We start from the raw sequence: 72089 nt of genomic DNA, 5'->3' as shown, positions 1-72089 counted from the left end.
ATCATCCAACCAATCTGACTTTTTGAAAGTCTATGACATATCTACAGTACGAAGGACTATTTGAACAGTTTATCTGAAGTTAGGTGCATGAAACATGGAAAAATCATTCACCTGAGCTTGGCCTCGGGAACACGCGACCATGCGTACGAGTTTTGGGTAGTTATCTGATACACTGGCAGACTGCGATTGTCGATCCACATGAAGTCAAAACTTGTACAGCTGGCATAAATTAATGGACGCGGATTATGTAGTGCATCCGCCGGACCATACGCCGATTATCTACTGAGACGCCTACTGAGGTGAGGTCACCAAGTTACGTGAGCCCCACCATGATGTATGTTTTATATCCACACCGTCCATCCATTTGGAAAGATCATCGTAGGACATGACACAAAGAATGAGTCATATCCAAAGCAGATCCAAAGCCCGAGTGGACCCACCACAGAAAATAGTGGGTAAAGTAATGGCCACCGTGTTTTCCCTTCTTTGATGTTTGAGTTATCTTATGGATAGGTTGGATCTCAAATAAACATCACGGTGGATCTTAGAAAGGTTTCAACTAAGGGTGCACATGGTTCGGTTCGGTTCGATTTCGGGTCAAACCAGAATCGAATATCTCAAATAAACATCTCAGTGGATCTTAGAAAGGTTTCAACTAGGGGTGCACATGGTTCGGTTCGGTTCGGTTTCGGGTCAAATCAGAATCGAACCGTTTCACCGTTCCTTACGGTTATAGGATTTTCGAAACCGGAACTGGACCGTTAGCACCCTAGAACCCAATTGGAATCGGACCGTGAAAACCGGTTCGGTTCCATGGTTCTGAGCTTTTTATAATCCAACCCAATTGCATGTTCTATTTTATAATTTAGCCCATGTCTATTTGTGTTGCGACCCATTTGATGAATGGTTTAGATATTGTATATGGTGTAAAAAAATACATTTATAAAAACAATCAAAAGATACATTGTAAACCATAAATCATGAGTTAAATATACAATTAAAATATATTGTAAACTCACAATTCTAGGTTCAGTTCCATGTTCAGTTTCACAAATCGGATCCACGGTTCAGATTCACGGTTCGGTTTGGTTCTACATAGCTTCAAACTGAAACTGAACCAAACTAAACAGTTCTTTAATTTTTGAAACCGGAACTGAAACTGATGCACTCTAGAACCGGACCATTTGGTCGGTTCCGATCCAGTTCCATGGTTCTACCAGTTCGATGTGCACCCCTAGTTTCAACTGTGGGTGTTACTCTCCCTGCTGTTTTTTAAAGTAGGGTCCACTCCAGCTTTAGATCTAACTCGTTCTTTCGCTCGTTCTCTAAAATGATATCTCCAAATAGATGAACAGTAAAAGGTCCACTCTAGCTTTGGATCTGACTCATTTTTCTCTTGTGCTCTAAAATGATATATTCAGATGGATTAACTGTGTATATACACCATGTACATCATGGTGAGCTAAAGAACTTGGTGACGTCACTCCAGTAGCGAGTCTAACTATTTGACTTGTTAGTAGCTAATCCTCCAGATTGAGCTTCCTCACTGGATAACTAATTAGATGCCACCCCTACTCCACCCAAGATGGTGCAGCCCTTACCGTGGGGCCTACCTTGATGTATGTATGCTATATCTAAGATGTCCATCAATTTTTTCATATCATTTTAAAGCATGAGCCCAAAAATAAAGCACACCTAATTTTTAAGTGAATCATATTATAGTAAACAGTGGCGATTGATCATTAACAAGCCATAAGTTATATATATATAATTTTCTATTCATCTAGGTTTATATAAATTTATTTACATGTTTGATGGCCGAAAAACCTAGAAAGTTTTTAAGGTCAGAGCCTTCAAATTTCACTGCTTCCTATGATAGTTCTGAATCTCCTGCATGTTCGAACTCAACTCATAAAATGGCGGGGCAAAAGGAAACCATATGGGTAGAATATGTGCATCAAGGTGAGGTCGTAATAAAGGTTGTAATGTTATGGGTGAGGCCAGGGCCACATTAATTTGCTCCATCCTCTACTATGACATAATAAAATTCAAATGAATTATTAATTGGTCAATAAGCCACTATCAGAGATGCATTCAAGCTCAATACCTACTCGACCTTTATACATACTTTAGGTAGGCTTCTGTTTTTTCAGCTAATAAATTTTATATAACATCAGGTGTACCTAGTCAAAGGCCAACCCTTTTACTCCCAGGGCTGACCCAACTTCCATGAAGTATAATTTACTTAGTAACTTATCATAAGCCTTTTTTTTTAAAGGTAGTAAAATGTATATTCTATATTAAATAGAGTAATTTATTACAAAATTTCCTAATTCAGATTCATTAGACGAACCTTACCTCTAATTATTAGGAGTGCTTGTGTTAAATAAGGTTATTTGATTTTATTTTTTTTTCATTCATATCGGCTGTGAGCCATCCATTAAATGTCCATAGGCACATAGTCACAAAACAAACTCAACATTACCTTTGGTTTATGTAAATTGGATCCGACATTTATACCGTTTAAGTTACATATAAGCTAAGTATGTAAATTTTTTAGTGACTATCTATCAACTATTTGACATTTCATATTTTCAAAAATTTCTATCTCAGTTCTTTGTTCCATGTACTTGATAAAGTTCTCATGTGTAACAAGCCTATTACAATAATTCATCATTTCGATCAGATCTTTCATTGGTATGACACATTGCTTAGATTGTATGGCTTGAAAATTAATTTGCTCTCCCCAAGTGGGCCACAATGCACAAAATAAAAGGACAGTAGTGACAAGACTTGTAAATGAAATTCACACAAGCAAAGTAAAATAATAAAAGAAAAGGTCAAAACAAAAACTTAAAAAGTTCCAAGTAAAAATAAAATATTAGAGGAATTGAGATTTATGTAATTCAACAATATAAGTTATTTACAACCCTCTCTTTAATGGTGTAATCTATACAAGGACCAGAGTAGGTAGAGAATACCTTGTTCTACTGAAATTTTATAAGGGAGCTTTCCTACATGATTAAAGAGTATAAGAGAGATAAGTTTTATATTTCAGCTTTCTTTTGTTTTAGCGGAAAAAAATTACTTTATATTACTGGCTCATAAACATAAATATATTATTAAATCACATAAATTTTTATAACTATGATATCTTATTTTTAATTTTACCTTCTGAATTTTGATTCGATTCTTTTCCTCTGTGGCTTTGCTTTACGGGCATCAATCGTAAGTGAGTGCTTCTTCACAACTAGAAATATCTACGGCTATCATTTTGTCTTGTACATTGTGGCTCACTTGGAGTTCGAAATGACACAAGTTGTAGCTAAAAAATCGTGACAGTATGGCCCACCAGATCAAAATTGGAAAAAGATAGCCTTGCAGGAGTAATCGATCATGGCCTGCACATGAACCAAGATAGTCCTTGTTGGATAATAAAACCATACAATTAAAGAGTATGCAGTACATGACGTTTTAACAGTAGATGATGAGCAGTGATTACACTAGGCCCTCCATTCACCTTGATCAGATAATCCTAACCGTATAATCAACCAAGTGCACAAATGGAAAAAGATACCCAATCGTCCTCTTGATCCGGTAATCCTACCCGTCCAATCAAGGGTTCTTGAGTGACATCTTATCATATTGTTGAAATAAATGGCCCTTGTAGGGGAGAACGGATTGCATGTGCCCCCAGCACAGAGATATACCTGTGCCCAGGGCTGTGTGGAAACCACATAGATGTCCATGATAAATCCACTCCGTCCATCTGTTTTTAAAGACTACAATAAGATAGGATTCTAAAAATCAGCCAGATCTAAAACTCGGGTCGGCCACCAAAAATGAAACAGTGGGAACGGAAATGTACACCATTCAAACCTTTTTGAAGCTGACCATGATGTTTATATGCCGTCCAAACGGTTCATATGGTTATTATAACTCAGATAAACTGTAAGAAAAAATATCACACTGATACAAAACTTTTATCACCCCATACGTTGAATCCCCACTGTTTCATGTGATATGGCCCACATGAGTTTTAGATATACCTGATTTTTAGAATCATATCCTACTGTGGTATTTAAAAACAGATGGACGGAGTGGATTTGTCACGAACATATCTTTAGGCCCCACACAACCCCAGGCACAGGTATATGTCTGTGCCCGGGGGCACATGCAATCCGCAAGGTATCTTCTTTGTCATTTTCATCATCAGCGTCAGGTTAATGGGCCATCACATCAGCGATTAGTGATTTATCTTATTGCTTCCAATTATTATTATTTTATCATTAATTGCATGTAGCTGTCTGCCAAATCCCACTTTGCCCACTCACTATAACAGTGACATAATTTCAATAATTTTAAATGAGAAATGATCCTGTGCTCTCATAGAGAAGTATAAGTTATAGTGCTCCTTCTTTAAATGGGAGACTTAGACAGTGTGATCAATCAATCTAGACCGTCCATTATGTCTACTACACATTCCACCTCTTACCATCTGAAAATCACACCCATTGGATGATCCCATCATCCATCACTAAGATGGTCTGTTCAAAATCATTAACAGAGTGCGTCCCACCTGATACATGGATTGGATGTCTTACACGTTACAAAAAAAAAAAAAACACGTGCAGGAGGGGGTCATGTGGGGCCAGCAGAGCTCCATTATCGAAATTTAAACTTTCATCTAAGTTGGATTTTTGAATTATTCTAATCTTATCATACTTTCAACTAACAAATGATGTTTTAAGTATCAGGCCTATCAGTCTCATCTATCCATCCATCCAACTCAGCCAAGCCCATAAAAGGACACCGGCCCACTACGAGTGGTCCACATTTCTGATGACGAGATGATCGAAGTGGACACATGGGAATGCCGTGGAACACCAATGGGTTTTTCAATAGGTAGGCTTAACAATGAAGTGGGCCCCACCTTCCCTACTTAAATACTAGTGGCCCACTTTACTTTTTGGTTTGTGGAATGTGGATACATACGTACTTGCTCATTTTATAAATTTAATTATAAAAATAAATAATTTAAAATTCATCAAGGTAATTCATTAATATTTGTATAATTAAATATATTTTAAAATATTTAATTAAAAACCTCAATAATACAAAATAGTAAAATTATTATTTTATTAAAAGAGATATTTATAATTAAATATTTGAAAATTTACACCAATCCTAAAGTGGTTATCTCTTTTAACATATTTAGAATATTACATATTATTTTTATATTTAAATATTTAAATTTTGCGTAATTAATAAATTTACAATTATTAAGAAGTATCAGGATTTCCAAATGGTTTAAATTTTGATCATGTAAAAACATTGGGTAGGTGGGCCACACCAAGAAATTTACACTAACATTATGGCCTAAGGTCCACAAATAAGGCCTATCCATGACTTAGGTGGGCCACACCAAGAAAAACTGTTTGGAGGGTGAGTCTTCCAATCATGTGGTCCATTTGAATCACGGATGGAGTTGAGGTTTGGCTCTGGGCCTAATAGCAGGTGATGCACCTAGTGGTCAGTGTAGATTTCACATAAACATCACGGTGGGACCCGACGGAGCCATTGGCCCCTTTCCTCTCATGGCAGACCTAGGTGGCTGTGGAGAAATCTAATCATAAGGAACTCTGATGATGATTGCTTGTATTAATGAGCAGCTTATTGAAAACCTTTTTTTTTGGAATGCAAATTCTATATTAATCATGTAGTTTTATATAAAATTCTCTTTAAGTTTTATATGCATAAATTTAAAATTATTTAAATAGATATTATAAAATTTAAGTACATCTTAAACTGTAGATATTAAAAATAAATTCATGAAATTCCTGACAATTACTAAGTAGTGTAACGATAAACTTGCAACGAACTCTTAAAAATAAAGAAGTGCACTAGCTGCTACTTACTATAGCAATATCTGAGTCTTTCACAAGAAAATGGATGGCTTTGATCTCTTACACTTCTAGCATTTTATATGAAAGTGTAGGATGGACAAATCTTTATACCGTAAACCTAAAATCAACAAAAAAGAATCTGACCAGAATTAATTAGAAAGAGAATAAAATAGTGATCGTGGCGAGATCTAAGTCATTCACGGTAAGAAATCTTCATGACATAGATGGCTTGGATTTCCCACACTTATGCCTACTTTATACATATATACCAGATTGAAAAGCTTTTACACTTAAAAAAATTTTAAAAAATAAAATAAATAAATAAAGAAAAAGAAGAAGATCAGATTACATTAAAGTCTACAAAAATAATTTGATAAGATTTAATTAAACAGAACAAAAATAAATAAATTATTGGGGCCCATGGAAGTTTTGTAATATGATGAGACCTAATGATGGGATTGGATGGTATATAGACATCATGATGAGCCCAAGAAGATCTCGGAGATGGGCAATTTTATTCTCATGTTTTCTTATGTTGTGGCTTACTTGGGTTTTATATATTTTTTAGGTTCTCATGAGTTATGAAATTGATGGATAGATGAGCTTCAAGAAGATTTTAGTGATGGGTGATTTTATTTCTACTTTTTTCTATGTTGTGGGTCACTTGGATCTTAAATATGCTCATTTTTAAGCTCTCATGAGGTATGAAATTGATGGACGGAGTGGATTTTACATGCACATCGTAGTAGGCCATTGAACTTCTCATCCCCACCGAAATCCCCCAACAAGGTTTCAATGGTGGTCCCACTGAACTTGGCATATTACCTTGAACTTTTTGTGAAAACTTTTATTGCATAAGAATAATAAAAATAAATTTAACTAATTAAATAAATAATAACAATAACAACAATAATAAAAGTTGAATAAATGGTCAACATTATCATTTGTAGCAATGAAATTTATCATCAAATCTAGTATGATTCGTTTTTTTTTTTCCTTTTTTTCACTACACACCAACGTCACATGGGTACTTGATCTCATGATCCTATTGTTGAAAGAAAGCATGTCTACTGGTGAGCCATGAAGTTAGAACCGGGTATGATTTGATTCACTTGTCTTTAGTAACTTTGTGGAGAAGCATGTTGTAGAGTCTTCTATATCCTACAGTAATCTTTCTTTCTTTTTTTAATGAATTGATCATCTTTATCCTACAGTAATCTTCATTCTAGTACATTTAATATTAATAAATTACATAGTCAAATCATCGAAGCATATGTAAGAACATTTCATACTTTTTTTCATTGGAGTATTTCTGTTTCCTTATCAAATGAACCCTTTGTTTAAATTATCTTAACGAGGAACTTACGTGATGATGTGGGGGTAACTATTGCTGATGTGGATGAGATCCACCTTGTCCATCAAGTGCACCACTTCATGTTAAGCCTTGATCTCAAGCATTACACTGATCTGAAACTTGGTGGAGCATCACTGGCAGGAAACTATCTAAAACCTTCCTATAACATTCAAGTTCACATGGTGTGGTGTGGTCCACTTGTCTCCCAATGGTATAATTTTTGGTGAGTACATTTCAATCGGATTTGGATTGCATATTGACACTGCTAGAGGCGATTGGACTGTGCTATATGAGCTCCACTATGATGTGTGTGTTTTATCCACGCTATCTATCCATTTTGGATAATTGTTTTAAACATGAGCCCAAAAATGAGCAGATCTAAATCTCAAGTAGGATATACAGTAGAAAACAGTTGTGATTGAACGCCCACCATTGAAAACTTCCTAAGGCCCACTATAATATGTTTATTTGTCATCCAACCTGTTTAATCAAGTCCCTCGATGAAGGGAAAACACAAATACTAGCTTAATCGAAAACTTTAGTGGCTCCAAAGAAGTTTTCAATGGTAGGTGTTTAATCACTGCTGTTTCCGGTGGTGTGGTCCATGAGAGATTTGGATCTACCTCATTTTTGGTCTCATGCCTTAAAATGAGCTAGGAAAATGGATGGGCAGCATAAATAAAACACATACATCATGGCAGAGCCCATAGAGCATGGTCCAATAACAAATTGCTACTTGTCAGTAACCAATCGGCTCCCTTCCTATCGGAGGGAAGAGTCATATGAGTTGACAAATATAAAGCATGAAAACAGATTGCATACTAAGTAAACTCTTTGGAGCCTGCTGTAATATATATTCATCTATGCGGTCCATCATTTTACTAACTCATTTTAGGGCATAATCCCCAAATTGAAGCATATAAATGTCTTAAGTGGAGCACACCAAAGGGAACAAAGTAAATTCAACAGGCCACCAATAAAAACTACCTGGGGGCTACAGAAGTTTTACATCAAGCAGGTGGTTTTTTTTTTTTTCCCTTCAACCAAGTCCATGTGACCTTATGAATAGATTGGATGACAGATAAACATCATTGTACGCCAACTTGAGCTATGGGTATGCTTCCATTTTAGGATCCTGTAGTAAAATGAGCCTAAAAAACAGATGGGCAAAGTCAATAAGACATACATCCGTGGCAAACATGCAATCCGCCTTAACAAACCAAGGTGGCCCCACATGCAATTTTTTTTTAACATACGCACTTATACCCTGCACATATCCAAACACTCCAACTTCAGTTAGAAAAAACACGCTCACATTACAGTGAGATTTCACCGCAATAGGTACTTGAACGCATGACCTCGTGTTGAAACTCTCGTGAGTCTAACATGAAAGCATGAGTAAGGACCCTCGCCTCATATACAACTAATAGAAAACATTCCATCCCAACTCTTCCTTATAACGTGGCCCACTGAAGTTTTGAATTGCCTCAATTTTTTTAATTACAAGGTGAAGATGAGGCAGAACGCCTGATGTACGGTGTGGATCTCATGTATGTTCTCTCGGCATGATGCTTGGTCAGTTGGGAGCACGCCTCATGACTCCATAATCTGGCCAGCACAGTTCAAAATCCGAAAATGCTTGCCGGACTTTAAAATAAATACAAGGGCATTACTTGCGCCAACGTGGATAGAACAACTACATACGAATGAGATCTACTCCGTCCATCAGCTGGACCACCCTGTTTTTGGATTGACTCAAAAATCAGGCTTATTCCATGATACACAGGCTGGCCACAACATAGGAAACAATTGAGATGAAAATCCCACCATTAAAAGTTTTCTAATTGTGTGGGGTCCACCGGCATGCGGACATGACATCCAATTCACTCACTTGAAGTGCCACAATAGGATGAATGGATTCCCCCAAAATCATGAAATTCCAATATTCCTGGGCCATACCACTTGGATTTTAAGTTTAAGGTTTTAAACCGTTCCTATGGATGTCCAACTGAAATGGGCATCTCATCTTCTGATAACGTATTCTCGTTTGAAGGGTAATTTTGTCACTACAAAATTATATTTCCCTATTGTCAGAGAAATATAATGGCAGTAGAGGTGTACATGAGTTGAACCGAGTGGAGCTGGGCACAGCTGGACTCGGCTCGGCCACTTGCTGACCCCATCTTGAACTCAGCTCAGCTTGGTCTTTGAGCTTGACAGGCAATCTTGGCTTGGTTCGGTCAGTAGCTCGGGCCAATTTGAGCTGAGTTTGAGTCAAGATCGAGCTAAATTCACCTGTGTAGTATTTTCACAAACACATGAATTGCACCTTCAAAATCTCAATTTATGTAAAACAACAACAGTGGTTTTACAAGTATTTCATCAAACACCTAAGCAACATAAAAATCAAGAAAAATGAGTATTTGTTTCATATACATACCTTCCTTACCACTGGTCACACTTCGTCAAGTCATTTCATTAAACACTTGGTGAGCAACATCAATATCAAAGTAACTGAGTCACCGAACTAGTTTGATCTGAGTTCGATTCAAGTTGGGTTCGATCCGAGTTGAGTCAAGCCTAGGCAAGCTCAAACTCGGTTCGAAATTTTTTTAAGCTAAAAAAATTAGCTCGACTTGGCTTGAACTTAGTTTCGGAGTCAAATCGAGCTTTTTCCAGTTGAGTCGAGCGAGCGAACCGACCTAACTCGGTTCATGTACAGCCCTAATTATGGCAGGTACCTTAATGAAAATTATTTATAATCAGATAGTTTAATGAAAAACTTTTTAGAAAAGCACTGGAATGTAAATAACATAACAACTAGGGAGTAGTTTATAAAAAATCCAAATTGAATGACAACAGCTGCATGTTGATATAAATGATACCAGTGGACCGTACATGTTGTCACATCCACCGAACCAGCGGCATACGTATGGGACCTACTTTTTGTGGGCCACAGACCCAGAGTCATACCACAGGACGAGGCAAACGGTCCGATCACGGTCCATTGAATGGACGGTTAACAAGATAAATGAGTGTGTTTTACTCTTAAGATTTGTAACATTTGTGGAATGTAGAATTAGGCATAAAATTTCTTTAGAATATGTAAGTAATCCCAAATGGGTAATTCCAGCAAGCTACAGCAGTGATACACGTGCCGCATATTTCACTCACGTGGCAAAGCCATTTAATCACCATAGCAACCTTGTGATTGAAGTTGAGTTTTGACCTAAATATGATTGTGGAAAATGACACATCCAGTTGATGCACTTTGACATCGTTGGTGGAGTTTCACGACACATCATTCCTGTTCATGCGAGAAATGGATAACTATCAATGCGTGGCATCTTGAGAGAGACACGTCCACGTAACAGGAGCAGGACGTTTACATCCATTTTTAACACACCTACGTGGACCAATAAGACGCCACTACATGTTATCACCATACACCTAACGATGACAAAATCATACTCATGTTCGAGGATATCTTCTGCCCTGATAAGATCCACTGAGGTAAGGATCCTATCACAGATTTACATTTACTCGGTAAGGTCGTCTCTTATAATCCTTCTAAAATGAGAGATCTTTCCAGAGACATTTGAGTTCTTATGGCGATTATAATGATTCAAATATCGAACCAATATTTGAGTGGATGGGAATCAATGAATTGATCCGATCATGATCCAATGGGACCGGTTCCACCAATTCTATGAATGTTCATGGTCACAATAAGGGATCTCTGAAAATGGTCCGCAATCAAATTGGATTTGATGAGATAAAGTACTAAAAATGATTTTCAATATACAAAAATCGTCACGGCCACACTGCAAGAAATTTGAAAATAGTCTTAGATTTATAAAGATCTCTTATCGGAAAAGCATATAAAAAGTCACGTCTGCGAATAATCATAAGGAAACCTAGCGAGAGCTTTGCTAGCTTCAGAAGCTATAAAAGGAGAAAGTGATGAAGAGTTTCAGGCTTATGCCAAACACAATTTATCTTCATAGTTGTCATGCTCCGAAATCGGCACCCGAGTACATAGGTTCCGGTCCTGAGTTCCTAGGTGTGAATCAAACAAAAATACACTCTAAGCAATCATAGTACAATTCAAATTAACAGATCCGAAGCGAGATAAAAATAACAAAAATAAATAAATATAGGGCTAAAGTGATTATACAAGCCACAATATACATACCCAAAATTATTAAAGTGAAAAGTTTTCGATTTGGTCCAGTCCTCTAAAATATAACGTCGGTGGCGCAAGCCACTCTAAGCCTACCCGTCCGAGATCTCGATAGTACCTGCATTGAAAATATCGCCTGATTGGTGTTTTAAAACACCGTCCATAGTGGGTTCTATTAGTTCTAAGTTACACATGTTATCAACCCAATCGGCGCAGGTAATGATAAAACAAGAAATCAAACAATTCTTAAATACTCTTGTTAAATGAGCATATGAAGATATGACATGATGTATGTTCTTTTCAAACAACACTCTCTCCCAAACAACTTCAACGCGTATTTCGCATATGCCAACACTTCCTCACAAGCAGCCTAACGCCAAATCGCAAGTCTTATCTAATGCAATACAGTGAATGCACATGTTAGTTGAGTAGTTATTAGGTTCAATTCATCTAGCAGATTGAGAAAGCTAGGGTACCCTCATTTTATTGTGGTCTCAACTGAATCACCAGACCCGGGGTGGCCGAAGTGGTTACCTGTATCCTTTGATCCGTATTCGTGTTTACTACCTAGACGAAAACTCTCCAATCAATGTGAGGCTACTACTAGTCCAACCAACTGGCCCGACTGATCACTAAGGACCCAGATGACATAGCCCGGACGCGCAGGGTTAGGCAACCCATCGACGATGAAGGGCACCCATAAATGATATAAGAGTTGTCACCCAAACACAGATGTGGAGCGGTCGTAACATTATTCCAGTTTGATGTATCGGGCTCATAACCTTCTTAATTGCTCATTGGTGACTATGGGGAAGCTTGTCATCCCAGCATAGGCCGATAGCTCAGACACAGTATCTCATACCACCATGCCCAGCTCATGAGTCTTGTGGATTGTACCACTAATGGTTATAAGTAGACGCATTCAATGAGAATATGGGTATCATAGATTCTATTTGTCTTTGTCATACATTGTGAACACACATGGTTAGTAGATTGTTGGGCTAAATCGGTTGACTTGGAGAACTCCAGCGCAACCGGCATTGGGTGCGAGTATCCCGTGTAGTCCATCTACTGTCAGTTGTCTGTATTCGACCTGGGGTCAATCGAACAAGCCAGGGTAACCGACCTAACTCAGGCAACCTTTTTAATTCGAGCGGTTGGCCAGCTGACCTAACATTGTAACAATCGTAAGTATCGTTATGTACTAAGTGTTACATCACATAATTATAGCATAAGTTCTACTACACAACCACTTAGTCATTTTATTGAACATGTGAGCATCAATAAAAGTAATACACCTAGTTAGGCATTTTATCAAACATGTAAACATCAATGAGACAACACATCCACTTGGGCATTTTATCAAACATGTGGGCCTCAACAAAATAATACATTCAATTGAGCATTCAATCAAACATATGAGCATCTATGAAATAACACATTCAATCACCTAGACATTTAATCAAACATGTGAGCAACCATATTCAACCAATAACATACATTATAGAAAAATTAAAATGTTAACATATTATCATGCACAAATTCATCTACAAGCATCTAATCACTAACTGAGACCATCAAGAGTCGATTAACAATAACCTAGAGATAATGGTCCACACCTCTAAGAAAGAATTTCTGATTTTAAGCTTCTAGGGTTAGGAATTTGAAGAAAAATCATCAATTCATAAATCAAAATCAAGAAAACACCATTAATGACTAGAAATCTACAATATGTTGCTTAATTGAATGGTAATAAATAATTTTTACATCTGATTCTTGGCATGGGTAGATTTGGTGGAGGTTTGGTAGTAGCTAAAGGTTTGGTTGAAGAAATATCAACCTTACAAGCACTATGATTTCTCTCACTCACTCTCTCTCTCTCTCTCTCTCTCTCTCTCTCTCTCTCTCACACACACACACACACACACACACTCTCTCTCTCTCTCTCTCTCTCTCTCTCTCTCTTTCTCATCTCATTCACCCAATCTAGGGCATGAAATTCGTATGGGAGAAGAGGGTGCCCAAATGAAGGTCTTATATAGTTTCAAAAGTTGTGCAAATGGCTCTAGGGGGTAGGTTTTCATTATACTACCCTTATGAGAGGGCGCTTTTAACCTTTGGGGCCTACTATGGGATGTAGGAGTTGATATACACCATAAGATAATTAGCCCTAATGATAATCTACGTATAGATATGATCGGCCCGCCATTTGGATGTGCTGATCGACTAGGTATGATCAAAAGTCTGTTTGATCCGATGGTCGATCGAGGCCACAACTATATGGATATGTGTGGGGAAATATCTTTAGTTGGTACTCCAACTTTGGCCAAAAATCGACAGTCCAAAAGTCACAACTTTGTGTGTAACACCTCGAACTTTTTAATACCCGAGTATTGAAAGTTCTCGAGTGTTACCATAAAATTTAACATATTATATACATGCGTACAGTACCAATCTAACTAACCTAACCTTACATCTATCCCCCAACGCGAATCTGACCATTGGGGATAGTCCCCATTCATAGATCAAGCCATCCGACCCTCTAAGCATAGGACAAATGGTTAGATCTCTACCTACGTTGTCTTTAGCACATCTAGAACTATCAGGGTAGGGGGCTAAAACAATTACATTGGTACATCACAAGATCCAACCGTTGAGATTGTAGAGCAACAACGAGATTCGAAATCCACCGTTAAGTTTAAACCACATATCTTACAGTGATGGACCTGATCATCAAACTTTATTATTGGATTCATCTAAAGGACTTCTAAACTGGAAATGAATTGCCCTAGAATAAATTAGCCGTGCAAACTCATGATCGTCGGTACAATGGAAATGAAAGAGCAACCAAGTGCAGGGATGATTGTTTAATCCACCCCAAAAAGGATTACAAACCATTAGATATGTTGATAATCGAACTTGGGAAGGATCCGACCCTTAGATCAATAAGATCATTAGTTAAAACAAATATTCATTCGATATAACCCGCTACAACTTTAGATATGCCCCATCTTGGGTCAAATGGACCCAATTGAATCGTTAAAATCAGATGGCTGGAGTGGATTTCCCACCAGCATCATTGTGGAGCCCACTTTAACCACACAGGTGCACTTGAAGGCGTGCACGGGTGTTGCACCATGCGGAAAACTCGGTCAAAAACCACACTGACCCGATCCTTTTTTAAAAGGATTCCCGCCCACATCCGGACGATAGACAACATCCATTAAAGACGCGTGGTGGCCCACCATAACCGTCCATCTGGACAATCTGGACCGTCCATCACATGCAGACCCCACCTCCGACCAAGGGCCAACGAATGGCAGAACGTAATGCATGTCGTGATTAACCCGGGGGCCACCAGAACACGATTTGACTCTAAATTTAGAGTTGTTAACTAAAAACTTTCTACTAAACAGATGAACAGATCTAATCTTTCGAATGAGTAGTAGGAATGGGCCCCACGGACTCCAACAAGAACCAGAAACCAAGCTTTCCGCACTCCTTCCGCCTTCTTTCCGCAAACAGCAGAGAAAACAGACACGTTTTCCTCACGCATAGGAGGACCCGAGTCAGTTTTTCGGCTTCAATCAGAGTCATCTAAATCAAGGATGAGGGAGCTCCGATCACCTCCATGTCGTCCGAAAGAAAGGAAGAGAAATAGAGGCCGCACACACCAGATTACAAACCTTTCGGACAAAAATTGCAGCAACTTGCGTAGAAGCCATCCTTTTAAGAAAACCATCACAAGAAAAGGGCCTGGAGCGTTGATCTAGTGGCCCAACCTGCGTCGGTTTATCAATATAGACCAACCAGAGAAGCCACTTCAAAGGTCAGATGGCTATGACGAGATCCACCATTGTTACAGACCTCCCTCTGCACCAGGAAGATAACAGCCAGGGAAGACCGTCTGATCGTAATCTTCCAATCACACTCAATCAAGATGAAGCCAGAAGGTTTAAGGTAGGTTTCTAAAAAAAATAGAAGGAGAAAGAGATCCTACTTCGGGCCAAAAACAACTGACTGAATGATCATATGCGTGAGATCCTTCATGCGCAAGGATGCCGCACGTTACCGAGTAGGAGTCGGGAGCCCCCCTCCCATATGGAAGTTCTGTCTAAAATGAGATATAAAAACACCTCCCTTACAAGTTTCCCAGCACGATAGAACAGAGTAAGAGAGAGAGAGAGAGAAGAAACGAGAAAGAAAAGAAGTGAAGAAGAAACGAGAGAAAGAGAAAGGGTTCATGTGGTGTTACACCATGTCGAATCAAACCGAGTTAACTTGATGGAGACTCACTGAGGTGCTACCCCATTCTATCTCAACTCGCTGCCTTAACTCACTGACGAGTTGGGTTGAGTCTTAGTTGAGGTGGAAAATAAGAAAGAAAGATAGAAATAAAGAAAGAAAAATAAACGAGAGAGGTGAGAAACAGGTGGCATGCACCAACTCACTGAGCTTTTGCTCGAACTCAATTTAGGTTCAAACCCAATTCCTTTTTCTTCCTTTTCCTATTCTTACAACAATGGAGGTGAAGTATTTCACCATGACAACTAAGCCGACTTAGTGTGATATTACACCAAGAACCTTAGAGCATCCCATTTTAGAACCACTAAACTTGGTTAAAATCTACTAATACTGTAAACTGGACTCTAATTCTGACCGTTCAAATCATGTGGATTAGGACGAAAGAACAAATTTGATCTTAAAATTACCTTAGGTCGTTAACCTCGCTAGCAGATAATCGAACAACTAAAGGTGAGGAATTCTTTTAAGCTTACCTTAATTTAAATTGGTATGATTTAACTACCTTTTTACATGTTTTTATATACTATAATTCTCTCCTTGTAATTCAATAATTTATCATCCTCATTTGTTTATCCTTTGAAAATTATGGTATGAATTTAATTATGCATGATCTTTATGAATTTATGTATAGTGATGGATACAAGCCTTGCCCTTGCATTTACCAATTTTTGAATTAGCTCTCGCTACTCTTCTTATTATTGATTTGGCCATTGCCACTCTCCTTATTATTGAGTTAGCCATTGTCACTCTCCTCTTTGTTAAGTTAGTCATTGATTGTTGAGTTGGCCATTGCCACTCTCCTCTTTATTGAGTTAGCTATTGCTACTCTCCTCCTTATTTTTCTAGCCTCGTGTTATTTACCTTTACGGCTTGGACATGTGTCTTGATATTCTAGAACTCCCATGATTCAGTTTACATTCTCTTAATACAAGTGATGTGTTAGAGGTATCATAACTAATAATTCAATTATCATATCATGGACGTAATGCGCTCTGGGTATAGACCCTCTTGGTCAACGCATAATTCCATGGGTTTTGGATAGTGGTGCACAAATCAATGTAAGTAATTCGCAATGCGTGTTACATCACTTTCGGGATTACATGTCGTAAATAATCGCTCCATGAATAAATCGTGTTACCTAATTCATCCGACTCATGTGTTATGCCACCTCGAGGTGTTCACATAAATACACGGTAGCGTCGGACATGCCGGTGAATCACCATAGTGTGAGAATGTGGGGCGATTCGGGTTTCATATAAATTATATTCCATAATGTGATGATCACTATGTATGATGAGCCGCACACACTTTATTAGGCATGCATTTATATAGGTTGTTTGTGTATACTGATACTTCTTTAATAGTGGAATATGTAACGTATCAGAACCATTACATTGCTTTTTTGAATCTCTTGAATTATTGTTAATCTTAAAGGATAACTATCACTATGAGTAGGGCATTAACCTTCTCTAACCGTATAAATGATGCAGGTAATGTACAGATTTAAGACCTAAAGGACTATCTCCCTATGAAAGATTATACTGAAAGATTAACGAAATTGTTTTATGATTTAGTTTTATACTTTTGCTGCGAACTCGATAATGTAATAAGCTCCCATTGAGAGGGCATTTAATAATTTGTTGAATTCTTTTACAATAATTCCTTTACTCTCATGAATGTAATTGGATGTGATTTATATGGAAAAAAATATTGTGCGATTTTTAAAGCATCTAATTCGTTTAATTATTAACACTCAGTTTTCTCGAACACGAGCATGAACTCTGGCCATGAAAATTCAGGATGTTACATTATGAAAGAATAAAGTTACTAGTTTCACTTAAGTTCCAGATTACAGCTCAGGGAATTTGCATGTTTCAAGCACTTGGATTCCGGACCAAGTTGAGTAATTCTGGGCACTTTCTTGGTTCACCATCCACGATAGGCGTTAAGCCTAGCAAGACAGAGACTATTATATAGTTTAGGAACTAGTAGACCACTAACGAGCGGTTTAAAGCTCAATTGGATAATTAAGTCATTTCTTGAATGAATTAGGTATCAAGATTTCCTGTGCACAATTATTAGGGTTTGGATTAGCTAAGTTCTTAGTGTAGCCTATTCACAACTAGTGGAAATGATGATTCATTTATTGTCACCCTAAACCATCGGTTCTGATGCTAGTCAAGTAATTAAGTCAATTTGGTTCATTAATTAAGATTTGACACTTAATCGTCTTAGCTTTAAGTAGATCTTTATTTAATTATAGTCTTTTTGATCAGTCGATGATAGGTCAGCTAGATTTGGGCCTTAGATGAACAAATCACGAGGTTAGACTTGATGTTTAAGTGATAGGACAGATTCGTTGGCTTCATACAGTTGATTAAACAAATTCGTATGGTTCTTTATTGACATCACCCGCATATAATCTCACATCGAGTATTAAGGGTTAGTTAGAGACAACACAAGCTAATTATAGCGAAAAATTTTCAAAGGTTTTTAGAAATCCAAAACAGTGAAAATCTGAGACATTACAATAGTATTTACTTTTACTTTTATCATAGCTTAGCTTAGTTTTAGATTAAATCACTACCATTCGACGTTACTACTATAGTACTGTAGGAATATGATAAATATCAATAATCTTCCATTATTAGATCCTGATCAACTAAGTTCTTACTTAAAAGATTAAACATTCTGGTTACGGCCTACTGACCATTCGCCTGAATCGTCCACCTATACAGATGATTCAGGTATTTATCTCTTTTTATTTTTTTCTAATTTATTTATTACTATATGTTGATTATAATGAGCATAATTTATAAATCAATAAAAGAAAATCAATATTGTTCATAGTCTCTTTTATTTTAGTTTGTTTATCTTTATTTTTTTGAGAAATATATTATGATTATATTTACTGGTGAAAGAACAAGTTCTTAAGACACAATGCAAAATGAATCCGTCAGGAAGGACTAACCCCTATCTTTCCGTAAAGCACCTGATTGTTGTTAAAATTAGTAGCTAATGAGGGCAATTGAATTTTAAAATTTGGTCTTAAACGATTCATCTCACCACAGGGGTCACTAGTGTTCAATCAGACATTGAGTTGAGTACGGCTCTAGCATGCCCGCACTTTTCTAATCGTACACATTAATCGAATACATGCCTTCACTAACATGCGTGGTCAAAAAGTTTAACTGAATTGTGCAAACAGATGTGCGCACAACCAATGGTCAACCAATGATAAATGATTAGCAAACATGAGATCGTTTGATAGGCCACAACTATCTTTGAGCGCAAATGATTATTTCCACATCAATAGACATAAGGAGTTGCTACAAAGATCTCTCTCTAGTAACTACCCCAAAGCTCTATAAATAGGGAGGAGATCAAAGAGCTCCAAGCCCTTGCTAACCCAAGACTATTGGGAGACTACGAAAACAAACTCCAAATTTGAATCACACGACGATAAACAAATGCAAACAAATCATGCACAAGTACACATGAAATTTAAGTAGAAAAATCCTCATGGGAAAAAAACCGTGGCACAAAGCGTAGAGAAATCACTATGAAAGAAAAAATTACAAGAGATAAATGTACTTATAATTCATAAAACATTTGTTTTCTCCTATACAAACCCTAGAAATGACTTACCCCTTATTAGAATATCAGAATCCTACATTACACCCATATATATAGGGTTACACTCGGAATAAGAAATAATCTACGTAATTATGCAAAACTGCACATGTCATCGATCTAAACATCGATCGATTGATCAACATTGATCGAGCTCCCATGTTCGATCAATCAAACATACTTAAAATTGTCCAGAGAATTTACATGAAATTTTCAAATTATGTCGATCAATCGAGCCGAGAGTTCGATCGATCGAACTTGTCTAAAAGTGTCCAGAGATCAATCTATAAAATCTGAGGTGCTCTCGATTAATTGACTAGGATGGTCAATCAATCGAACCCATATTTTCAGCACAGATTAAAGACATTGACAACAATATCTGTCATGCTTCAATCATCATAAACCATTACTCTAAGCTCCATCTCTAATCGCCTCCATCATAAATTCACCATCATCGTCGTCTTTCATACACACTTCGTCTTCATCATAACTTTTTCAGAATCAAAAAAGTCAAACATAATCAAAACTTCTCTGTCGGAACCACTTTAGTAAGCATATCTGTAAGATTCACGCTCATATGGATCTTCTCGAGAGTAGCACTGCCTTCTTTAAGCACCTGCGGAATAAAATGATGTCAAACATCAATATGTTTTGTTCCAGAATGGTAAAGTGATTTTTTTGCTAAGTTGATCACATTTTCATTGTGATAATTAACCGACATGACCTCTCGCGCTTTCGTTGTCACACCTTCTTTGAATGTCTGTTGCTACCATATACTCAACTTTGGTTGAATAAAGAGCAATCACAAACTAAAACTTCGACATCTAACTAGTCTCTTCACCCGCTAATACAAACGAGTAACTGGAAGTCAACCTTTTATTGTCCATATTTCTTGCATAATTGGAATCCACATAGCCTACAAGTTTTCTCTTTGATTTTTTTGATGTTAAGATGCAGTCCGATATAATTCGTATGTAATGAAGTAGCCATTTCACTCTCCCAATGTTGCTTATCGGGGTTTAACATGTACTTGCTCACAATACCGACTGCATGTGAAATAAACAGTCTCATAGAGACCATGGCATACATCAAACTACCAACTGTGTTTGAATAAGGCACACGAGATATAAACCAATTTTCTTTATCTATAATGGGGGACATTACTCTGAAGAAAGTTGAAAGTGGGTGGCATGGGGTGTGTTAAATGGTTTAGTGTTGTCTATCCCAAACTTGACCAATACCTTCTCAAGGTATTCTACCTGAGACAACTGTAACCTGCTCCTCTCCTTATGTCTTTGTATATCAGTGTCAAGAATATTCTTTGTAGCCCTAGATCTTTTATATCAAATGTTCATTATAATCGAGTCTTCAATATATTGATCTCAGACATGTTATAGCTGGTGATAAGCATGTCATCAATATATAATAACAAGATAATGAATTCTCCATCACTAGATGTCTTGAAGTAGACATAATGATCATATTCACTTTTGGCAAACCACCAACTAACCATGAAAAAATCAAATCTTTTATACCACTACTTAAGAGACTGTTTCAGATTGTACAACGACTTCCTCAACCTGCAAATCTTATTCTCTAATTCTTGTAGGAAAGCAATCTTCACATTCATTTGTCTTGATTCGAAATTGTATTGGGAAACCAATGCCAATACAAATTTAATAGATACATGTTTGACCACAGGCATAAAAATCTTACTGAAGTCAACACCCTCTTGCGTATAACCCTTTGTTACCAGTCTGACCTTGTACCTATCATGTTTCTTCTTATAAATTTATTTATATTTGACAGTGAGAAGCTCTACTAGTTCTTACGTCTCATTCCTGTACAAAGAATTAATTTCGTCTTGCATCGTCACCATCCACTTCTTAACATCTGTGTCATCCAATGTTTCCTGGAATGTAAATGCAACATTCAAATCATCTCTATATATTTACAGTAATCCGCGATCTCTAAGTAGATTTCCTTTCATAAGTGGCTGATCCACCTACTGTAACGCCCCATGTTTTCAAAACTAGAGTATATAACTCGTTCTTCAAAAACCCGAGTGTTTACCTTTAAGGATAGTTAAATTCAGATTTTTGTGTTTTTTTTCTTTTTCTTTCAGAGTTAGCAGTTTAGCGAAAGATGGACAAATCAAACATAAAGAAAAATTACATTTGCATTTAGAATATACGAACGGCTACCCATAATGAATTATACAAGTCAATGTCTCTATATTAACAAATACAAGAATTACATAATTTATACATGAAAAATAATAAAATGCATATAAACTTAAGCCGTAAGATCGCGCAACTTCTCTTGGCAGATACAGTCATGCATCCCTAATAATGGTATTCTGCTCTTTATCACTCTGGACATGAATATCTTTTAAGCCACTTGTATTACCTGTACGGCTAAATATTCGATGAATGAGTGGCCAACTCAGTATGAATTTTTCTCAATATTGCACACCACCGCCTTAGACAAGTATAGTTTAAAAACATAATAAGGCATACAAAACAATACAAAATGTAGTCTTATTTAATGCATAAATGTATGAGTGCACATCAACTGGGGATGTTGATCCAATTGGCTTTTGGACGAAACCCATGCATGTAGCCAGTCACCAGCGAAAGTACATAATACATGCGTAGTGTCAAACTCACCGAAAGTGGGTCGATAGTTGATGGTCTGGGAGCTATCGAAACGATACCTCAACTAAATCCTATAAGCATGTGCTATAGCATACAGAATTAACCACTTGTCATCGCCCATATGCTATAAATGCATGATTAGCTCAACCATTATTATTCCATTTACAATCAGCTAATTTAATAAAGCTCAAATGTCACTATGGGGGGTTCATCACCCAGCGTAGGCCGATAACTCGGACATAGTATCCCATGACCATTATCCCCGGCTCATGAGACTACCACCATAGGATGTTTAATAGAACCCATCGACTAGTGGTCAGTCAAATTCAATACATGGAAAATTACCATCACATGGTTGTATGGGAATGAACCGTTGAAGCCGCAAGGGCAAATACCAAATCTTGGGATAAAAACAAGTCGGTGCAATAAAAGGGAGCATGGTATAAATACTAAATCGAGATGACGGGGCAACGTTAAATCAGGGCAGTAAAGAGTTCATCCTAAGGCCACAAAGGCGAAAACGTCCTATGGATGGTAAACTCACCTTAATAATTCACCACCAAAAATAACTTCCAAGTCGAGGGTCTATTTCTAAAACAATCTGTCTTGTTATACCCTAAGTGTGAGCTCACATACATAAGTGAAGTTTTCCACATTTTAATGTAGTGAATTGGATTCTATTGGTGACTTACAAATAAATCATTGACATGTAGAGGTGTGTGGGTACAACATGCAAGTTATGTGTTGATAATAGAATTTAAACTTGTCACTAAAGATTATGAAATCAAAGCATAAACTAACAATTAAAGTGAAACTTAAAACGTAGGGTTTAACGATCATCGCATGTGAACATAATTTACGAGCTACCAACTAAAATGAGAACCTACCATGTAGAATTTAGTGTTTATTTCATATGAACATAGTTTGTAAATTATCAATCATAGATTAATGTAAGTCAACTAATATGATTTGGTATTTTAATATAAATGATCAAAGTTCTAAGCTAGTAATCATAATCTAAATGGAAACTATGCTTGGGCTAACTTAGAGATGGAAAGCTTAAGGGGAAAAAGTCATTACCTCACGTTTTGAATCGCCTACAATATTAATAGGAAGTGTGTGTACCCTTAGAGTCTTCTCGAGATAGACTTGACTCGACTCGCCTCCAGCTCAAACAAAATGAAAGTGCAATGTTAGGCTACATCTTAATTAAGATTAGAAAATCAATCAACCAACTAAAATTCTAATTTAAACTCTATGCGAGGTAGGGGAAAAGACATACCTAGTTGACTCGAGTTGAATCAACTCAGTTCGGCACCCAAGTTGACTCGGCTCCACGTAAACTCCTACCCTACTCTCGCTTACTTTCTTCCTTGCACCCCGTAGGGTCCATCGACTCGCCCAACCAATGGGCCAGTAGTCTGACTCGGTCCCAAACCAAGTTGACTCAGCTGGCACGTTTATTCTCTCATCCTTCTCCCTTTCCTTCTTTCTCTTCTTCTCCTTTCCCTTCTTCATCTCTTCTTTCTCTCACTTTCTTCTTCACTCAGACCCATACACTAGCAGGGTTGTTGGACCAAACTAGGCCCAACTTGAATGCCAGACTCGACAGCGAGTCAAGTTGACTCGAAGGGTGCAAACACCCGATTCTCAACCCTTCTCAAGCACTCTCTTCTTCTTTCTTCTTTTCTTCCAGCTGGAAATGTCCAGCAATGGACATCAAGCCCGACCTGACTCAAGCTCGATCAGGCTGAGTCGATGTGGTAATTGCACCACCACTGCCTCCTCTCCTTTGTCGCTGTCATCCTCTTTTCTTTCTTCCTTCCCTTCATTGGAGATAAGTCCAGCCAGCTTGGGCCCTATTTCGATTGGACTCGAGCGACTCCAAACGAGTCACCGACTTGACCTGAGTCCGCAAGCCAACACGGCAGCAACTCCACGAAGGGAAGCAACATCCCTTGTTCCTCTCTTCTTCTTCTCCTTCTTCTTTTTCTTCTTCTTTCCTTCTTGCTTTTCCTCCCTCTCTTTCCGAGTTTCTAGCCTGCGAGACTCAACCCATTTCGGGTAGATTGGCTGACTCGGTGCAATGTGGCACCCAGTCTCGCATGACACTAACCCTCTCTTCTCGCATGCTCTCTCTCTCTCTCCTAGAATTTCGGTCACAATCCTAAGGAAAATGTGACCTATTTATAGGCCTAGGGTTAGTTCCTATCAACGCCCGATAGCCATTGTTTTATGTTGTAACGCTTTAGATGGAGTGGTTGCATCCGCTGTTTCTACCTGCATGGTGTTGATCCAGCGTGTGGGATGGATTTTTCATCATCATGGCCCACCAGATGAGTGCTTTTGATTGAAAACGGGATCCACTCCATCATGGTGGGTTTTATAGCCGGACAAAGAAGATGACATGGTTGTCCATGGTGATTCTCGATCGACGACCTTATCTGATGATTTGGTACGTCTGAATGGACCAGATGGGTTCACTGATCACTGTGGGGTCCACCAATCCCACCAGTAATCACCGTCTCCCCTCCGCTCGCGAGATTTTTTGCCGCATTATCTTCTCACGAAATGGGAAACTCTTTCGGAAACCTTGCTGCCTAACAGCTAATACCATCGTTGTCCTACATCCAACGCTCCAGATTGGTCTTTCAGACACAACCGAGAGTCTGGATTGCATCAGCTTTGCACGACCCGAAGAGAAAAAACTCCCAGCATGCTTTTCATCTGGCAGTCGGTTGTCCCTCCTTTTTCGGCACCCAGCGAGGGGCGAGGATGATCGCTGAAGGGACGGTTGAGATGGAGAAGGAAGCCAGCATGCAGATAGCAACAGCTACCAGCAAGCACATTTCTGAAAATATGGCCGCACGCAACCATTGCTTGTGTATGTTTTGTGATTCCATACATGTGCGTGAGTGTCCACATGTGAGAGCACCATGGGTCTGGCCGAACTTGAAGGGTGTGCATGATGGACAGTTCGGGTCATCAATATGTGAAATGATGGTGGACCCATATTCAAACAGTGGGGCCCTCCATTTCAGTGGGAAGAAAGAAAGAAAGAGAGAATTTCTCTCTTTAAGAAAGAGAGAATTTCTCTCTTTTCGGAAAGCTTGTGGGTCAATGCGGCTTGACCAAGTCCTTCGGTCCGTGCGTAACGAGTACACCACCCCTGGTGCACATGCAACACCTGTGTGTGGTCCACCGTGATGTAATCTCTACATCTACTCCATCCATTCACTCTTGAGGTCCCCATCAGGGTCGCTGACCAAGGACCAGACAAATTTAAAGCTTAGGTGGGCCTTATTCTATGGTTTTGCATTCTGTATGGTGATACATGTCGATTCAACGGTTAGATCATGTTTAGACTTAATCATTAGTGATCCTTAGGATTGCCAGCTCTGCCTAAATGAAGATCCTTAGTAGATTTAGTGGTCTAAGGGCCCAATAGTAATGATTAAGGGATGGATTTGACTCAAATCTCCAGCTTAGAGTTTTATGATTATTGGAAGGCATCTAGCTGATCGTAACTGTCAATTTAACAGTCGGGTCGATTCCCTATCCACTCTCCGATGTCCACAAGTTATACAAATAGACTTTAATTGTGACTTTCACAATTTAGTGTCCATGTCATGTAACAGAGTGTCAAATCACCCCACAATAAGTTGTTGACCCAATAAACAGTGGATCTCATAATTTGGGGCATAATTCTAAGATGGATGGTTGGATTTTAACTATTAAGGGAATTAATATCCTAAAGTAAGTTTCTATAATTACGTGATGGTCCATCTTAAGGATGAATCAAATGGATAGTTTGATATGTGGATGGGGATTATTTTCCACGGTCAGATTTATATTAGAATGAGGGTGAACATTCAATAAGCTAGGTTAATATTCATTCTAAGTTAGGCTACACGGTAACACCCGAGTACTGAAAAGTATGGGTGTTACACCTACTCATGTACCTCATCCTGCGACTCGACCTCTTCTTGTATCTCACAATTTTTTATTCCAATGTCAATTGTCACTAACTTTTCTGTTTTCTTGTGTTCATCCTTATGGAATAATGAATCCTCATCAAATCTGATGTCACAGCTTATCGTGATCTTCCATTTAACCTGGTCATATAATATGTATCCCTTCACACCATCACCATAGTCAACAAATGTATACTTCTTCACCCTTTTGTCTAACTTTTTTCTCTCAACTGAAGGTATATGAGAATAAGCATCACAATCAAATGCTCGTAATCCTAAGTAGTCAACATTATGACCACTCCACACTTCTTCTGAAATTTTATAATTTATTGGTGTAGATGGGGACTAATTTACTAAGTAATGAGTCATGTAAAAGGCCTTAGTCTATAACTTCTTGCCTAACCATCATTGTTCAACATGCTTCAGGCTCTCTCCAAGATAGTCCAATTCATTCCATTATACCATTCTGTTATGGTATGTGCCTGTTATGCCGTACAATCCCCTCACTTTTACTAAATGGATTGAATTCATTTGAAGTGAATCCTCCACAATTGTCTATCCTCAACACTCTCAATTTTTACCCTGATTGTTTTTTTACAATCGTCTTCCACACCTTGAAGATAGTAAAAACATCGGATTTATACTTCATAAAGCAAACCCACACCTTTCTAAAGTAGTCATATATGAATGATATAAAAAATAATGACCCCCTACAAAAACCATGGGGGACGATCCCCATACATCAAAATGTATATAATCCACAACACCCTTATATGTTTTTCAGAATTAAAAGATAATAGTAATTGTTTACCAAATATATAATGCTCATATATATTTACATCAACACTTTTAAAGGCCTCTCATCTTCACTTTCCACAGTTCAAATTTGTTTTTACTTGTGAACATTTCAATTTCGTACTTAATGTTCGATCCTTTCATCGACATGTTCCAGATTCAAACTCGAATGCCTAATGTATTGCTCTAATACCACTTCTTAGGGACTGTGGAAGCAAACCCCAAATTCGGATCATACGATAATAAGCAAACGCAAACAAGCATGCACAAGCATACATGAATTTTTCATGGAAAAACCCACACAGGAAAAAGCCATAACACAAAGTGACGAGCAATCGCTATGAAAGCGAAAAGTACAATAGATGGATGCAATTACAATTCCAAAAACCCTTGTTTTCTCATCTTTAAACCATAAAAATGACTTGGCCCTAATTAGAATACCCATTACACCCATGTATAGTGTTATACCCAGAATAGGAAACAATCCATGTAATTATGCAAAATCATGCACGTCGTCGATCTAAGCATCGATTGATCAACATTGATCAAACAAACCATCAATTGATCGAACTCCCTTGTTCGATCAATCAAACATGCTCAAAACTATCCAAATAGTTTACATGAATTTTCCTAATTACGTTGACCGATCGAGCCAAGAGCTTGATCAATCGAACTTGTTTAAAAGTGTCTAGAGACCAATTTGTAAAATGTTCACTCCCCAAGTATAGGGTTGTGATGTAGTAATAAACTCGGTGAGACCGAGGTCGAATCCCAAGGGACCGAAACCTGTACGTTATCTGAAACTAACTAGAAATAGGACTAGCCTAAGATGAAATCTAAATCCAATATAAAGTGATGAATAATGGTGAGAGATTAATTTAAAACTTAAGGAATTCAGAGGAAGGAAACTAGGGATTCAGAGGATCCACTTGTAGAGGTCAGGGAGATCTTATGCCTGCATCAAGAATCATGGAAATTAAACTGAACTTATTTGATCTAGTTTTCAATAGATGAAAGGTATATGAATTAGAATAGATTCCATCATCTAACCATGCCCAGGAGACAAAGCAAACAACAGGATTAAACTAATTACCAACCAATCAACAATGCATGAAAGTTAGGAAGGGTACCATCATCCAACCATGCCTAGGAGACGATGGTGAACAACAGGGCTTCCTGACGTCATAGACATCAAAAGGGAAAAAGAAATATTCAAAGCCATTGCAGACCCATTGTAATTTCAGTCACAACAGACCATTAAAGACTAAGAAAAAAAATATTCCTTTAATAATCAACTAAAATCAAATTCAGTTCATGAATTTAAATTAAAAGCATGAAATAGTATCTCCCATCTCGCTACAGGCTTCACCTCTTAGCCCTAGCTAAGAGGTTTAGCCACACATGAATGGGCTGAACCTTTTAAATAGAGCAAATAAAAAGAAAAAAAGAAATATAAAAGAAAAGAGGAAAACAATACTATTGCCTCTTTCTCTCTCTCACGTTCCAGCAGCTAACCTCCATTTATCATCCTCACACTTTCTCTCTCTCTCTCTCTCTCTATAGAACTGTCGTCGGAGCCGAATTTCCGCCCTCTATGCGGAAGTCTTACGCACAAGAGAACGTGTTGGAGTCGGTATAAAAAAGCTTTCGCAGCAACAGGCAGAGGACCCGCGATCAACCCGCGTTTGGCGCAATAGCAGATCTGTTTCGGCTATCTGATCCATCCGAACTTCTTGGACAGGGTCAACACCCTCTCATCATATGTCTGGATGGTCTGGATCATCGATCCGACGTTGATCAGAAACACAAAAGGGGCCCACAGCGGCCGGGTTTCCCGGACGTCCGCGAAACAAGGACTGCATGAGAGTTCCACTGGATCTTAGCGGGGTCCTCAATCAAGCTCTGATAAGAAATCCACTCCGTCCATTTGATTCCCAGCGAAAAACAGGTCGGGAAAGGTAGATTGTAGATTAGATTTTGTGCGGCCCACTTGATTTCTCATTTCACCATTCGTCCTGCGTTTGAACGGTTGATATCTAATCTATGCTGCCTCTTGAAATTATCTCTCCTAGGTCCACATTAGCTGCGCTGTTAGAGTGTACTGAATGGTCCAGATCGACCTGAAGACCTCAGATGGTGGCCCACTACAAGATCTCAGCGACCGGTTTATGAAACAGAGCCTTCTCTGTTGCGTGCGGAAACTTGCGGTCAAACGCTGCTTGACCGCTCGTCTTGGTTCAGTGCACAGCGCGTCTTCAAGTACATGGTGGACACGCACTGCAGCATAGGGTCCACTTTGATATATTCATGAAATCCGTTCCGTCCATCCATTCTGTCATATCATTTAAACCGTCCAGACCAATTTTGAAGCATATCCAGATATCAGGCGGGCCCCACATAACGATTAAAGAGGCTAATCTATCCGTTGGGCCACTTTTGGAGGGATCTGAGGGTTGAAATTCGACATGTATGGTTAATTTGTGGGCCCCTGGCCATGTATGAAGTTTTGAGCTGAACGGACGGTGGGAACCCCGTGATCTTGCAGTCTAGCTGACTTTCAGGCCGCTTGAGTTTCGGTTCCTCAATTTTCGTGGATCCCTGGCGTGTAATTCCGTCGATCTCAGTCCCTTGGAGTCTGTCCCTTGCCTTGGTGCATTCTGAACATTAATTCCATACTTTTAGCATCCCGATCTAGTCCCAGCTCGCAATTCCACCTTGCAACAGAAACATGATTAAAATGAGCTATTAAACGGTACCATATTCATAAATCTAGGCAACAAATGGGTCTGATAAGCAATATTTGACCCTCAACATAAAATCTGGGGTGCTCTTGATCAATTAACCAAGCTGGTCGATCAATTGAGCCCTTATTTTCAGCACAAATTGAAGACATCTGACAACAAACACAAATCAAATTAAATCTACAATGCAACACTGCATATACTTTTATTTTATCTTAGCATAGCTTATCTTATATTAGGACAATCCATCTACGTTGTTACACTGGACCGGCTTTAGTATATAATTATTGTAATATTGTCCATTTATGTTATTACACTTGACCAACATAGAAGTGTAATTCTCTTCCATCTCCGCCAAGCATAAGAAAAATCATTTTCTTTTACTTTCAGAAGTTAATTCCTTTTGTCTACACCTAAGCTGTTGAATAAAAAAAAGACTGAGATTTATGGCTTCATCATCTATGCTATAAATGCTAGATCATCAAGGATATTATTATTAATTTTTTTCTTTATTTTGATTCAATACGATTGGATTCCTTCTAATTTTACATTATACTAATTGAATAATCTTTATTATTATTGTGAGAAAAAAACATTAGAAGGTGAACCCTTTCACTTGATTTTATTTGCAATTAACTCGGCCCACCCTATTTTACTTGTCATGAACAACTGCTCGTAGTCCCTCTACCTATCTTGGCGATTAAGGCCACAACATTTCATTCGAATTCTTCCGTAAAGTGGGATAGAACTTTAAATTCCTTGGTTTGAAAAATCATCCTTATTTAGTTAATCATAGGTTTCCAACATTGGATCTTGTGCATGGAGTAAGGATGGTTAGGGAGGGCATTCCACAATTCAACCAGGATTTCCTCCTAAAAGCATGAGTTAGGAAGTTCTTACGCTGGGAAGGGAGGTGGGGCCTACCTTGATATTTTGGAGGAATCCACCCCATCCATCTCTTTCCTCTCGTGTGATCCACTTGAGTTTTAGATCTGCTTGATTTTTGGTAGCATGTCCTAAAATAATCTCATAAAATGGATGAACGGGTGATTTACTCACAAACATCAAGGTGGGCCCCACCTTACTTCAAACTGTACTTTTAAAACACAATTTTTGAGATTGGTAGTTATTTTCCAATATACAACCAAAGACTACATAAATCAAAACATGTATTTAAGCCATGTATCCTGCATCATCCAAAATAATCAACCGACAAGTGCATTTATTGTATAAAAAAAAAAAAAAAAAAAAACAATGTACGCAAAGGAAAAGATGAAACTGAAAGAAGTTTTGGCTTCAGTGTCAAGAATAGCTTTAACGTCTGATTTATAAACAGGGTCCAATAAAAAAAAGGATACATTTCATTAACTGCTTACTATGTTGATAAGGATTAGAAACTGTGCAAGAGAATTTTGAACTTCCGCAACCTTCCTCCTCCACATACTGGTTTACTTATTTCATATTGCATTTACAGTTGTCTAGAAGGTTGGGGCATTGAGAAAAAAATTCATCAATAACTTTAGATAATGCTTCAGCAAATGACAATGTCATTTCATACTTACGTAACCAGTTAAGGGATACAGGAAATTTATTTTTTAAAGGAAAAATATTCCAAGTCAGATGTTGTGCCCATATTGTAAATTTAATTGTACAAGAAAGGCTTAAAAAAATTGACAACACTATAAAGAACATAAGAGAAAGTGTGAAATATATAAATGGGTCGCCATTGAGACTGAGTGTATGGAATGACATCATCCAACGTTTGAATGTGCCATCTAAAAAAATGTTGAAGTTGGATGTGTGTACACGTTGGAACTCAACCTATGAAATGTTAGATACGGCAATGGAATTACAGCTTGCATTTTCTGAATACGTAGCACATGACAGAATGTATTCTTGGTTACTGAGCACAAATGATTGGGCCAAAGCAAAACAAGTTCACACATTTCTCAAAGTTTTGTACGATTGTACGAAGATTTTTTCTGGGAATCAGTATCCAACCGCGAATCTGTTTCTTCCATCTCTTTAGAAGATTAAGGATGCTCTACAAAAAAAATGCCAGTGCGTGTCACGCCCCGAATTCGGTACTCGACTTCCATACACCAAGTCCCAAGTTCGGCGCACCACAAGGAAGATTTTTTATTAAATTTTTTTATTGTATATACATATAATGATATCTGAGCATGAAGATCCATGATCAAAATACCAAGCAACACTCTTCATTATAAATCCTAATGATTACAAGTACAATGCTCTTCAAAAGGTATATAACGTCAACATTAGCAAATCAAAAAATAGATGCAATGTATCGAGAAAGCTAAGTCTTTCAAGCTACTCCAGCCCTGAAAAAAATGGGAAATAGGAGGCTTAGGCAAAAAAGCCTAGTGAGTACACTCGTGTGTGCAATGTGTCCTACATGCAAGCAAGATAAATATGCCATGAAGAAATCATGTATGGTGAAAGGTGTGTAGTACGTAAGGTATAATGTCAATACTAATGCAATGCATATGCATCATAGTAATACTCCGAATCAATGATACCAGCATTACCAAGTCATATTTTCATTTCTCCTATACCACAGCCATAACCGTATTACACGCATCCGTAATCACATCATAATTATCATATTGTCATGCCATATCGTAACTGTATACCTCAAGAAAATACTGTGGTCAATACCTATGCACTAGACACTAGTAATCGACCTCGCATACCCGCACTGTGGTGGACTTCCACCAACTGTATATCATGAGAAACACCGTGGTCGACACCTATGCACCAAACACCAATAATTGACCTCACATAGCCGCCCTGTGGTGGACTTCCACCCGGCATGCTAGTAGTGGACTTCATTCGTGCTTTTCCTCGCCAGCGAGTCAGACCGGTCCCTGTTTGTACCTCAGCCCTTAAGCAGGTTGGACCCACCTCTTCTCAACCCGACCTCATTAATGGGAGTCAAATCCATGACCCATGTATCCACTCGGCCTGACGATGAGGCAACCCTAGCTAGCATAGGGGCTTAAGGACTTTCAACCCAAGGGGCACATCATCTCCTACTATTTTCACACTTTCAGTGTCCCGTTCATTTTCAGGGATAACCCGAGTCATTATCATAGATGTGCATTTCATCGTCAAGATCTAACTCATGTTATACGGCACGACTGTGGTATTTCGATCATCATGTATGTCATGATTATACATGAATTCAAGCAATCATGATAAGGCATACATTCAAGTGCATGTGGTATGCATATAATGTTATGAGTTTAGGGTCTGCTTAACCTTTAAGGCAAAAATGACATATAATCATCATATGCCACTATCAACTATATCAATCCATAGTCATGTGACTAAACTGAAGAGGACATATCTTACACATGAACAAATGTATTGAAGTACACTTGCACATACCATCATTCTATGGTGCATGAGTATGATCAATAAAAATATGGTCAAGTAAATGAATTTAGTATGCTAGGAAATGGAACAACATTAATCAAGATATTAAATCACATACTTCTATTAACCTTAATCACTAGCATCACTAATATCATCCATAGCTATCATAGTCACGAGCATTAATTGTATTCAGAATTACACCATATCCTTCACAAGATAGATATTTCATTAGTGGCTTTGGCCAAACATTATTTTCTTCTATTAGGACCACATGGTTATACCTTAACTGGGCCTTATGATTAATGAGTAGCGGTGACGCAAAGTACATGCACCAAGTGGTTATAAGATAAAAGGCTTAGACATAACATATAGTAAATGAGCCACATGATGAATGGTGTTGGTGAAACTCATATAATGTAAAGGGCTTCACCTTCAAGTGAGCTGTTAGTAGGTTGGATTTACAAATACTTATTGTAGTAGTTCTACAATGGTTTAGAAAGTACAAGTAATCTTCATAAGATATAGTGAGCCCTAAGTTGAATGACTTGGTATATAATATATACATAAGAGTTAGTCACGATTGGATAATGCGGGTTTGTCTCATACAACGTAGTGGGTCCTACTTCCAAGTGGTCATGCAAGCAGATGGGTCCACACAAACATTACGGTGGGTCCCATCAAGTAGATAATATAGGTAACTCACATACATTAAGGTAGGGTTCATAATCAATATGACACATGCTAATCACACAATTCTCATATGCCCACATGGTCTTATGGCCACTCAATTATCAGAAGTCCATATGGTTGAGTGGCCACACAAATGTCACTTTACTAGTCATAAAAAGGGACTTAAGGTTATATGGTTATGTACTTTCATTACATCATAGCTCACATAATGGGGTAACCGCTTTACTAATCTTTCACATGATCAGGCGGTAAGTACCACAACTTTACATAGTTTAGTATGTATACGATTACTATCATGATCTAGTGTCCACATTTCAAAATATCCAAACATAATCGAGCAATCATAATCCTACACACGAATACACGGTTACACCAATTATGATAAGTCTTATACTACAACCACTTCACACATCACATAGTTAATGACTCATATTCGGTGTCACATGGTTAAGGGCCAAGGGCCACATTTCATCATACCATTTACGGTTTAGAGATCACATCACATAGCATCCAGGACCTTGATAGCATTAGCTTGGGTAACATAACCCTACATCACATTTGGTTTAGTGTACAACTTGGTCATATGTGATTCAAGTGGCGGTATCTATATCGATAAGCACAAACCTACGTTGTTGAATGGCCATCAATGTCACTTGATTTTATACGGTTAGATGGCCTTGTACGTATTTCACATTCATACAGTTAGATGACTACATATACTACATATACTCCACTATTGTCTATGATTAGGTGGCTATACATACAACAAATACCCACATGATTAATGGGCCAAACAGGTATATCACACTCTCACACCACTAGAGTCTACATATTTGATATAATTAAGCATGTTTAAGGGTTTAAACACAAGTCAAATGATCTTATTACTTGGGGCCGCACTCTAACTAAAGTGTCAAGTGATTAAGGGTTGTCTACAATCAGCCCATTTAAGGGATTATCATCATTACTTCAAAAATTATAATATCAATTCATCATATATTCAACACATGGAGATTATAAACTCTTGTCGAAGAGGCCCAATGGTTGGCCCAAACAAGGCTACCACTGATGGGCCCACATGGCATTCACTTAAAATGGGCCTTAACATTCTTGGCCCCACACATCAATGGAATTTACAATGGGTTCCATGAGGTAGAGCTCATGGGGCTTTCCCATGAGGTTAAGTTGTATGTGACCCACTTAGGACTTAGGTCTGCTTTGATTTTAGTCCAAATCCTAAAATGATATGGGGAAGTGGATGGTCCGCATGGATTAAATAGATACACCATGGTGGTCTTAGGTTAGATTCAATGGTTAGGCATTAATTCTCACAGCCTTATATTGTATGGTCCATTTCAGGTCAGATTGACTGATCTTTGGGACAATGGCCTAAAGGGAACCCAGTATATGGGCTAGATGGGTTGAATATCTAATACATCGTCAGGATGGCCCATACAAATTTTCAGTGATGAGAGTTCAATTTGCATTATTTCAGAATATACGACTATCTAATCATTGGATGGGCCTGAGTCTTGTTAACATTCCGTCAAAAGGGTTGATAAAATAAATAAATGATGAGGATCTTAAATATATATCATGTCATAACCATGGTGGATTAAGTGGCATAACACCTACATCAAAGTGGGCCATACCACACACAAGTTGAGAGGGTTACCCTCCATTAAATATTCATAATCATTTGTTGGGCCCATAGAGATGTGGTTCATAAATCCAGCCCTTCCATTATGTGTGTCCCACTTGGTTGAGGGGTCAGACCAAGTTTCAGAAACATCCAAATTTCAGGTGGACCCCAGCAAGTGATTCTATATACTCAAGCTTCGAGTTGTACGAAGGGTTTAAGGAGATCAAAGTTACATGGGTCCCAAAGTGATATATTTATTATATATATAGACAATTCATTTATTTTTAGAGATTATTTTAGAGCATTATCAAAATAAAATGAATCATATCCAAAGATTATTTGGACCTCACCACAAATAACAATGACGATAATGATTTAACAGTTAAACAATTCACAGGGCCCACCTTAATGTTTATTTTCCATCCAATCTGTTCATAAGGTCACAAAGACCTGGATTAAGGGGAAAAACAAATTTCATATTGGTCTAAAACTTGTATGACCCAAAATTCAATGGTAGACATTCAATCCCCTACTGCTTTTATAATGTGGCCCACTTGATAGTTAGATCTATCTTATTTTTCTTCTCAAGCCTTAAGATGACTCGCTAAATGGACGGACGGTTTGGATATAACACATACCTCATGATCAGACCCATGGATTTATTCAGCTTCATATACATATATTTATTTATTTTTATTTTTTTTGGTGGTGTGGGCCATCTGAGTTCCATGTACGGCTGAATTTTGGGGGTGACCCATTTTTAAACAGGACCCATCAAATGCACGGTTCTGATGTTCGACATACATCATGGTGGGGCCTATGGATGGGACCCACGATCCTTGCCTACCATAAGCAACAGACGCTACAGCGTCCAGATGACGCTGGACGTCAGCAGCAACAACGCCCCTTGCCTATATATATTTTTATTTTTTTTTGTTTTACTGAGGTTTTTCATAGGTGGGGCGCATATCAAGATAATCAAGTACGTCTGTTGCATTCTTTAGCTCGAGACACATCCAACAAGTCCAATATGCAGCATGTTTTGACGCACAGAAACCTCACAGTGGGCCCTAACAGCTTAACACTATTAAAATAGTATTTTTGATGGTGTGGCCTACCAAAGAACTGGATTGGCTTCATTTTTCGGCTCAATGCCTAAAATGAGCTGGGGAATCGGATGAACGGCACGGATTAAATACATAGAACATAGTGGGGCCTATGGTGGTCCCATAGCCCTTCCCTTCTATTGATAGCAACTAGACGCTGCTTGCTGCAGCATCCTCTGGACGTTGGCAGCAACCAGCGTACACTCTCCTCCTTTTTTTTAATAATTTATTTTATTTTATTTTATAATGTTATGTGTGTGCACATGTGTGTATGTGAGTGTGTGGCCAGCCCAATGGGCCACACTTTGGGCGGTTTGGATGGCTTACAAAATTCTTGTGGGGCCCACTATCAATGGGTCCCATATAAAGTCTACAAAATTATTTTTATTATTATTATTCTTTTTATATGTATTCTCCCATGAATCCACACCATTAAACACATCATATCATCACCGTTATTGATCATCTTTTATATGTACTCTTCTATGTATCCACACCATTGATCACATCATTATCATCAAATAGTCACCACTAATAATCATACAAATAATTAAAAAGAAAATAAACCAAGAGTGGAGTGGGTGTGCTCACCTTAATGGACTAGATGGATGGTTGAGATGGATGGAAGGGATGGGGTTGATGGCCCACCAAGATCTCTCTCTCTCTCTCTCTCTCTCTCTCTCTCTCTCTCCATGTGTAGAAAAATGGTGAAATGTTAAGGAATGAAGGGATATATGTAGAGAAATTGTTAAAATGTGGTTAGATTTAATTAATGTGATCTTGGTTAGCTTAGACTAGGATTATGGAAATTAATTCATGATTTGTAATTAATAGTGGATTAAAGGGGCATGGGATGGCATGGTGTGATGATGTCATACTTGAGGTGTGGCATGAAGAAGAGTTGACTTGGGATGTACATGAGAGATGGGAGGTATGGGTGTGTGTGACATCACACACATAAGTAGAGATTCTCTCACCCATGTGTGGCATGTGCATGTGGGTATGATATGTGTTATGCACATGTGTGGAATGGAGTACATGGTGCCTTGCGCACATGATATACTAATGATTCTTCACGGTGTATCTCACTAATAGAGTATCATACAAATGCATGGGTTGTACCTCCACGATCGCGGCGACAGGGCAGTCGATATGAAATAGGTTTTGGGGTCTTGAGGTTCCGGTAAGTTAGGTGTGTACTATGAACGGTCAATCCAAGTCTAGCTAAGGGCATCGATCATTGTATACATAAGCATAGAAAGTCATACGGAATAGACGAGGTCTTATAGTGCAGGTCCAGATTTCATACGCCAGATGACAGTTAGTATGAAGACGAATTTCGATAAATACTAGGAGAAATGTCATCTGTTGATGTCCTTGGTAGTTGTTCTTGATCCTCGTTATAATATGGGGTTGGTTAGCTTTATTTTCATGAAGCTTTATCCTACTGAAAGAGCGGTAACAGAGACGTCCAAGGTTCGTCAAGCCCTTGAAGATTTGTATAAATCGTATGTTAGTACTTTACCTGCAGCACGTGTTGAAGAAAGTAGAGATGCAGATATTTTTGTACCTGGTAATCCAGATGTGCTAAATGAATACATATCATACTTAGCACAAGCACAAATAGGAGTTGATACTAAGGAATCAGAACTAAATGTACCTCAATGAGCCAATCGTAGTGCGATCCGAATTTGATATGTTGAAATGGTGGAAGATGAGGGTTAGTGAATCAAAATACCCTACATTATCTGTGATAGCACGAGACATATTATCAATAACAATTTCAACAGTGGCATCAGAATCCACATTCAGCACAGGGAGCAGAGTTGTAAGCAAGTATCGAAGCTCACTTTCGTCAAATACAGTTAAAGCGTTAATTTGTATGGAAGATTGGTTGCGCCCGATATGGGGAGGAGGAGATATGAATGATGATGATGATGAAGAGGAGATTGAGATTCGTGACGACTGACGAGTCTCTACCTGTACATCAGTAATTATTTTCGGTTTTTCAATTCTCTTTGGTTGAAAGTTGAATGATCTATAATATTATTTCACTACAACTGCAAACATAAAAGTGTTGGAATATGGTTTGGAAGACTTTGAATCTTTGATATTTATTTACATATGCATGTTCATTTGCTTTTATTTTTTATATATTTATATTGCTTTATTTGGTTCTTATATCAAGTTCAAATTATTTATCAATATTCTGATTTTTTAAATTAAAAATTGAGTGTAGATATGTCGTCATCTAACCCATCGACAAATATTTGGGACTACGCTTCCCTAGTTGAATCACCACCAAAGTCTAAAAAAATAAAGATTAAGTGTGGTTTATACGGCGCAAAGTTTGTGAACAAGACTAATTGCTTTTGGTTACACTTGTCATGTCAAGGTGGTGATGCAAAATCATGCCCCAATGCCCTTAAAGATGTCTAAATTTTTTTTCAAGTCCTATTAGATTCGAATAGAAAACCTTTCACTCAATCTAAACCTTCTGCTTCTCAATCTAGTACACAAATGACATCCACAAAAGATGCAGAGGAGGAAGTCAGATTAAAAGCTTTGGAGGAAGAACAATTCCAACTCGCCTTAAAACGCATTATAGAAGAAGTTTCTATACTTCAGCGATATTCGAGTCAAAGACAACACGATGTTGAAGCTGGATCAAGTACGACAAATAAGAAGAAGAAAAAGAGTAACAAATTCAAATTCCTGACCCGTCTCGGTGAATTTTATAAGGCATTGGGTACTACATACAATTCTTCACATAAAGAAAGTTTGAAAAATCTAGTTCAAAGTGTAAAATAGCACGAAGGAAATATCTCTTCACCTTCTGACTCAGAGGAAGTGAACCAATATGTATATGAAAAAATAGATAGCAGTTCCAATGGATCAGATAACAATACAGGAAGGCACTCCTCTTATGGAGATTATTAGTTATGAATTGTCATTTTGAACAATGTCATGTAAATATATAATTATCGAAGTTTTTTAATCATAAATTATGTGCATTTTATATATTTTATTGCTTTGTTCAACTTCGAATTCTATTTGATAATTGAATTGAAATTCAAATGAATCTCAATTTATAACTCGAACTCGGCTCAAAGCTCAAACTCGTTACTCGAAAACCCTACTCGAAATGAGTTCAAATTTAGACTCGGACTCGAATTCGACTCAAAAACTTGAACTCGACTCGACTTGATTTCTACTCGTACTCGGTTCGAGCTCGGATAAGTAGAGCATGAGCAGGGAATCCATGCTTGATGCCTAAGTAGAGCCGAGTACGAGTAGGACTCGGCAAAGGCGAGTTGAGCATGAGCTAGGCAATACTTGACTGAGCTCGACTCGTGTACAGCTATAAATACCATCTAATTTGGTAACCCAGACACCTTCGGACCATGCAAACATTTCAACAGCCATTTTTCAAGTCAAATTGTTACAGGTGCGTTAATATAAATTAATGCATGCCATGATGGGACATTAAATGGACAGTTAGAAAGAGAAATGACGTGTGAGAACAAAAGATTCTTTCGAGGTGCGTGTACATGAGTGGATGTACACGCAGGCACACATGTACACGCAGGCACGCCCATTAAAAAAATGCGAGAAACGGAATTTCCTCTAAAGCCTTTCCCACCAAGTTCTGGAAACCTAGGCACTTCGCCCATCAGTTTTTGGAGATTATCTTAAGAGATGGGGCAAAAAATATACGTATCCAATACCCAAGTGGGCCGCACAAAAGGACAAGGTGAGTAGGAAAATTCATACCGTTGATAACTCTTTGGGGTCTACAGTAGTGTTTGCATGCCATCCCTATCCTTCGTAACATCATTCCTACTGAGATTAACTAAAACCCAAATATTATTATCCTGATTCAAAACTTCCGTGTCCCACTTGAGTATTGGATTCAGCTTATTTTTGGCCCAATATCTTAAAATGATCTTAAAAAATGGATGGACAGGGTGGATTTCTTACGAACATCACCATGGGCCCCACCAGGTTTCCAGCGCAGGAGGAAATCTGCCTCCTTAAAAATAGCACCCATGCATGTTAAACTAGACCATCCATCAACCGTCTACCTACTGGATGGGCCATTGAATGCACGGCCGCCTAAACAACGTCAGCCAATGCATGTAAAACCAACGTTTCAACACTAGAGGTCTTGGTATCGATCCCTAGCGGGAGTGGCTAACATTGAGTGTGTGTACTAACATGGGTGTGTACTAACAAGCTAACCCAAAAAAAAAAAAAAAAGGCCATTGCATGTAAAATAATTAAAGAAAAAAGAAATCACAATTTTTTTCACCAAAACGTGACCTCCCAATCAAAGAACCAATGGACAGTTAAAAATGAAAAAAATATGTGTACAAATGTTTTAAAATAAGCCAACGTAACCTCCCAATCAAAGAACTAGTGGACAGTTAAAAATGAAAAAAAATATGTGTACAAATGTTTTAAAATAAGCCTTAAAATTGAATGAATTAAAAATGCTTTCGTTGAGAGTTGAACTCAAGACTTGAGGTCTTGGTATCGATCCCTAGCGGGAGTGGCTAACATGGAATGTGTGTACTAACATGGGTGTGTACTAACAAGCGAACCCAAAAAAAAAAAAAAAGCCAATGCATGTAAAATAATTAAAGAAAAAAAAAATTACAATTTTTTCACCAAAACGTGACCTCCCAATCAAAGAACCAATGGACAGTTTAAAATTAAAAAAATATATGTACAAATGTTTTAAAATAAGCCAACGTGACCTCCCAATCAAAGAACCAATGGACAGTTAAAAATGAAAAAAATATATGTACAAATGTTTTAAAATAAGCATTAAAATTGAATGAATTAAAAGTGCTTTCGTTGAGAGTTGAACTCAAGACCTCCCGCTTACTAAACGGGTGCTCTAACCAACTGAGCTACGAAAGCTTGCTTGTATAATTTAAAAGAACTATTTTAGTTATTGATAATAATAGTAACATTGGTCTTAATTATCTATTTCCACAAGCACGTTCCATTGAAGTTTCCATTCTTTGAAATTTTCAGAATTCCTTAATTAGGGTGTGTTTGGTTCCACCAAATATCATGAAAGCAAAATATTACAAATTTGGTGCCATCTCCTGGTACGAGTCTTTTCTCATTTTTAAGATGAATTTGCAGCACCTGTTGGATCCAATACGAAGATTTGTACAATAAGCTTACGATGCAAATGAGTTCATAGAACTTGGATAATTTTGACCTACTTGGCCACATTAGGAGAGTGATACACCAGCTAGGATATCAAGTTGGGAACTTGGATGAACTTACAGCCCCTTGCATATGTGCTTAGATGAACTTGGATGCTCATAGATGCACTGACATGCAATTTGTATGTTGAGCTCAACCTACAAAGCTTTGCAGTAGGTCCGGCCTCATAACCCTTTTATCATTGTTAACTAGTAGAGCTGGGCATCGAGTCGAGTTGGACCGAGTTAGGGCTGACCTGACTTGATCCGGTTTTGAAATAGACTTGACCCGAACTCGGTATCGAGTCCAGCATGCCTGACCCAATCCGAGTACAGGTCAGGCCTGGACTAATCCAGACCGAGTCCGACCCGGTCACAAGTACTGAGTCAGGTCGAGTCGGCACTGAGTCAGGTCAGGTGCAACAGGTATGCGGGGGCTTAAATCACAACTCAAAACCTAGGTGCACTTGTCAGAATTGCAGCCTCTCCATCAGTTACACGGCATCTCAGATCTGTATGTATGTATGTATGTATGAGTCGAGTTTCTGATCGAGCCGAGTCAGTACCCAGTTGGATTTCGAGTCAAGTCGAGTCGAGTTATTGGGTGACACAAACTCGACTCAGTTTGAGTTCGGATTGGACGAAGTCTACTCAGTTTGGATCGACTCCCAAGGATTTCATAATCGGAAATTGAACCCATTGCATATGAACCCATTTCATATGATGGGAGTCGCCAGAGTATTGGGTGCTGCTCTGCTATGCAATATTCATCATGATAGGTCAGATCGAAATGGGCCAATGCAGCTGAAACTCATAATACATAGAAATGAAATATTCAGTTACAAGCATTGCTGCATATTAGCAATCTCCCATGATAGCAAAAAGGGTGCATTTTATTGCATAAGATCACGTAAAAGAATTGGTACAATCAGAGCTCTGGCCGCTGTAAAGAGGCATTTAAAAAAAAAAAAAAAAACATTTTCAAAACCTGACTCGCCGAATCAGCTTTCCCTGCTACAACACACACTGGCCAATGGAAGGGTGAATATGAACTCCATGTGTTTATAGAACAGCCATCCGCTTTTGCGATTCTTGCAACTGACCGTTACCTGGTCCAGCAAATTGCATGTTGAGCCCCCTTCTCGTGGTTCCAATGCATTTGCCACCCGAGTATGTAAAGCTGTAGGGTAGGCTGGGACTAAGGCTCCATTCGAGATCGGATTCAGATTGATATTACACAGGATCACAAGAATATCGTCTTGAGAACCAGAAGCACCAACATAATGAAGCAGAGGATGACGAGCACTGTCGCGCACATTATCATTCCCCCTTTCCTCTGCGTTCTTTCTGCCTGCAAGTCAAGCTTCATATATGAAACTGTATAATAGAGAAGCATATCTCCAACAGTGGCAAACATGCGAAGACATACAGACACACACAGACACAAGGAAATAGACGCATAATCCATGAGAATTATCATCCTCAAGCTTGAAAGCATGGGACCAACAGAAAACGATAGTAGGCACCCAGCAGCCAATGGAAGATCAAGAAGAGTGGGCTGGTCCAAACGCATAGTCCAGATGGTGTGGACCTCCCATGTGTCTGAATCCAACTAGGTGCATGGGAAGGGTTTCCCATCATACATCTATTGCATGTATATATGCGTTGTGCTTGCCGCCAAATTTCACATTTGAACTACTTGGAATAATTAAGATTTGTAACAAATAAGTAAACATTCACATGCATAAGTCCACATTATCACATGTTATGGCAACATTCAGAAAATTTAAAAAAAAATTTAAAAAAAATTTTAAAAAAAAAAAAATCACCAGTTATGGGGTTATACTAATTGGGTGGGAACACTTACATTCCTGGCCACGACATGCAAGCCATTAGTTCATATCCCAAAGAAAGCCACTGATTCTCAGGAAACCAGAGAAACTTCATTCAAAGGATGATGTGTATGGATGGTGCATGTGACTGGATGGATGTGGAGAACGTTCTTTGGAGGAACATCACTAAGCATGGCAAATATAGGGCCTGTATGGGGATAGTTGCCATTTGGAAGGTGAAAGTGTGGAGAGGTGCTCTAATGCATGATTACTATTGACATGAACTCATCATGTATTAGAGATCTTGATCTGTAATACATAATTACTGTTAACAAAAATGGGATGAACTCACCTTTAGGCATCTCCCAAACAAGGTCTTAGCCTTCTTAATAAAACTAGGAGTTAGTAGAATTGGGTCAAATATTTCATCACAGTACTAAATATGAATATCATGTTACAAACGGGATATTACCCATCTTGGATTCTTGAGAAGAGAATTGTATCCCCGTTCCCATATTCGAGGCTGTTTCAGTATCCACATCTAGATATCATACCGTCCACATGACACTTGTAGGAGTGTGATGTGATGAGAAACAAGAGCAGAGGAGGCTGTTTTGGGGCAGGAACTAGCAGGGTTCCTGCCGTGTGGAAAAACACGAGAATCCTCTATAGGGTGATCACAGCTTCCACCCTCAGAAAAACAGACCAAAAGTCAAACACATGTCCATGTGGAGAGCACAGGAGCATACTGCAGGTTTGGTTAGGGCAAGATTTTCTGCTTTTGGACAGGCAATGACGCATGCAGGTGCATGTTGCAATTTTGATGGGCGTAATAGCGCTCCATCTCTGAAGGCAATATGGTACATGCAGTTGCCTTCCCTGGGTTTTGGGGCTAGCAGATGTATCCCATTTCTAGATTGGGGATGCCTCTGCAGATGTGCTAAAACCACTCCCAGGAGGTTCCCTCTAAGAGGCGCTCTTAGCTACTTTCAGGAGAGGGGTTTACACAGGGAGATGTGTGATGACAATGGGATGACACTGCAGGTTTTAGTACACCCAACAAACACATGAGGGAGTACCTTCTGCAGCTCTTTAAAGCCTTCTTCCACTGAAGCTGCAACATTCTGTATATTGTAGTCAATCCGATCAACGATGGTGCCCTGCTCATGCAAATGCATAGAGTTAGCTACTTGTGCAAGTCAAGAAGTTGAACTCATAAAGAGGTGAACCTTCTAACCTGGTCTATGACAAGGACTGAGAGATCCTTCATGATTTGAGCAAGCTCATTTACAGATTCCACAACCTAAGGACAGAATTTAGATTAGAAGACATGATGAGCCCACATTATTGAGCAAAAACCAGAAAACAATGGATGCTTTACCTGTGTGATCTCTCTTTCCCTTTCAGCAGTGAAAGCCTCGCTCTTTTTCAGCTTGGACATTTGATACTTGTTAAAACCCTGAAAAAGCGCTCGGTTAGACTGAAACTGTGAGGATATTGCTATATACATCAAGAATTGGAATTTGGTAAAAAGAAAATATAAAATTCTCAATCAACCTTTTGTTCAACTTGACAAACTGTACATGTTGGACCACCTTCTGGTGATCCAAATTGTTCGCATGGTAGAACTCATGGTGGAGGGGACATATCCCCATCAGGCAATACAAAGTGTCTGATCGTGTCTCTGTTACACGTGCACACTTGCCCATTTTAACTGGACGATTAGACCATCTGATGTCATAGTCCATCCTCTGATGGGGCCCAGCTAGGGCCGGCAATGAGCCAGGCAAAATCAATATTCTGAATAGGCCCATCCCAACTAGTTCAAAATCCAGGCTGGAATCAACCCTAGGTCTGCCCATTTCCAGCCCTAAGCCTAGCAGATCAACCGTTTAGATTAAAGTTGTTGGTCCAACCAGTATGATGTTCAGTTGAACAGAAGATGCTGTTTCTCTGGATTGAGCTTCATATAGAACCACTTTGGTAAATGAGGCAGTGACAAAATATCAGGATTTTGGGCACATGGGCATGCACATTATTCATAAATAGGACATATACAGTGCAGGAAGAATCATGCCGCTTATATTAAACATTATAAGCAGATAAACAACATACCACATCACCAAAATCATCGTCTTCCTGTTTTGATTTACTTCCATTTAAATTCATCTCCAAGTCTACCCCGTCTTGACCCTCCTACACAGAAATAATTAATCAGATATCAGAAGCACAATAAAACAAGTTAAAGAGTAGTTATTGGACACGGCACCAAATCTGGTGGCTTTCAAAAATGTTCAGAAAGAAAAAAACTGAAGTTATATAATTTAAAAAATAAAAAAATAAAAAGAGTATAATAAGAATAATAGAAAGTCGAGCCTCACCTCTTTTTGCCGTCGTAGGCGCTTCAAATAAGTAGATTGTTTTTTCCGAAGCTCCATTGAAAGGTTCTGAAGGTCTGTTGCAAGAGATCGCTGTGGGAGAAGCATTCAGAGGGCATCAGTCTTCACAAGAAGGCTAGTAACTAAGATAACAGAAGCTCTAATCAATATATCCCACAACTCCTAAAACAATCAGTTCATATTGGCAAAAGCCCCATACAGCCTGTCCACACAAGTAAGAGGATGAACTTTCTGGTGTGGAACCAAACACAGCTATTCCAAAAAGAATCAACTTGAGGTCCAACACTTTAGGAGCAAACAGACATCTGAACCCAAACCCACCTCATCGTCCATAGACCTGATTCTTGGGATTTTTGCATTTTCTGTGGCCAAAAAATTAGGATGGTTCCTGCACATGTATGTGAAATGTGGACTGTTGGTCCATTTCTTTTAACTGTGCAATTTTCTTTATAGACATGTGGCCAACCAGGTGGCTGGACAGACCTGATTTTTACAAGGTAAGGCCACTAAATGAACCCGGATCTTGCACAAAAGTGCTACATTTGGCGCGCGAGCGCGTGTGTGTGGTGATTCAAATCCTAACTTGTCAAGTACCCATTGCATTTCATTACGAATGAAACATATGAGAAAGCAATGAGCCAATAGACAAAAACAGAAAGAAGAACACTGCATGCAGTTCTTGATAAATTTGCATGCACTAACAAGTAACCAGTCATCAACACCATACCTGTACATTTTTTCTGACATTTGAATCCTCAGAAGGCCCACTAGTAGAAAGTTTCTGCAATCTCTTCTCTGATCTCTTGAGCAAATCTGTTATCTCTTGAGTTAGAACCTCAATCTTGTGTTGATCTTCTTTGCCATCTCCAAAAGAGGGCATTAAAGCCTTTCCATGAGCTTTGACTAACTCTGCCATTTTTGTCCGTGCACGTTGCATATTTGCAGCTATTTCTTCTGAATCATCCACCCAAGCTGGAGGTAGACCCACTGTAAGAGCACCCCTACTGCAGTGGCCAAAGAACTTCTTACTTTGAGACTACTGCATCTTTTACAAAATTAGCTGTGATGATAACAACAGATGACAATATTTAACCTAATTCAAGATAGTATCAAGAACCTCCTTCTACGGTGCTGACTATCATAGAAACATCTGCTATATTTGCACCCCTGCTTCCTGATGCGCTCTCCAAGATCGTCTGCTCAGTTTGGAAAGGAAACACTGGTACACCAAATAGGCTTGTGTTTGGAAGTCTGGAAACCCCATTCTAAATTGAGCAGAATGGAGAAAGTTCATCAAACTGGCTCAAGCCAAATTGAGCACCATTGCCATTCTGCTCAATGCACATATAGAGACTCCCAAATGTGGATGGCCAAAATGGTTCATCATCACCCTCACCATAGCCCTGTCCCAGCCGTGTGGGGTCAGGCCACAAATCACGATTGCTCAGAAAAAGTTCAAAATTGGCTGCTTGACATCAACCCTCGTTATCCGGACTGGGGACTGGTTGGTTTATCTATCAAAAAGATTTAACAGTTCTTATATAAATTACAAATCAATTTTCATACATGACCATATTACATACAATCAATAGTATGTACGAGACCGACCCATGTGACCTACCCCAGCATACCACGTATTGGGGAAGTAGCTTACCATGTACCTATTCTCATACCACTTCCTCAAGGATCTGTGCATACTTGTGTACAACAAAATTTTTGGATTGGAATCCAAAATGCCTGGATATTTTATTGTAATAAACGTTTACAATAACTGCAACCCTTTTTATGATAGGTTCTTGGATGGCCGAGTGCAAGCAAAACTTGCCTCAATCAATCGTTGGATTGATGGTGGTGGGCTTACCCCTTTTTATTTATTTATTTATTTATTTATTTTTGAATGGTGATGGGAGGCTAACAATTTAAACTCTCCTAGACTCTAAGAAGCGATTGCCGCAGAGAAAGATGAAGAAAGCAGCACTTCAAAGTGTTATTGCAAGATGTGTCACATATGAAGTGTTTGTGTCGTGGTATTATGTGGATGTCATGAGCTGTTGCGGCTTGTCGCAACAGAGTGACTACTCCTAGTGCTTGTTGGTTAGCTTCTAAGGGTTTTCTCCCCTTTTTATATGCTCAAGAGACCATTGGATGCGATAAGGATCACTTCCACATGTTTCCTCCTTCGTAGGCGACATTTATAAGTACCTGTTAGAGGACACTTGTCTCCAGGAAGCTATCATAGAGGATGTGCCATGGCTTGAATGTCACCAACAACACACCTGTACAACATATTATGAGTCTCGGGCTTTGTTTTGTCGTGACAATGGCTAAAATGTAGCCTCTTTTCTTCTCTCACTTGTGCACTGGATGTGGGATGTCCTTTATGTACTTCGAACCTCTGGATTGACCTCGTGGTGATCTAGATGGTAGATGTAGAGAGTTAATTTGTGCCATGGAGGCTATTTTGGTAAATGAATAGAGATCTAATTCTCTGAAACACTTCTGATGCTTCAAAGCTTTTTTTCTTTCTTTTAAGAGGTAACAAAAATTTTATAGACAGAGTGCGAACTAAACAGAAGGAGACCGAAACCAACCCCCCAAATTTACAAACAAAAAGACCCAACCAAAACAGCCCCAAAATTACAAACAATTACAATCAAAATCCCCATCCAAGCTTGAAGCCCAATCAATGACTAGACCCTTTGCATGCATCTTGATCCAACCCACCGCATGACTCACATTCCTAAAATACCTTCCATTCCTTTCCTCCCAAATCACCCATAGATCACCAATAAGCATAGCCTCCATGCACCTTCCCTTTTCTTTCCAACCTCCACCCCATGCCACCCTATCAGATGGTAGCCAATAGAGATCGGGTTGGCCTAAGAGACATTAAACTTGGAGAGGAAAAAAATTCCAAACTCTAGATGCAACAGGACAATGAAGAAAGAGATGATTGACAGTCTCCAAATCAGCCACACACAAGACACGGATATTTGAAAGCACCATTCCCTGTTTCTGAAGATTATTCACAGTCAGAACTCTTTCCCTTCCAACAAGCCATGCAAAGGCCAGCCACAAACAAGACACAGATATTTGAAAGCACCATTCTCCGTTTCCGAAGATTATTCACAGTCAGAACTCTTTCCCTTCCAACAAGCCATGCAAAGGCAGATACTCTTTGCCCCAACCAAACCACAGCCATGCACCAAATTATAGAGAGATCGAACTGAAAAACCATCCAGACTTCTCCCAACGCCACACTATTCTATCCTTTTCCCCGGAGATCGGCCTACAAGTCTGAAGAAGATTCAGCAATGAGACCAATTCCTTTTGAAGCTTGATTGCAAACAAAACTCACCAACAGATAATTGACTGACAGTGATGTCCAACCTTGGACTCTCCTAACTTATAAATTGAATTACAATGCAAAGAAACAAGAGAACTTAAAATTCCAGCATTGTTGCAGGCTATTGTAGACTTGTATCGCCAATGATGTGGATGTCGCAGGACACAAGTTTTGCAGCAGAGTTTTGGCTCCCTAATGGTTGCTCCTCTAAATTCTAAACTTTATTAAATTGAAAAAAGAGCTTTTACAAGGAGAATACAAGTATACAACCTTTTTATGGTAGGTAATTTAAACCTTGAATACGAACTAATCTCACCCCAACTGATGGACGAGTTGAGTCGAGTCGCTGAGTCTTTTAACCATGTTTGCAGCTTATTACAGTAGAGTGATGGCACCTAATGATTGTTCATCTGTTTCTAACCTCTGAGAGTTTCCTCCCCATGTTATAGGCTCAGGAGACCATTGGAGGCAATAAGGACCACTTCTGCCGTTCCCCCTTTTAGGTAACAATTATAACAGCATGTCGCTGAGCAGCTAACTCAAAGGATGTATCACAGCCAGGATGTCGCTGGCAACACAACCTACATGACATGGTTTGTCGCGCTGGCTCTATTCTGTGGCGGTAGTGGCAGAAATGTTGTTTTCCCCCCTGCTCTCACTTGTGCACTTGATGTGGGGACCTCCTCGATGTACTTTAGATTGACCCTGTGGTGTTGTGAAAGATGGATCTGGATGGTTTATTTGTGCCATGGAGGCTATTATGGTACCTGGCAAGAGATTTAGCTGTTTGGGACACTTTTAATGCTTCAAACCTTAATCTGGTTTGTGCTATGGAATGATGTAACCCTTGGTGTGATTTGAACTGTTGGATTAGCCATCTGAGCAAAGGGAAATTTGGAGTTGTCAGCCATGACGTCTGAAGCCCAATCTGATGTTGAAGATGTACCTGCATGTAATTTAGGGTGATCTAGACAGCATGATGGTCATATTGGTTATGATTCTTCTTCTTTCTTTTTTTTTCTTTTTTCTTTTTTCCCAGTGGCAACAACCTAAGAAACTGAACCTGTTCAATTAGATTTAGATTGAGATTTCAAGCCTGACTAATAACCGGGTCAGGTTCACACCCATAAACGCATACCAATTAGAGATTGGGTTAGTTTGGGTATTAGATTGAGGTGCCCACCGGATACCCAAATATATGATTTGTTTAGTTTTATCCTTTATTGTGTATTATTTCTCACATAGATCCAAAGTCGGACCTGAGCCAAACATGAGTCCTGATCCATTTCTAGACCTGATTCCAAATCATTGTTAATGCTACACTGGCAGGGTAATGTATCAAATTGGATTTGGATCCAACACCTCATATACGGTACTCATATTCGAACCCGACAAGACCCGTTTCCAATTCCCTTAGTCAGTCTGGATACAGGTACACCAGTACCAACTCAAACCTGAACTGTTGACAGCCCTATGTACCAAAGCACCATAATATTGGATTGACCACTCAATGGATATTGGTATAGATAATTAAAAGATCCATACATTCCACTATATAACCTTTCAAAAAAAAAATATATATACATTACACTATATATAGGGATTCAACAGCTACTGACATAGCAGATGGACCGCATGGAAAAAGTAGCCGCTCAGTAGAGATCCTCATTCTCCATACATGTTGAAATCAGGACCGTGGTTGCTAATTCACCTTTTTATGGAAGATGAAGATCTCTTCTAGTGAGATTCTTCAGCCATGCGTTTCTATCCATGGTGAGGCATGGGCAAGCCTCCATAGCATTCTCCATCAAAATATACAGATTTAAGTTTGATAGATCCACCTTATTTTTTATGGAATTGATGAGGTAGAAAATCTATTGAGACAACCAAATGTCTTTGTTTGAAGAGAGTCTGCAATTACTGGGCACATGGGATCATGTAAGACCATTTAAAAGACAATAATTAGGATAGACTCTAAGTTCGAAGGTGCTTCAGAGATTTGAGAAAAGAAGTATGCGATTCTTGGCTTCGCAACATAGTTATTGTCATGATTCAGCTCATCCATGTTCGATTAAGGAGATTTGAAGAGGTGAAACTGTTGCATGTTGTTTCTCAAAATATCCTCCATGCTTCATGTTGCCCCATGGTTCTCAAGCACTGGACGTCATGTTTCTAGGTGGGATCTCTTTCAACTTTGTTGATACAATTCATATAACAAAAAGATAGATTCTATCTAGTATACTTGTCATTTACATTAAAAAGATTTTTTTCCCCGATCCTTGCTTGGTATAAGTTCACATGTGATGGGGACATCTCGCACACATGCACGAGGAGGGCCCCACCATCAATCTGGATCGATGACGACGTCCAGGGAGGACCCCTTAGCTAGAGGACTGCGTTTTGGTCCCTTGGAGTTGACCAGATCATCATATGAATCCTATCATGGGTTCTCATGATCGTGTCCCACTATTCTAAATGATCTAGTACTTTGAGTTTTGGTTATTTTTGTTATTAGGAAAATTATGGACAGTTTAGATTGCTTTGATTAGTTGTTAATTATGGTTACTTTATATCTAAGTAATAGGTTGCGCACATGACACGAGTTTTGGAGTATAGGATTTTGTTATAATAAGCACCCCTGGTAAGTTGTTTTACTCACTGATGATTGAATAAAAAAATCATGCGTTTTGCTTCTCTAAATTCTCTAAGTTGTGAAATCTTAATTGGGTGCGAAACCCTCCCTTCTCAGAAGGGCTAGCTACCGTAGTGCGAAGTCACACCCATCCCAAATCGCCCCCATCTCCTACCCTTTATATTCCTCATCTCCTACAGCCATCCCCTCATCAAATCCACCCACGTTTGCAGCTAATCCTTCCCCTACAGCAGATTTTCAAAATTTGGTCCTGCAGGAGGGCTGAAACTTCGGCGGAGCACCGTGTTCAAACCGATCATCCGTTTGGCCTGAAATTTGGAGGGAATGTGGCCCATCCCTGGCCAATCAGGGCCAAGCTGGCCTTTTTTGGACTCGTGGGCCCCACACACGTGCGGGACACCACCAGCGCACGTGTGTCAAGCGGGTTTGTTGTCCACACGTGCGGAAACGATTTCAGGTTCTTCCTTTCCTCTTCTTCACTCCTCCCTCACCTGATTTCCCTAACCCTAATCCTAACCCTAGATTGTCCTAAATCCCTATTTCCATGCTCTTTTTTTAAAACCCTAAGGTTTCCCGAATTGAAATCCGTGAATCCCTTGGATTGAGGAATATTCTTATGCATGTGTGGATGAATCTATTACCCTTTGATCATTGTTTGGTCTATAATTTTTAATCGATCCAGTCCTAGATGTGTAGGCTTGGACTCTTATAGATCCCCTATGTTGAATGCCTGACTTTATGTGGGATGTGGAGTTTTGTGAGTGTTTCTAATTTAGTATGATCTTAAGCCTGAATTTTGCATATCATGTTTAATTTCCATGTCCTGCATCAAATTTGATATCAGAGCTTAGGGTTTTTGTAAGAGAATGCATTGCATGTGTAGGGTTTAGTTTGTTTATGTCCATTATTCATCAAGTCTCATCATATAGAGTTGTTTAGAGGTCCATAATTCCTGATATAAGCTGCTGAAATTTCTATTATCAGAAAGTTAGCAATTCACATTGCTGAAATTTTCTGCTATCCCTTTATTTTGACAGCTATATTGCTGAACTTTGGTAGTGTTGTGTAGTTTCCTTCATATAGAGTCTCATAGAATCATTTAGCCCCATTTAGACGCATATAGTCGTATTAGAAGGTCTTTTAGTTGAGTTAGTGGTTGTATGCCCACAAATACAGGTCGTGGCTTTGGCTTACACCTTACACTAAACATGGAGCAATTGCAAGAATCAATGAACAAAATGACCCAGCCGTTTGAGTCTTTAGGTAAGCGCTTGAAACAATGGATTGACCAACGCTAGGATCAACTTACTGTGCGTGTTACCCAACTAAAGACCTCCGCCAGGGTAAACCCCACCATTGGAGAAGATGCCCATTCTCAGGCAAAAGTGGTCAAGAGGATAGACCAAGAAATGGGGGTGGCCAAAGAATCGGTTATGGGCGCGCACCCGTGCACCCACCCCGTGAGGGACATCAAGACCATTATGACCCTAATGCACAACTTCTCAAAGGAGTTAGAGTAGATGCCCCCACGTTTGATTGTCACTTGGACCCTAGAGCTTTTCTAGATTGGTTGATAGACATGGACCACTATTTTGAGTTGTACGACGTGTACGGCCTTGTGGCTAGAGAGAGTGCACAAGAGGCTAGTGTAGAGTTACCCACTGAGGTCATTCCAGTAGTGGATGAGTTTCATGATGTCTTTCTTGATGATCTACCAGATGAGTTTCCCCTATGAGGGATATACAGCACACCAGGACGTGGGACACTGTACTACCTATAGCCTAGTTTGCATTTAATAATTCTGTCGATAAGTCCACAGGTATAAGTCCTTTTAAAGTCGTTACTGGTTATAAACCTAGGAAATCTATTGATCTTGTCCATATGTCACTGTCCCATAGGCCATCAGAGTCTGCAGAGTCTTTTACGCATCACATTCACTCATTGCATCAAAAAATCAGGCGAAAGATTACTAATAGTAATAAACATTTATAAATTACGCGCGCGTAGCGCTAGACCATTCTAAATTATAAAACGAAACAGTCTCAATGCATATGTGGTATATCTTCCACCGTTCATGGGAATTAGTTCCACATTCAATGTAGAGGATCTAGTTGCATTTTAGGGGACCACTGATACATTGTCCGGCATTTCACCTAACCATTCTGATTTCTCAGACTTTTTCCTTGATTTGTGGCCCCCTCCCGACCCATCTTCCCAGCCCCTACCTGACATACCTACCCTTCCCACACCCAGAGATGAGATAGAGGATATTCTGTCCAGAAAGGACCCCCTAACTAGAGGACTGCGTTTTGGTCCATTGGAATTGACCCGATCGTCATATGAATCCACCATGGGTTCTCATGATCGTGACCCACTATTCTAAACGATCTAGTACTTTGAGTTTTGGTTATTTTTGTTATTAGGAACATCATGGACGGTTTACATTGCTTTGATTAGTTGTTAATTGTGGTTACTTCATATCTAAGTAATAGGTTGCGCACATAGCGCGAGTTTTGGGTTGTACGATCATGAGAACCCACTGAGGTCATTCCGGTAGAGAGAGTGCACAAGAGGTTAGTGTAGAGTTACCCACTGAGGTCATTCCGGTAGTGGATGAGTTTCGTGATGTCTTTCTTGATGATCTACCAGATGAGTTTCCCCCTATGAGGGATATACAGCACACCAGGACGTGGGACACTGTACTACCTATAGCCGAGTTTGCGTTTAATAATTTTGTCGATAAGTCCACAGGTATAAGGCCTTTTGAAGTCGTTACTGGTTATAAACCTAGGAAACCTATTGATCTTGTCCATATGTCACTGTCCCATAGGCCATCAGAGTCTGCAGAGTCTTTTGCACATCACATTCACTCATTGCATCAAAAAATCAGGCGAAAGATTATTAATAGTAATGAACATTTATAAATTACGCGCGCGTAACGCTAGACCATTCAAAATTATAAAACGAAACGGTCTCAATGCATATGTGGTATATCTTCCACCGTCTATGGGAATTAGTTCCACACTCAATGTAGAGGATCTAGTTGCATTTTAGGGAACCACTGATACATTGTACGGCATTTCACCTAACCATTCTGATTTCTCAGACTTTTCCCTTAATCTGTGGCCCCCTCCCAACCCATCTTCCCAGCCCCTACCTGACATACCTACCTTTCCCACACCCAGAGATGAGATAGAAGATATTCTGAATCATCAGATAGTATCGACATCGGACGGAAAGTTCTTAGTCAAGTGGAAGTCACACCTAGCTTCAGACAGTACGTGGCTCACTGAAGAGGAGCTTCAAAGACTTGATCCTGACATCTCGGAGCGGTTCAGAGTTTTGTTTCGCCAGTGGCGAAACCTTTGCAGCTAGGGAGAATTAATGGAGATATCTTGCACACATGTACGCCCCTCCCCCCCACGCACGCACACAATGAAGAGGGCCCCACCATCGATCTGGATCGATGACGACGTCCAGGGAGGACCCCCTAACTAGAGGACTGCGTTTTGGTCCATTGGAATTGACCCGATTGTCATATGAATCCTACCATGGGTTCTCATGATCGTGACCCACTATTCTAAACGATCTAGTACTTTGAGTTTCGATTATTTTTGTTATTAGGAACATCATGAACGGTTTACATTGTTTTGATTAGTTGTTAATTGTGGTTACTTCATATCTAAGTAATAGGTTGCGCACATAGCGCGAGTTTTGGGGCATAGAGTTTTGTTATAAATAAGCACCCCTAGTAGGTTGTTTTACTCACTGATAATTGAATAAAAAAATCATGTGTTTTGCTTCTTTAAATTTTCTGAGTTGTGAAATCTTAATTGGGTGCGAAATCCTCCCTTCTTCGAAGGGCTAACTACCGTGGTGCAAAGCCACACCCATCCTAAATCGCCCCCATCTCCTACCCTTCATATTCTTCATCTCCTACAACCATCCCCTCAGGGACTCTAACGTAGATGACCTTTACGGTCAAGATTTCTTCTTTCTTGGGGTGTAATGGTCGGCTGCTTTCTCAGCAGCCATTTCTTTTCCTTTTTGTCTTTCTTTTCGTCTTTTGCCTTCCTCTTTTTAATGAAATCCTTCATCTTTCAAAAAAAAAATCCACCCACGTTCGCGATTAATCCTTCCCCTACAACAGATTTTCAGAATCTGGCCCTGCAGGAGGGCTGAAACTTTGGCAGAGCACCATGTTCAAACCGATCATCCCTTTGACCTGAAATTTGGAGGGAAGGTGGCCCATCGCTGACCGATCCTGGCCAAGCTGGCCTTTTTTTGACTTGTGGGCCCCACACACATGCGGGACACCACCAGCGCACGTGCATCAGGTAGGTTCGCTATCCACACGTGTGGAATCGGTTCCAGGTTGTTCCTTTCCTCTCCTTCACTCCTCCCTCACCTGATTGCCCTAACCCTAACCCTGGATTGTCCTAAATCCCTATTTCCATGCTCTTTTTTTAAAACCCTAAGGTTTCCCAAATTGAAATTCATGAATCCCTTGGATTGAGGAATATTCTTATGCATGTGCGGATGAATCTATTAATTACCCTTTGATCATTGTTTGGTCTACAATTTTTAATCGATCCAGTCCTAGCATGTGTAGGCTTGGACTCTTATAGATCCCCTATGTTGAATGCTTGACCTTATGTGGGATGTGGAGTTTTGTGAGTGTTTCTAATTTAGTATGATCTTAAGCCTGAATTTTGCATATCATGTTTAATTTCCATGTCCTGCATTAACATGACATCGTTAAAAAGTTGCAACATTGTACTTTATAAACTATTGATGCAACTCATATAACAAAAAGATAGATTCTATCTATTATACTTGTCATTTACATTAAAAAGATTTTTTTTTCCCTGATCCTTGTCTGGTATAAGTTTACATGACATCGTTAAAAAGTTGCAACATTGTAATTTATAAACTGTTGATGCAATTCATATAACAAAAAGATAGATTCTGTCTAGTATACTCATCATTTACATTAAAAAGATTTTTTCCCCAATCCTTGTCTGGTATAAGTTTACATGACATTGTTAAAAAGTTGCAACATTGTAATTTATAAACTGTTGATGCAATTCAGATAACAAAAAGATAGATTCTGTCTAGTATACTTGTCATTTAAATTAAAATGGTTTTTTTCCCCCGATCCTTGTCTGGTATAAGTTTACATGACATCGTTAAAAAGTTGCAACATCGTAATTTATAAACTGTTGATGCAATTCATATAACAAAAAGATAGATTTTGTCTAGTATACTTGTCATTTACATTAAAAAGATTTTTCCCCGATCCTTGTCTGGTATAAGTTTACATGACATTGTCAAAAAGTTGCAACATTGTAATTTATAAACTGACATCGTTAAAAAGTTGCAACATTGTAATTTATAAACTGTTGATGCAATTCATATAACGAAAAGATAGATTCTGTCTAGTATACTTGTCATTTAAATTAAAATGGTTTTTCCCCCGGTCCTTGTCTGGTATAAGTTTACATGACATCGTTAAAAAGTTGCAACATTGTAATTTATAAACTACTGCCTACATTTTATTCCAGCTTTTCTGGATACAGGAATTCAGCCGACCATGGTACTGGACCATGGGTTCATTAAGTGCTATAATTCTAATTGAAAAGCACAATGGACAACAGATTTGATTATCAACATCGGACTAGAAATATCTCTGAGTTTCCATGTTTTCTCGATATTGCATTATTAGTGCGCAGCTTTTTGCTCTATATAATGACTATGACAAGTGTTAGGAATCCAATTTCCATGAAGGTTGAAATTTCTATTTCAAGAAATCAAGCAGCAACAACTAAAAATATTGAGCCATATGATTGTATCTGAAAATGCATGAGTATGATCCTGACTATCGACAATCTTCGTAAAAGAAATATGGTACTTCCCGCTGCCCGTCTGTGTGTTTGGGTGCTAAGAGGTGCATGGATCACCTCTTCATTCATTGTTCTTTTTCTAGGGTGGTGTCATTTGACTCATTTCTAGTTCTGGTCAGGAGTTTTCCTTGGTTTCAAATTTTAGGATATGTTTCGAATTCAAATTTAGAGAAAAGAAAAAAAAAAAAAGGAGTGAGAGACTAGTGTTGTGTTTGGATGCACCACCCAGTTGAATTGCAATTATTAGAATAATAAAGTGCAAGCAACCAGATTGCAAATTCCTATGTGATGGGGCTAGAAATTCTGATTACAATAATTCCTAGTTAGACTCGAAAGGAACGTAATTACGATCCATGGGGCCACTCAATTTGAATACTAGGAAACATCACCAATTTTTTCTCGAGTTTCCTCTCAATTAAACTGAATTTTTGTGATTCAATTCGCCCATCCATCCAAACAAGCCTAGATCCGATTTGGGCGGGAAGCGAAATGCATCCTAAAATACTATCCTCGCACCAAACGGATTTCTTCCTCAAAATTGACGCCCACAGTGACCATCTACATTAGTCAAAACCTGTACAATCTATAAATCATACTTCTCTAAACGAATTCCAAACATACGAATTAAAGAAAACCGTAATCCGATCTCAAGATCTTCAACAAGAGTAGAAAATTGATAGAAAAGCACGAAATTAGGGCTTCTACGCCTTGAAAAATCCTCAACTGGAATCGAGAGAGAGAGAGAGAGAGACAGAGAGAGAGAGATTACCTAGAATTGCCGGGATCTTCGGTGCTGAGTGGAGCGTATGATCGATTTGGATGCAGAAGCGACGCGCTGACTAATTCAATCACGGGCCCGCCGGAAGACGATGGATGAGATGAAGAAGAGAACACCGGAGCCCGGACGTTCCGTAAAGCGTCTCTGTATTTTCTGAATAGAGGAGTTCGATTTCTCGTCGCCATGGCGAGAAATTGGAAAAACAAAGGAGACGAGGAATTAGAGCGAGAGAGAGAGAGAGAGAGAGAGAGAGAGAGAGAGAGGTTCGTTTCAAAGATCGGAGAATGGGATTTCTGAAAGGGATTTTCTTGTCATTTTGCAGATCTCAGATTGGGAGAATTGCAGAAAAGAGGAGAAACGCCTTTTGTTTTGAAATTCGACCTTTCTTCTTCCTGCGACGAAATGATGTTTCAAGGTGCGGGCAACAGTCTAAAATGCGCCAGCCGTAGAAAAGTTTAAACTACGCTCACGACGATGACGGTGCGATGGCGAGACCGTACTGGGGTCGAGCGTTCGAATCTACGCGAGCGCGGTGGTTGGGTCGCTTCAGCTTTCTAGCTTCTAAGTTCGAGAAGCTGAGGCGATTCGCGCGAGGAGAGATTGAATAGGCGATTCGCCGGCATAAGTGTCCACGTGGCGCACAGGTGTAAGATGTACGGAAATTTCATCTGGGCCCCACATGGAACATGTCCGAAATCGAAATTGAGGGCGGTCAGATGATCAGGTGGGGCACATTTGTCTTTTGTACGGGCCGGATGGAGCGGATTAGGTGTTACCCTGGTAAGTAACACCTTAGTAGGAGCTACCTTACCGTGGGGCCCACTTTGATGATGCGTTGTATATCCACGCCGTCCATCTGTTTCTACAACCAATTTTAATAAGTGGTCCAAAAAATTAAGCATATCCAAATCTCACGTGGACCACACCACATAATACAGTGTTTATTTAGTGCCTCACTGTTAAAATTTCAAAGGGTCCATCCTAAGGTTTCGTAATGTTTATTTTCCATCCAACCTGTCTATAATGTCAAGAAGACATGGATGAAGGGAATATATAAATATCGACCTAATATAAAACTTTTGTGACCAATAAATAGTTTTTAATGGGCATTCATCACTGTTCCTGAGATTTGTATCTTCTTAAGGTTTTACTCACGTCCAAAAAAAGAGAAAATGACCACTGTAGATAAAACCTTTTACCCAGCGGTTTTTATGAAGGAATACAAACTTAAGTTACCAACTTAGACTAGCACGTGCGGACAGCGACTTTGAGGACGAAACTACCCCTGCTTTTCACTGGGAAGACGAGCGCTGACGCTCCTCCAACTGACAGTTGTACGAACGGCTTAAAAGAGATCAAAGTTACATGACCCCACAGCTATGTATTTATTATATCCACAACGTTCATCCATATTTCGAGATCATTTCGGAGCATTATCCAAAAAAGGAAAATCATATCCAATGATCAACTGGGTCACACCACACAGAGCAGCGGAAAATTGATTTTCATCGTTAAAACTTTTGTAGGGCCCACCATAACATTTATTTTCCATCCAATCTATTCATAAGTCCTCAAAGACCTGAATGAAGAGGAAAAACGATTTTCGTAATGATCCAAAACTTGTGTGCCCCTAAAAGGGTTTCAACGGTAGACGTTCAAGTAGAATGGTAATGGCGTACGGACAGGGATACGGATATGGCTACGGTTACAATCCGTAGCTATAGCAGTAAGTCGGCGATTAATGGTGAATTCCATGATTCCACCGCAAGTTGCTGTCCCTATCGGCGATTAATTGTGAACTTTGCGATTCCACCCCCGATCTTTGGCTACGGCTTATAACCGTAGCTATAGCCGCATCCCACCACAAGTTGCTGTCCCTATTGGCGATTAATCGTGAATCTTGGAAATCCATCCCCGATCTATAGCTACGGATTATAACCGTAGCTATAGCCGTATCCCACCACAAGTTGCTGTCCCTATTGGCGATTAATCGTGAACCTTGCATATCCACCCCCGATCTATGGCTACGGATTATAACCGTAGCTATAACCGTAGCTATAGCCATATCCCAACACGCTTTCTTCTTTTTTTTTCTTTTTTTTGTTTGTTTGTTTTTTTTTTTTTTTTTACATGGAGAATTTTATTCTACCTACATTCTTTTCTAACACATATTTATATAAATATGTAAATATAAGCATATAAAAAAAAATCTCTTTTTTTTTTCATTTCTTTCTTTATTCATATAATAAGAATATTTTCTAAATCAAAATTAGTTACTTAACGTACCATATATAATTTTAGGGCTGAAAGTTGGGCGGGCTCAACCCGACCAACCTGTGACCGACCCGACATTGGGTTGGGCTTGGTCAAGATGTATCGAGTTTGGTCTTGGGGTTGGGCCATACAAACAACAACTCAATAAAACTTGGGTTGGGCTTGGTTGAAGTCTCGGGAATTGCCAGGAAATGCATGGAAATGACCATGAAATGAAGGAAAATGACCATGAAATGCGTGTAAATGACCATGAAATGTATGGAAATGACCATGAAATAAAGGGAAATGACCATGAAATGCATGGAAATGACCGTGAAATGAAATGGAATCACTAGGATTGACCGTGAAATGCATGAAAATGACCATGAAGTGAAAGGAAATGACCGTGAAATGCATGGAACTGACCGTGAAATGAAACGGAATCGCCGGGATTGATCGTGAAATGCATGGAAATGACCGTGAAATGAAACGAAATCGCCGGGATTGACCGTGAAATGCATGGAAATGACCGTGAAATGAAACGGAATCGCCGGGATTGCCCGTGAAATGCATGGAAATGACCGTGAAGTGAAGGAAATTGACCGTGAAATGCATGCAAATGACCGTGAATCAAAACGGAATCACCAGGATTGACCGTGAAATGCATAGAAATGACCGTGAAGTGAAGGAAATTGACCATGAAATGCATGGAAATGACCGTGAATCAAAACGGAATTGCTGGGATTGACCGTGAAATGCATGGAAATGACTATGAAGTGGAGCGAATTGACCGTGAAATACATGGAAATGACTGTGAAGTGGAGCGAATTGACCGTGAAATGCGTGGAAATGACCATGAAGTGAAGGGAATTCACCATGAAATGCATGAAAATGATCGTGAACCAACACGAAATCGCCTGGAATGACCGTGAAATGTATGGAAATGACCGTGAAGTGAAGCGATGCATGTAAATGACGGTGAATCAAAATTAAGTAGGACAAATCGGAAAATGAGCGGGACAACTGGAAATTGAAAGCAAGCAAACAGAAAATGAGCGGGCCAAATTGGAAATTAAGTGGGCAAACCGAAAATTGAGTGGGCCAAATCGAAAATTGAGCGTTCCATCGAAATTGAGCGGGCCAAACTAGGAAATGAGCGGGCCAATCTAGAAATTGAGCGGCCAAACCGAAATTCAGAGCCAAATCGAAATTAAGCGCCAAACTAGCCTAACAGAAATTGAGCAGGCAAATCGAAAAATGAGCGGACAAATCGGAAAATGAACGAGACAAATCGAAATTGAGCGGGCCAAACAGAAAATGAGCGCCAAATTGAAAATTGAGCAGAACAAACTCAAAATTGAGCGGGCCAAACTAGGAAATGAGCGAGCCAAATCGAAAATTGAGCAGGACAAACTAAATTGAGCGGCCAAACTAGAAATTAAGCGGCCCAATGGCCAAACTGGAAAATGAGTGGGACAAACTGGAAATTGAGCAGGGGAAACATGAAATTAGCGAGGCAAACTAGAAAATCATTATGCCCACTGTTTCCTGTCGTATGATCCACTTGATATTTTGATATGCTTCAATTTGGAGCTCAACCCCTTAATTAGATAGAAAAATAGATCAACAGCGTTGATATACTACATGAAACGGATTGACTACTCCCCCTGCCACCAGCTAATGGCTGGTGTTCAATACTCTGTGGGCCCCATCATGATGTATGTGTTTCAACTATGTTGTCTATCTTTTTTTATATATTGTTTTATGATATTATATTAAAAAATGAGGTATATCCTGATCTCAATTGGACCACATTATAGGAAACAATGTTTAATGAACATCGACCATTAACAACCTTTTGGTAGCCATAAAAGTATTGAATCAAGCTGATCTTTGTTTTTAGCCTTCATCTGGGTCTTTATGATGTAATAAACAGATTGGATTTCAGATAAACAGTACAGTTGGCCTCAGGAGGATTTAAATGATGGATATCCAATCACTATTGTTTTCCTGTATTATGGTACATCTAAGATTTATATCCCACTTATTTGTAGGATAAAGCCCTGAAATGACAATAGGGAAGGATGAAGATTTTCTACTAGGCAGTTTCAACAACATAGCCATTGGAATGTTGTCTATCTAATGAAGGACTTGGTCCATGGCTGGCTAGTGGTAGACTCAGGACATGATTTAAGGTCCAATTTGAGGCCCACATATCCAATCAAATTCCATTGATTGGACCTAGTCTCACATATCTAGAACTAGTAGCCTTATTGTTGGGTTTATGCAAAAAACCATATAGTATGGGAGGGCTTCATACAACCGTACACATATCCAAGCCCACGCGGTTGTACATAGAAGAAGCAGCTGAGTGGATTTTTGGAATCATTAAGTTGGGACCTCTTATTAAATTTTCTTTCCTTCATGATGGATGGATTAAGTCGAGTTTGACTCGAGTCGAGGTGGGCCAAGCTCGACTTGACTTGTCCAGTTTGTCCCGCTCAATTTCCTGTTTGGCCCGCTCAATTTCCAGCTTGTCCTGCTCAAATTCTAGTTAGGCCCTCTCAATTTCTAGTTAGGTCCGCTCAGTTTCCAGTTTGTCCCGCTCATTTCCATGTTTGCCCGCTCAATTTCTAGTTTATCCCGCTCAATTTCCAGTTTGTCCCACTCATTTTCCAGTTTGGCCCGCTCAATTCTAATTTGTCACGCTCAATTTCCAGTTTGGCCCGCTCGATTTAAAGGGAAAAAGTAGAGATAGATGAAGTTAATTTCACTATTCATCAATTTATTGTTTATTGTTTAGGAGCAGCATAGCTGTTAACTCTCCTTTTTTGTTTATTTCTCATATATTAGATAAAACGGGCAACTGATTTCAGTCCTCAAATAGAGGTAGAAAAAAAAAGCTCATGGTGCTGCTTCCATTGATATATCTTCATCTCCCGCGCTATAAAAGCCCTCATCTGTAATCTCTATGCGTGGGCAAATGGAATAGAAGTCATGGGAAATAGAGAAAATGATGATTAATGGGATGCATTGGATCTTTGTCTTGAAAATGTTCAAGATACAGCTGCCATGCATCTCTCTCACCTCACCATATGCTCAAAGTCTCGACATGTATTGCCATTAGTCCTGAAGAAGATGCAGAAGAAACAATCTATAATAGATAGATCTCTTCATTTCTCAGAGATGACTGTTTGTCTTTAAAGGTTATTGATCAACTGCAATTGGCCTGTTTCTGACAGTTGCTCATCTTAGGACATCATGATACACCTGGTGAGTAATCAAAATCCATTGAGGAGAATGGAATCCATTTCTTTCTGATCAGGATCATCAGGTGCTGCCATGACCACATTATCCCCTTCTCTTTCTCATGAGAAGCACTGAATTTTCTAGCCATTTAGGGTCACATGATGGATGGTCCATGTTAATGTATATGGTCAATATTGTAACCAGTTGATTTGAAAATTTATATTATGGTTTTGTTAAGTAATTAACATCAACAATGCTGGTAAAAAAGGAGGAAGAAATAATTGAGAGAGAGAGAGGGTGGGAAGGAGGGAGGGAGATGACTCTCAAAAAAAGAACTGCGACTCGTATAAACAAGGCGTGAATTGTAGGAATATTGGTTTCCACTGTACTCCTACCCCTCATATAAATTACAACTGAATAGACAGAAGAAATAATGATACAGTTTTTTTTTTTTCTTTCTTCAATTTTCATTTCTCTAAAATTTCCAAATATACTTCATGGAGTCCTGTTTGTTGTTTGAATTTTTCTTCTTATTAAAAAGAGAGAAATAAAGAACATGAAGATGCAGAAGTGTATCTGTATTTCACCATCCTTGAATAGGCCATCAGTGGTTAGGATCTGGTAGCCACGACGATGGCCGTCTCCTCCTCATGTCCTTGTTTGGACAAGTGACAGCATCTTGTTTGGCATCCTCTCTCTCCATATGATAACCTCTTTTGGGAAGGGAAGAAAATAATTGATGAAGGAACATCCATGCTCTTTTCTTCTTGTTACCGAAGGAAGTAGTACACGGGTCTTGTAATTCTATGGAAGGGGAGAGGCACTTGTAACTTGTAGTTGCAGTGCATTCCCAAGAGATGAAGTCTTCTGATACTAAGATATCACCTAATAATGAATTGAAGTTACATTTATGATTCCTCTTTGCTTACCATGATGTTTCTATTGTTTACATTACCTATATGATCCCATCTCCCTTTTAGCCTTTTGAATTAAATTGATTTTCTTTGTGATTCTATATATTTTTTGAATTCCTAGCATGGAAATAAATTCCTCCATTTTTGATTTGATTTTTTATTGGTTATTGTGGTTTAGTAGTTTTTCAGATCTTTTTGCTGCTATATCATTTCATGTTAGGGTGATCCATTTTAATTCCATGGCAGTCCGTACCTGGTGGAAAGTAATTTGCAGAAATTTTGTTTGGTGATATCAAAGAGCATTCTTCCGGTTCAAAGGATCTGATGCTTAGAGGGTCTTCATTGCACAAAGTATGCGACTAATATAAAAAAAATCCACGTAAAGAGGTGAAAGTAGTGAGGGAAAGGTTATGGCAAAGAGGATTGATTCCATGTTTAAAATTTTAAAAAAAAATAGGAATACAGATATAGCTACGGTTATAATCCACCAGATTTCTTATTCCTTTCCTTCTATGCGACTAATTTCTTATTCCTTTCCTTCTAGATCCACCAGATTATGTCAAATGAAAGCATCCTCAAAATTCACCCTACTTGATTAAACAACAATTTCATCCTCCCACCTACGACTAAGGCCACTTTTTTGGAGAACCCAACAAATTAAAAAGCGTTTGAAGAAGTTCCATATCCCTAGGCATTCTACAAACAAGATATAGGTGATAGAATGATTTTTCTATTTCTCTACACAAGTGGCACATTTCTTGCTTGCTGAGGTCATATCATCTTTACTGAAATCTCAGACTCTGGAAGATCCTAGCCTTTTTTTGCTGTTGTGGCCTGAAAATATCTTTTTCCATGTTTGCCCGCTCAATTTTCAGTTTGTCCCGCTCATTTCCATGTTTGCCCGCTCAATTTTCAGTTTGTCCCGCTCAATTTCCAGTTTATCCCGCTCAATTTCCAGTTTGGCCCGCTCAATTTCCAGTTTGGCCCGCTCATTTTCTAGTTTGTCCCGCTCAATTTCCAGTTTGGCCCGCTCAATTTCCAGTTTGGCCCGCTCAATTTTCAGTTTGGCCTGCTCAATTTCTAGTTTGTCCCGCTCATTTTTCAGTTTGGCCCGCTCAATTTCTAGTTTGGCCCGCTCAATTTCTAGTTTGGCTCGCTCATTTTCCAGTTTGTTCCGCTCATTTTTCAGCTTGTCCCGCTCAATTTTCGGTCAATTCGCTTCACTTCACGATCATTTCCATGCATTTCACGGTCATTCCCGGCGATTTCGTGTTGATTCACGATCATTTCCATGCATTTCATGGTGAATTCCCTTCACTTTATGGTCCTTTCCACGCATTTCATGGTCAATTCGCTCCACTTCACAGTCATTTCCATGCATTTCACAGTCAATTCGCTCCACTTCATAGTCATTTCCATGCATTTCAAGGTCAATCCCGGCGATTCCGCGTTGATTCACGATCATTTCCATGCATTTCACGATCAATCCCGGCGATTCCGTGTTGATTCACAATCATTTCCATGCACTTCACGGTCATTTCCCTTCACTTCACGGTCATTTCCATGCATTTCACGGTCAATTCCAGTGATTCCGTTTTATTTCACGGTCAATTCCCTTCACTTCACCATCATTTCACGGTAATTTCCCTTCACTAATTTTGGTTTAGAATGTATTCTTGCTATATGAATAAAGAAAGAAATGAGACAAAAATCAACCGTGAATTTTTTTTAATATGCTTATATATATATATATATATATATATATATATATATATATATATATATATATATATATATATATACACACACACACATATACATATTTATATAAAATATGTGTTAGAGAAAAATGTAGGTAGAATAAAATTTTACATGTCAAAACAAGGATACGACTATAGCTACGGTTATAATCCGTAGCCATAGATTCGGCGATCAATCGCGAATCCTGCGATTCCACCCTAACTCGCTGTCCCATTCGGGGATCAATCGTAGATCCCGCGATTCCACCACCGATCTATGGCTACGGATTATAACCGTAGCTATATCTGTATTCCTTCTTTTTAAAAAAAAAAAAAAAAACATGGAATCAATCCTCTTTGCCTTAACCTTTCCCTCACTACTTTCACCCTCTTTACGTGGATTTTTTTTATTAGTCGCATACTTTGTGCAATGAAGACCCTCTAAGAATCAGATCCTTTGAACCAGAAGAATGCAAAGAGGATCACAATATTTGAAACAAACCTACACGAATCATTGGTCACAACCTGCACAAATCATTCATCTCATTCATCACCATCCATTTACTCTATTGATTGATCATCACAATAGCCTTCCATATGCCCAATCACCATCTCATACTTGAAAGCTCCCATAACTCACATCAACTAAAGTTCTGATATGTGTCAACCTGGCAAGCAAGTGCATAGCGATTGGAATTATACCTAACCATGTTGCAGACAGGATTATAGCAATTTTTTGAATAGGTGGGTAGGATGATTTCTATTGCAATAAAAAGCTCGAAAATCATCCATTTATGATGCAAATATAGGTTTCGCTGGAATTTTTGCTAGCAGCTTGTAAAAAAAAAAAACATTGTTCAAATTCTGTTGTGAACCGGCAATGAAATAGTATCAATAGAAACTAGCATTTTGTCTTAAAATTATGGCAAACGGCTCCTGCAGAATAGCTAGACGGACCCTCAGATTATGCACAAACTGGTAGCAAATCAGCCACCTGAATCCTTAGATGTCGATTCGACTATGCTGCTAGAATTTTTCTACAGTATTTCCTGGTTTAGTCCTGAAGAACTTAAGGTGCCACTAGGAATGATAGAAAATCAAGGAGAAGTGCAAAAAGAAAAGATTAGCCAGATGGCAAGACCAAAAAAGAAAATGCATACTGACAACCCACAGGAAAAAAGAAAAAGAAATGTCCTAGGATTCCCCTCTACCTTGTGCTTATAAAATGGCTTTTTTTCTTCTTCTTCAATTACACTCCATACAGAACTCTCCTCTTAACTTTCAAACTTACAATCCTAATAAAACAGAAATAGAAACTAATAAAGACTCTTACTAAAATTAGAAACTAACTTTGACTTCTAGCAACTACTATCCTAAACTGAATACAATTTGAAACTATCTTTGACTTGTTGCAACTACTTAGTTGAGTAAAATTTGCTTATAAGGCCTTTCATTCCAAACCCCTATTCCCCAATAAACCCTGTGCTAAAGGTGGGGTTACTTTGTTAGAGACCAAGACCATCATCCCCCTTGAGACTGGTGGAATGCATCTCTTTACTCTCCTACTGTATTGGTAATTTGCAAACAGACTTTCCTCCCTTCTTAAAACATTTCCTCTAGCCTTACCATGCACCACTAGTTACACTTGCATCAAAGGTAGTTAGATATATGCTCATAATACATCTGGAATATGACAATTGTCAAATTTTTTTACCCATCAACTGCAGAGGAGAGGATCATTGCCTCCACAAGAGATTATGCAGGCAGTAACATGGGAATAAACAACCTATTACAATGGCAGAAATAGATGGTATCTACTGTTTTCATGGACCTTCTCTATGAAATGTAGGGGATATCAAAGTTCTCAAAGCAGGAATGTGAATCATGGATCTTATCAAGGATTCTGCCTCGTGGAGGTTTCAATACGGAGACCCAAGTGATCCAGCAATACCATTGAAGAAGGCTTCAATTCATAATGGCTGACCAAGACTCATATGTTTGAATAAATTATGAGGCCAAAACAAAGAGCTTCAGCTTCGATCATATTTATCTCCATCGATTCTTACATATCTCACAACCATTGACTTCATAGAACATGGCACTGTTCCTTAGGACATGTTCCCCAGCTACTTTCTCCCTAACTACCTTCTGTGCTTCCAATGTCTAATACAATCCAGTTATGAGCACTGGTACTAGAAATTGCCAGTTAATTTGAAATAGGAGAAACCTTTCCAGCACCTCATGGGAAATACTGATGCAAACAAAAGCAACGGTTCCACCAAGAGTGAAGTACTTAACAATAAGAATGCACAACAAACATGAAAATCTATTAATCTTAGAGCCAAAGTATCCCAATTGGGTGGAAATTCTAGCAAAAGGCAAACTCCCACATCATAGAAAGATCTGTCATTGAGTTACTAAATTGTTCTCCTTTGATTAACATACCTCTCAAAAATCACCTTCATTGGATGCTCCTAACAATCCATATTTATTATACTAGAAAAGGTATAACCGTTGATATGGAATGTCTCTACAACTGATTGCCCATTCTTCTCAAAGTCATATTTTTCAAACAACTCTAACCATGCTATTGATTATTGATGGCTTGGAAAATGGAAAGTCCATGTTTAATTTACTAGAAAGGTCCGATCATTGACATGGACCATCATCATGCCAGGCCCACCTTTGATTGCCCATTCCTCTCAAAAAACACTTCAAGCAAAAGATCCCATTCATACGATCAAGGCTAAATAAACAATCTCCATTCTCCACTGCTGATAATCTTACAACCTATGGTCAAAATGTTCAAAAGGCCCAAATTTTCGAAGAATCATGCATGGATGGTCATTTAATCCGAAAGAACCATGTCGTCTGAAGACTGAAGAGTGCATTGACATCTTGGGTCCCGCATGGGGAATCCTCTTACTAACTCCTAACTCAACATGATTTATTAGAGATTTTCTCCTAGTTTTTAATTATTTGGATAGAGTTACAAGTCTCATTTTCAATTTTCAACGCTTTTCTTGCAGCCCACTTTTGAGATATCAAACGATGTCAAAACCACATACAATTGGTCCCGTTTTGAAATTCTATTGAATTGGGCTTCCAACAAGCCCAAGATCATGCGCTTCAATACCATTTGAGTAAGTTATGGTCAATTTTCTGAGCGTGTGTAAGGTTTGATGGGATTATCAATTATAAAGTTAGAGTCCATTTAGGAATTTGTTATTTTGAGGGCCTAGCAATTAAACCTCCACATATAGGCATGTCAACTCTGGATTTTAAATCATATTAGATTATTTATTTTGATTTCTAGAAGTGTTGGAGATTATGTATTTTTGTTTCATAGTTCGGTGCTCTTGTGATGTATCATCTCTCTCTATATTGAGGGTTTGTGTGTCTTTATGTTATGGTTCTCCCTCAGGACGCCTGTTCTTTCTTATGTTTACAGTTTAATTGGAATTGCCCTAGATGATGATCACAGAAAAACTTGCTTAGTCTTTGATGACTTTCAAGCTTGTCCTCATCACTTCCCATTTGAGCTTGGTTGGAATCATCAATGCCTAACAGCCCTGAAAAGGCAAGAATGATTCTACATAGGTTATTCCTAATCATCCCCCTCCCTCCCAACCAACTACCCGGGATTTCTCATTAAGCTACCATCAATGTTAAGCTTCCACCATCTCATGGGGAAAAATCCATCTTGGCACACTTCAAAGACATCATGCTTACCTTGTTAATTGTGTTTTTCCAACTTCTAACCAAACTTTAAATTCATGCAATTTTGGGCCCACTCAATGTGAGAGATTTTGATTTTCTCAACCACAATATTCATTAAGGATTGGTTATCAGCAAAGATTTTGTTGTTTCTTTCTCTCCATATATCCCATAGCATAGCATGAGGAAGCATCCTCCACAAGACTTTTGTCTCATTGTTTGAAAGGCCTACTTCCCTAGGTTTTGAAAGATCCTCCACACGAGTTGGCATCACCCACCACATCCCAAGGAGATGGAAGGAAAGAAAACGAAATGCTTCAACTCTCTTGCAACGAAAAAAGAGGTTCAACTATTTCTTTCTGCAAAGCATGCATGTATTTGGAAGGGACAATTTTCAATTTTCAATTTATTCAGGGTAAGAACTTTGTTTGCCATGGTTGTCTAACAAAAGCTTATACTTGGAGGCACAAGAGATTCCCGGACTTTGGATCCTTGACCCAAGTTAGGGGGATACATTGGTCTTAACGCTCTAAAGAACTCTTTCGACTAGAAAACCACACTAGAGCACACTCACTGATAGAAATACATCCTCGAGAACTATAAGTAATTCTTCAACCATTGGAATTTCATGATCCCATGAGTCCTTTTTGACCCTCAGCTTCCATACCATCTTCTCGGCCAGAACTTCATAACACTCCTTGAAATTCATAAACTTGGGAGTTAACCTATATTGTTAAGGGTGATGACTCATCACCTTGGCTTTACGTGAGGAGCATTTTTTCAATGGCAAAATGTCATTTTTGCATGTTAAGTAAAGGTCATCTTTTTAAGGGCAAAGGGATCTTTTCACTTTCATTTCCAAGTTAGAACATGTCATAAAAAAAGTAAAGAGATGGCATTTTCTCTTTAGAGCCTAGAAGGGTTTTCCTTTTGCCAGCAAGATGGAGAAGGGTCTCTCTTATGGCATGTTCATATTAGTGCAAACTAGGATTTAACTAGTAAAGAAAACTAATTTACTCTTATGTGACGGTTCCCTTCATTTAGGAAAGCCAAGAGCGGTGAGGAAATCAGTTTCATTTCCTCATATTTCCTCAAAAAAGGGTCATTTCATTTTCCTCTCTAAAGTCTAAGAAAAGGAAATTTCCACCCATTTTAAGAGAGAACTCTCACTTTTTTACCATTGAGCATTCCACATTTCCATTGAATTTATGTGTGCCAAAAACAAGCAGGTTACGTAAGGATTCTTTTCCACAGATTGCCTTTTCCATAATTTGCCTCGGATATGGCGTTTTCCTTTTCCTAATCAACTTTTTGGTTTTCACTAATCCAAGTAGGGCAAAGGTGAGAGTTCTCTCCAATGGTTTCTTCTCATGTATTAACAAAGTAGAGAGAAGAGGAGAGAGTTTTCTCAAAGGTTCTCTTGATCCATTATAAAAAGAGATAAAAGATGTTTATTGTTTTGTTCATTATATGTAAGCAATGCTTCTCTTATGTCTTGTGTTCTCCTAATTTTGCTAGTAAAATAATTTTTTGGTGCTTCCCAGTGGATGTAGTCATGTTGCAATGAACCATGTATATTTTGTCCCCTTCTCAACTCATTTTCATATATGCCAAAGTCTATACTTATGGTTACTTTACATTATCTTTGTGTGATCATCTACATAGCCATCAAAGCGCTTACGCAGAGAGATCTCGGTTC

At 38.9% G+C, this 72089-nt stretch overlaps 1 protein-coding gene and 1 non-coding gene across 3 annotated transcripts; both read right to left on the bottom strand.

The window, feature by feature from the left end:
- Positions 1-41237: 41237 nt before the first annotated feature.
- Positions 41238-41311, bottom strand: TRNAT-AGU (transfer RNA threonine (anticodon AGU)). The gene has a single exon. It is a non-coding gene; the product is annotated as a tRNA-Thr (tRNA).
- A 1095-nt stretch (positions 41312-42406) lies between these two features.
- LOC131225116 (syntaxin-43-like) lies at positions 42407-59043 on the bottom strand. 2 transcript variants are annotated; one of them, XM_058220550.1, is made up of 8 exons: positions 58510-59043; positions 46566-46839; positions 45821-45910; positions 45555-45635; positions 44821-44898; positions 44677-44742; positions 44519-44599; positions 42407-42958 (listed from the first exon to the last, which is right to left on the bottom strand). In XM_058220550.1, exons 1-8 carry the CDS (start codon positions 58701-58703, stop codon positions 42851-42853), a joined length of 972 nt encoding a protein of 323 aa, XP_058076533.1. In that variant the 5' UTR covers positions 58704-59043; the 3' UTR covers positions 42407-42850. The 2 variants fall into 2 exon arrangements, with proteins under 2 accessions (XP_058076533.1, XP_058076532.1); XM_058220549.1 differs by having other exon boundaries at positions 46566-46842; positions 58510-59042.
- Between the last annotated feature and the right edge of the window lie 13046 nt (positions 59044-72089).

Source organism: Magnolia sinica, chromosome 14 (genome assembly GCF_029962835.1).
Source record: "Magnolia sinica isolate HGM2019 chromosome 14, MsV1, whole genome shotgun sequence".
Lineage (NCBI taxonomy): Eukaryota > Viridiplantae > Streptophyta > Magnoliopsida > Magnoliales > Magnoliaceae > Magnolia > Magnolia sinica.
The sequence above is the reverse complement of the archived record's forward strand: the minus strand, read 5'-3'. Positions and strand labels throughout refer to the sequence as shown.

Coding starts and splice junctions, on each gene's coding strand:
- LOC131225116 (XM_058220549.1), bottom strand. CDS start 58,703: ATGGCGACGAGAAATCGAACTCCTCTATTCAGAAAATACAGAGACGCT. Junction 46,843..58,509: donor GAAGATCCCGGCAATTCTAG/GTAATCTCTCTC, acceptor TGGCCACTGCAG/TAGGGGTGCTCTTACAGTGG. Junction 44,743..44,820: donor GGGAAAGAGAGATCACACAG/GTAAAGCATCCA, acceptor TTCTGTCCTTAG/GTTGTGGAATCTGTAAATGA.